General features: G+C 43.3%; 1 protein-coding gene across 1 annotated transcript; it reads left to right on the forward strand.

Moving 5' to 3' along the window:
• The first annotated feature begins 10290 nt into the window (after window positions 1-10290).
• LOC141056267 (transient receptor potential cation channel subfamily V member 6-like) lies at window positions 10291-49859 on the forward strand. Its single transcript, XM_073553007.1, has 16 exons — window positions 10291-10517; window positions 13795-13893; window positions 20531-20628; window positions 27498-27620; window positions 28830-28970; window positions 30691-30789; window positions 30875-31047; window positions 33083-33229; window positions 33461-33673; window positions 33855-33941; window positions 34552-34628; window positions 35777-35942; window positions 46491-46557; window positions 48473-48741; window positions 48904-49010; window positions 49438-49859. The coding sequence occupies exons 2-16, from the start codon at window positions 13799-13801 to the stop codon at window positions 49649-49651; spliced, it is 2076 nt and encodes a 691-aa protein (XP_073409108.1). The 5' UTR covers window positions 10291-10517; window positions 13795-13798; the 3' UTR covers window positions 49652-49859.
• Window positions 49860-72089: the final 22230 nt, after the last annotated feature.

A 72089-nucleotide genomic window follows, 5' to 3' on the forward strand; every position in this document is an offset into this window, starting at 1 on the left:
TAACTACTATAATACTGCCCGTATGTACAAGAATATAACTACTATAATACTGCTCCTATGTACAAGAATATAACTACTATAATACTGCCACTTTGTAAAAGAATATGGCTACTATAATGCTGCCCCCTATGTTCAAGAATATAACTACTATAATACTGCCCCTATGTACAAGAATATAACTTTTATAAAACTGCACCCTATGTACAAGAATATAACTATTATAATACTGCTCCTATGTACAAGAATATAACTACTATAATACTGACCCTATGTACAAGAATATAACTACTATAGTACTGACTCCTATGTACAAGAATATAGCTAGTATAATACTGCCCCCTATGTACAGGAATATAACTATTATAATACTACTCCTATGTACAAGAATATAACTACTATACTGTAATACTGCAACTATGTACAAGAATATAACTACTATAATACTGCTCCTATGTACAAGAATATAACTACTATAATACTGCCTCTATGTACAAGAATGTAACTACTATAATACTGCCCCTATGTACAAGAATATAACTATTATAATACTGCTCCTATGTACAAGAATATAACTACTATAATACTGCCCGTATGTACAAGAATATAACTATTATAATACTGCTCCTATGTACAAGAATATAACTACTATAATACTGCTCCCTATGTACAAGAATATAACTACTATAATACTGCCACTTTGTAAAAGAATATGGCTACTATAATGCTGCCCCCTATGTTCAAGTATATAACTACTATAATACTGCCCCCTATGTACAAGAATATAACTATTATAATACTGCTCCTATGTACAAGAATATAACTACTATAATACTGACCCTATGTACAAGAATATAACTACTATAGTACTGACTCCTATGTACAAGAATATAGCTACTATAACACTGCCCCCTATGTACAGGAATATAACTATTATAATACTGCTCCTATGTACAAGAATATAACTACTATACTGTAATACTGCAACTATGTACAAGAAGATAACTACTATAATACTGCCCCTATGTACAGGATTATAACTGCTATAATACTGCTCCTATGTACAAGAATATAACTACTATAATACTGCCCTCTATGTACAAGAATATAACTACTATAATACTGCTCCTATGTACAAGAATATATCTACTATAATACTGCCCCTATGTATAAGAATATAACTACTATAATACTGTCGCTATGTGCAAGAATATAACTTCTATAATACTGCTCCCTATGTACAAGAATATAACTGCTATAATACTGCAGCCTATGTACAAGAAAATAACTACTATAATACTGCCCCCTATGTACAAGAATATAACTACTATAATACTGCCCCCTATGTACAAGAATATAACTACTATAATACTTCCCCCTTTGTACAAGATTATAACTACTATAATACTGCCCCTATGTACAAGAATATACAGTGGGGAAAAAAAGTATTTAGTCAGTCAGCAATAGTGCAAGTTCCACCACTTAAAAAGATGAGAGGCGTCTGTAATTTACATCATAGGTAGACCTCAACTATGGGAGACAAACTGAGGAAAAAAAAATCCAGAAAATCACATTGTCTGGTTTTTTTTCATTTTATTTGCATATGATGGTGGAAAATAAGTATTTGGTCAGAAACAAAATTTCATCTCAATACTTTGTGATATATCCTTTGTTGGCAATGACAGAGGTCAAACGTTTTCTGTAAGTCTTCACAAGGTTGCCACACACTGTTGTTGGTATGTTGGCCCATTCCTCCATGCAGATCTCCTCGAGAGCAGTGATGTTTTTGGCTTTTCGCTTGGCAACACGGACTTTCAACTCCCTCCAAAGGTTTTCTATAGGGTTGAGATCTGGAGACTGGCTAGGCCACTCCAGGACCTTGAAATGCTTCTTACGAAGCCACTCCTTCGTTGCCCTGGCGGTGTGCTTTGGATCATTGTCATGTTGAAAGACCCAGCCAAGTTTCATCTTCAATGCCCTTGCTGATGGAAGGAGGTTTGCACTCAAAATCTCACGATACATGGCCCCATTCATTCTTTCATGTACCCGGATCAGTCGTCCTGGCCCCTTTGCAGAGAAACAGCCCCAAAGCATGATGTTTCCACCACCATGCTTTACAGTAGGTATGGTGTTTGATGGATGCAACTCAGTATTCTTTTTCCTCCAAACACGACAAGTTGTGTTTCTACCAAACAGTTCCAGTTTGGTTTCATCAGACCATAGGACATTCTCCCAAAACTCCTCTGGATCATCCAAATGCTCTCTAGCAAACTTCAGACGGGCCCGGACATGTACAGGCTTAAGCAGTGGGACACGTCTGGCACTGCAGGATCTGAGTCCATGGTGGCGTAGTGTGTTACTTATGGTAGGCCTTGTTACATTGGTCCCAGCTCTCTGCAGTTTATTCACTAGGTCCCCCCGCGTGGTTCTGGGATTTTTGCTCACTGTTCTTGTGATCATTCTGACCCCACGGGGTGGGATTTTGCGTGGAGCACCAGATCGAGGGAGATTATCAGTGGTCTTGTATGTCTTCCATTTTCTAATTATTGCTCCCACAGTTGATTTCTTCACGCCAAGTTGGTTGGCTATTGCAGATTCAGTCTTCCCAGCCTGGTGCAGGGCTACAATTTTGTTTCTGGTGTCCTTTGACAGCTCTTTGGTCTTCACCATAGTGGAGTTTGGAGTCAGACTGTTTGAGGGTGTGCACAGGTGTCTTTTTATACTGATAACAAGTTTAAACAGGTGCCATTACTACAGTTAATGAGTGGAGGAAAGAGGAGACTCTTAAAGAAGAAGTTACAGGTCTGTGAGAGCCAGAAATCTTGATTGCTTGTTTCTGACCAAATACTTATTTTCCACCATAATATGCAAATAAAATGAAAAAAAAACAGACAATGTGATTTTCTGGATTTTTTTTTCTCAGTTTGTCTCCCATAATTGAGGTCTACCTATGATGTAAATTACAGACGCCTCTCATCTTTTTAAGTGGTGGAACTTGCACTATTGCTGACTGACTAAATACTTTTTTTCCCCACTGTAACTACTATAATACTGCTCCTATGTACAAGAATATAACTACTATAATACTGCCTCTATGTACAAGAATGTAACTACTATAATACTGCCCCTATGTTCAAGAATATAACTACAATACTGCCCCTACGTACAAGAATGTAACTACTATAATACTGCTCCTTTGTTCAAGAATATAACTACTATAATACTGCCCGTATGTACAAGAATATAACTACTATAATACTGCTCCTATGTACAAGAATATAACTACTATAATACTGCTCCCTATGTACAAGAATATAACTACTATAATACTGCCACTTTGTAAAAGAATATGGCTACTATAATGCTGCCCCCTATGTTCAAGAATATAACTACTATAATACTGCCCCTATGTACAAGAATATAACTTTTATAAAACTGCACCCTATGTACAAGAATATAACTATTATAATACTGCTCCTATGTACAAGAATATAACTACTATAATACTGACCCTATGTACAAGAATATAACTACTATAGTACTGACTCCTATGTACAAGAATATAGCTACTATAATACTGCCCCCTATGTACAGGAATATAACTATTATAATACTGCTCCTATGTACAAGAATATAACTACTATACTGTAATACTGCAACTATGTACAAGAATATAACTACTATAATACTGCCCCTATGTACAGGAATATAACTACTATAATACTGCTCCTATGTACAAGAATATAACTACTATAATACTGCCCTCTATGTACAAGAATATAACTACTATAATACTGCTCCTTTGTACAAGAATATAACTACTATAATACTGCCCCTATGTACAGGAATATAACTACTATAATACTGCTCCTATGTACAAGAATATAACTACTATAATACTGCCCCAATGTACAAGAATATAACTACTATAATACTGCCCCTATGTACAAGAATATAACTACTATAATACAGCCCCTATGTACAGGAATATAACTACTATAATACTGCCCCTATGTACAAGAATATAACTACTATAATACTTCCCCCTATGTACAAGATTATAACTACTATAATACTGCCCCTATGTACAAGAATATAACTACTATAATACTGCCTCCTAGCTGTGAGGTTGTGTGTTTGTAGCTCTCCTGATGTCTGGAGAAAGCCCAGTGGGAGGCCACCCTGGGCGGGGTAACTCCCCAAGCAAGGCCCAGGCTTCCAGGCCTACACTTGGAAGTAACACTCAAGTTGTGTCTAAGGCGGATGCAAGTCCCAAAGTTGTTTCTGAGGGAAAGAAAGCTCAGAATGGAAGTAGCAGCAGCAGCAAGAAAGGTGAAGCTGTGAAAGTGCAAAAAGTAACGGAACAAAGAAAAGCCATGGCTGTGGGTAAGAAAGTTCCAGTTAAGCAGTCGGCCAGCCAAGGCAAGCAGATTGAAGTGCAACTTGGAGAAATCCAAAAGAAATCTTCTGGTGAGAAGCTGAATGGAGGAAAGCAGCCTGCAGCCCATGAGCTGCCATCACCAACTTCAGGTGTGCAGCTGACTCCCAGCAGACAGAGGAGAACCTCACTGGAGAGACAGACACTCCAGGAGAACCTGCAGCAGAAGCATGTGGTGGCCAGCATGGCGAGCTCTGGGCGCACAAGGTCGTAGTCAGGTGGCAGCAGTAAAAGTGCTGTGGAGCCTGGAACCACGAAACCGGCGGTGGTGAAAGTTAAGGAGACGTCTGGTTTCAAGCATCCGGGGACATTGCTGAAAGCAGGATCCCAGAAGGAGACGCCATGTGCACCTGAGCTTCAGGTCGCAGAGGAGATCCCAGGACTGGTCAAGAGGCTCGGTGAGTTACAGCAGCACAAAGACTTGCTGCAGAAGCAAATAGACATGGGCTATAATGTAAAGGCTGCTAATCCTGGTGGGGATCACACCTTTTGTGATCAGACTCTGAACATGCTTGGCATACAGCTGGCAAAAGTGGTGACGGACATGGACTGTGTCCTAGAGAAGATGGGGCCCCTGGCAGAGACTTATAGGAACCAGGAACTGTTTGTTACACAAGCAGGACTCTGCAGGTTCCAGCTCAGACATTGTCCCAGGTGGGCCCCAGAAGCCGGTGCGGCCAGTTCTGCAGCCTGCAAGTTTCTGCTTCCAAAAGGGTCAAATACTGCAGCCACAGCAGCCTGCGGCAGACCCCAAGCAGCAGCATGTTATGCAGATTCCAGCAGGTGTACCACAAGTCTCAGAATGCCCAGCACAGCAGCCTCCAGCAGATTCCAAGCAGCAGCATGGACTGCACTTTCCAGCAGAGGGACTACAAGTCTCGGAATGCCAAGCACAACATTTGGGCAGTGGACATGTGCTGGTGATTACTGATGGTGCCCAGCAGGGCTCTGATGCTGGGGATAACCGCGCTGTATCTGGGGGGTCGGGGGCTTGGGGGAGCACAGTATCTTTGGTGGACGCTGCACAGTCTGATAATGACATTGATGCTGATAATAACAATGTGCATGATAATGTCTGTGATTTCCCCCCTTTAATTTCAAGCACACAAGGTGTGGCTGCCCCTCCTGCTGCAGACCTTCACCCCGTCAGTCAACCCAATGTGACTCCGCACGGTCCCCCCAGTAATGCCTGGAGTCGTGGTGCTCCATCCTTTACCTCTGGTACCAATTATACAGGCCAGGCGTTTAAACGGAGAAACGTTGTGCGTTTCCGGCACAGAGGTGCCAAGGAGGACCTGCCAGACAGGAGGTTTGTCGTCAGGGAGCTCTTGTGCCACCAGATGGGGTTTGTGCCAGTCAGCATCCTGGCAGTGATTAATCTTCCAGACAGGCAGGGCTATGATGTCAGCTTTAAGCTCATGTCTGACCTGGACAGATTCTGGTCTAGTTTCCCCAAGTTTAGAGACACGGAGGGCTGGAGTAACTTCAGCTTTATTCCTATCTCTAAGCCAGATACTGTCACTGTAAATGTCATCTTTTGGAATGAGTCTGTTCCCCCGCAGGACATTGTGGTGTGGCTCCGGAGGCATTGTGACCTGGTCTCGGACCTCACCAAAAGCAGAGACAGTGATGGTATCTGGACAGGAGGGTGGCGGGTTTTGGTGAAACTGCGCCAATGCAATAACATCACGGCCCATTTACCCAACTCCTTCTTTATTGGGAGGGAGAGAGGTGTATGTTTCTATCCTGGGCAGCCTCGTAAGTGCTTTAAATGTGGCAAGGCAGGTCACCTGGCAAATACCTGTACTGTGGTGAAGTGCAACCTGTGTGGGGAGGTCGGCCATCTAGCTGCAGACTGCCAGAACATCAGGTGCAACCTCTGTGGGAAGATCGGTCACCCTCACAGGGACTGTCCAGACGCCTGGCACAACATCTGTAAGGACTTTCCTGACGAGGACTTGGTGGCAGGGGCAGAGATTCTGGAGGAGGCAGATTTACTGTCAGGGAAAATACTGACCAGACCAGAGGTCCACCAGGGGTCTACTCAGCTAACACCAGAGCAGCAGGGTCCAGAGAGAGAACAGGGGAGTATGGAGGTTGTACCTCAGGGGCAGCGGTCACAGGAAGGCATTACTTCAGTGCTACCATCCGTGTCTGACGAGTATAGCAATAATCAGAAAAGGAAGAAAAAGGACAAGGCCTCCCGTAAACCTGAGGGGTATGACACTGGCCAAGGAGCCGGGAAGAAATTCCAGAATTCTCCAGGTGTAATGGTCGTATCTAACAGGTTTGATGTTCTGTCTGAGTCTGACGGCGATTTTGAAGATGACCTTAAAAGAATTGACGCAGAGTGTGATAGGGACGTAGAGGATTGTCCTCCGCCAAAGCGGAAGCCCTTACCTGAGGGCACTCGGGTAGAGTCTGAGATGGAGACCGGTGGTGAACAGAATAACTCCGACTCAGATCTGTGACGCTGTCAACCAGATAATGTCCAAACTCAGATAGGAAAATCATTAGGAGAAATTAGGAAATGTTAAGATAGTAAAGGATGAGTCACTGGGTAGGAACATGATGAGCTCTGTTTGCAAAGTTTTTTTTCACCTCAAACTAGGAGTATGGACTCTAAATTAATTTGATATGTATAAACTGGATATCTAATGAATGTATGTACAAACCTAGTGAATTCAGTTTTGTATTATTGGAGGAATGTTATTTGTATTTGTTTGGTTTTTACAATAAAAATTGCCCCTATGTACAAGAATATAACTACTATAATACTGCCCCTATGTACAAGAATATAACTACTATAATACTGCCCCTATGTACAGGAATATAACTACTATAATACTGCCCCTATGTACAAGAATATAACTACTATAATACTGCTTCTATGTACAAGAATATATCTACTATAATACTGCCCCTATGTACAAGAATATAACTACTATAATACGGCCCCTATATACAAGAATATAACTACTATAATACTGCTCCTATGTACAAGAATATAACTACTATAATACTGCTTCTATGTACAAGAATATATCTACTATAATACTGCCCCTATGTACAAGAATATAACTACTATAATACGGCCCCTATGTACAGGAATATAACTACTATAATACTGGCCCCTATGTACAAGAATATAACTACTATAATACTGCTCCTATGTACAAGAATATAACTACTATAATACTGCTTCTATGTACAAGAATATATCTACTATAATACTGCCCCTATGTACAAGAATATAACTACTATAATACTGCCCCTATGTACAAGAATATAACTACTATAATACGGCCCCTATGTACAGGAATATAACTACTATAATACTGCCCCTATGTACAAGAATATAACTACTATAATACGGCCCCTATGTACAAGAATATAACTACTATAATACTGCCCCTATATACAAGAATATAACTACTATAATACTGCCCCTATGTACAAGAATATAACTACTATAATACTGCCCCCTATGTACAAGAATATAACTACTATAATACTGCCCCTATGTACAAGAATATAACTACTATAATACTGCTCTTACTCTCTAATTATAGATATGATTACTCTTTGTGTTGCTTATATTGACTGATAATTTGAATATAAAATGATATTTTTATGACTGCTGAATTCATTTTGTTGAATCATCTATAAAAGCATATTTTTTTCTTTTAAGGATGTTTAAGATTCAGATTTCTTCAATGAACTGGAATAATGTATTTGGAGAATCTTTTATTTTCCTTTTTTGATTTTTACAATAATAATTAACAAAAAAAAACAAAACAAAAGAAAACCTATATTATGAATGAATAACTGCCATGACTGGATCATTTCTTTCTTGAGCTTTGTAGTCTTCTATAACTAGTAGTCAACTGCAGGTGGTGCTAGTAGGAAGAACATTGCGGAACTGAGTGCAGAAAACAAACATTAACATACAATGTGATAATGTGAAATAAAAAAGCAGAAACAAAATACTGGTAAATAAATGTATATTGAAGCGCCTGGGTCCAAGTGGTTGTCCGATTAAATTAAGTTGTCACCTATCCACAGGATGCTGCCAGAAAAGCTGAGCGCACCGCTCAGCACCCCCATAGGGAGTGAATAGAGCAGTGGTCAGATTCACTATGCTGCTCTGTTTAGCTGGGATAAAAGTTCTCCATTCTGTTGATCTGTGCTGACCCCAGCGGATAAACTCCTACTGATTAATACAGTGCCTTGAAAAAGTATTTATACCCAGTGAACTTTTTCATATTAAGACCAACTTCAATATATTTTATTGGGTTTTTATGTCATGTATCAACACAAATTAGCAAGTATTTGGTAAGTGTAAAGGAAATGATACACGGTTTTCTAAATATTAAAAAAAATCTGTAAATAGTGAGGTGCGTTTGTATTGAGACTCCTGTGGTGTGATACCCCTAATTATAATCCTTAGTGACCAATTGCCTCCAGAAGTCATATAATTAGTACATTGAGTCCGCAAGTGTGGAATTTCTTCTCCGTATAAGTGCAGCTGTACTGTGAAGGCCTCGGACGTTTGTGTGAGAACATTATGGATCAAACAGCATCATGAAAACCAAGGCGCCCACCAGACAGGTTAGGGATAAAGTTGTGGAAAAAAAGTAAAGCAAGGTTACACATGTTGGTGGCAGCATCATACTATGGGGAGGCTTTTCTTCAGCAGGGACAAGGAAGCTGCTCAGAGTTGATGTGAAGATAGATGGAGCTGAATAAAGGGCAATCATGGAGGAAAACCTGTTAGTGGCTGCAATAGAGTAGAGGCTGGGTCGTAGGTTCAACTACCAGCAGGAAAACATCACTAAACATCCTGCCAGAGCGATAATGGAGGCTTCTTATCAAAACACATTCAACTGTGTGAACGGCCCATGTCACAGTCCAGACCGAAATTCCTTTGAGAATCTGTGACAAGTTGGGAAATTTGCTGATCTTCGATGTCTCCATCGCTGGGCGAGAGAGAATGTGCAAAAAAGAAGGGGTAAAATGTCACCTGTAGATGTGGAAAGCTGGAGAGGCAGACCGCAAAAGACAGTAATTGCATCAAAAGGTGTTTAATACAATTGCCTGTCAAAAATTCCAGGTTTATATTTTTAAAAAACGGTAACTAGAATTTCATGTATCATTTAATAATAATAATAATCTTTATTTTTATATAGCGCTAACCTATTCCGCAGCGCTTTACAGTTTGCACACATTATCATCACTGTCCCCGATGGGGCTCACAATCAAAATTCCATTTACACTTCACAAATACTTGCTACTTAGTGTTGGTATCGCATCAAATCTCAATAAAATACATTTAAGTTTGTGGGTGGAGCGTGAAAAAAATGTGAAAAAGTTCATGGGGTGTGAATACTTTTTTGAAGGCACTGTAAGTGATCATTATCCTGTAGATAGACGATAATTTGCCATGTGCTGTTAGCAGTTGTAGAGCTGAAAAGCAGAGGTCTGTGAACTGTGTAGTGGCCACTGCCAGGTACTGCAGATCAAACCAATCCATTCACATAAGGGTAGATCCGCAGTGTTCAGCAGTGGCCACTACGATGGAGCTCTGCTGTCCACCTCCATAGCTGCTTACATCCAGCCGCCACTCAGAAATGCTGATCAGTGGGGGTGCCAAGTGTTGGACCCCCACCAATATAGATCATCAATATAAATGTAGTGGAACCTCTCTTAAAGACCCTCACCATCCATTTTTCCGGTAGATGAGATCGCTTTGTGTGTACATTTTGGAACCGTGTGTCATCTTCTGCACCTGATCCAAGTTCCCGAACAGGTCTCACCACATTCCTCCACATGATCTGGATAACAAAACACTTCCTCCTCCTCTATCCCATCTCGAAAAAAAAAAAATCATCATCTGCTCAAACAGAACCAAGTGTTTGGTTCTAGAGGAGGTCGGATCATGGTCGTCCATCACTTGGATCAGCAGGACCCAAAGTAGCAATGTCTACACAAAATCTGGAATTTACGACTCATTGGGCAATGCAAAAGAAAGGCAAAGCCGACGTAAAAGCAAATGGCGTGTAAGATCAGTAAGTACAGAGAGGTGAGTCGAACATTCTAGAGTTTAAGAAAAAGAATGTGGCTATACCATCAATTGGGGTCGATTGGGATCCTGGATAAGTAACTAAATCACGACCAATATGCAGTATAATAAAAAATGACGCTCTTTGCATTTACATGTTATAAATTATATACATAGATTTATATATCTGTTATAAATGTGTCCTGGTCTTTCTGAAAATTCCTAATTATTAAGTTGCTCTTTGCGCCTCAGTAATAGTTGAAAATAATGAAAGTCAAGAACAGTTAATTTAAAAGGTATTTCACATAAATATTTAATAAAACCAATATAAATTTTACTTAAATAATTAGATTTATTGAGTGATTTGTAGATTTTGCCTGAAATTTGTAACCACAAAATTTGGGCTCAAATTTAAAAACTACTAATGTTATAAATTTTACTTTCTTGTGCACTTGTAAAACTACCTTTAATGTTTCACAATCATTTTAACCTCTTCAGTACATGCCATAATTTGGCCCTATTCCTCACACACATATATATTTTTATATATATGTGTATATATATATATATATATATATATATATATATATATAATTTTTTTTTTTTTAAATGGTCGCACTCCAAATGATTATCTTGTTTTTTTTTTTAATCTATTTTGTCTATGTGGCTATATGAAGACTTGTACTTTTTTGTGGATAAGTTGTATTTGTCATTTTAAGATATATATAATTTATTATTACCTAAATTTTATTAACCCATTATAGTAAAAAAAACACAAAAACCAGTAATTCTACTAAAGATCTTGGACAGCTTTAATATTTTGCTATATATGCACTGCAAAAATTTACTTTCTGCAGGTTAAAACAATTATACCAAATTTGAACAATTTTTTTTTTTTTTTTTTACTTTTGTACATAAATACACCTAAAGAAAATAATTTGTTTTTACAACTACATCATTTGAACATTTTTTGATTTTTTGATTTATTTTTTCCCATGACGTAATGTAGTTTTCAGTGTTACCATTTTGTGGACTGTTAGATCACTTTTTGTTGCATTTTTATATGGAAGTAGAATGAACTTAAAAAAATAAGTAAATCTGGATGCTAATGCAAATACCAAATTTATGTAGTTTATGTAAGTTTTAGTTCTTTTTGCTAAAAATTAATCACTTAGTTTAAAAGATTATTCTTTTCTAAGATTCACAACTTTTTTATTTTTCTTCCTGTCAAACACCTCACATTGACTGTAGACAGTGGCACCTGAGGGATATCCAAGCTACATCCAGTCCCAGCACATAAATAGGGGGCTCAGCTGTATAATAAAATCAGCTCTTGCTGCGGATAGGACTGGCACAATAGCTGCCATCACGATGTTCATACAGTGGGTACAGAAAGTATTCAGACCCCTTTAAATTTTTCACTCTTGGTTTCATTGCAGCCATTTGGTAAATTCAAAAAAGTTCATTATGCTCTCATTAATGTCCACTCTGCACCCCATCTTGACTGAAAAAACCCCCCAGAAATGTAGAAATTTTTGCAAATTTATTAAAAATGAAAAACTGAAATATCACATGGTCATAAGTATTCAGACCCTTTGCTCAGTGTTGAGTAGAAGCACCTTTTGAGCTAGCACAGCCATGAGTCTTCTTGGGATTGATGCAACAAGTTTTTCACCCCTGGATTTGGGGATGCTCTGCCATTCTTCCTTGCAGATCCTCTCCATTTCCGTCAGGTAGGATGGTGAACGTTGCTGGACAGCCATTTTCAGGTCTCTCCAAAGATGCTCAATTGGGTTTAGGTCCGGGCTCTGGCTGGGCCAGTCACAGAGTTGTTCTGAAGCCACTCCTTTGTTATTTTAGCTGTGTGCTTAGGGTCATTGTCTTATTGGAAGGTGAACCTTCAGCCAGGTCTGAGGTCCAGAGCACTCTGGTAGAGGTTTTCATCAGGATATCTCTGTACTTGGCTGCATTCATGTTTCCTTCAATTGCAACCAGTCGTCTTGTCCCTGCAGCTGAAAAACACTCCCATAGCATGTTGCTGCCACCACCATGTTTCACTGTTGGGATTGCATTGGGCAGGAGATGAGCAGTGCCTGGTTTTGCTTAGAATTATCACCAAAAAGTTCTATCTTCATCTCATCAGACCAGATAATCTTATTTCTCATAGTCTGGGAGTCCTGCATGTGTTTTTTAGCAAACTATGCGGGCTTTCATATGTCTGGCATTGATGAGAGGCTTCCATTGAGCCACTCTGCCATAAAGGCCCAACTAGTGGAGGGCTGCAGTGACAGTTGACTTTGTGGAACTTTCGCCCATCTCCCTACTGCATCTGTGGAGCTCAGCCACAGTGATCTTGGGGTTCTTCTTTACCTCTCTCACCAAGGCTCTTCTCCTACAATTGCTCAGTTTGGCTGGATGGCCAGGTCTAGGAAGACTTCTGGTGGTCCCAAACTTCTTCCATTTAAGGATTATGGAGGCCACTGTGCTTTTAGGAACCTTGAGTACTGCAGAAATTCTTTTGCAACCTTGGCCAGATCTGTGCCTTGCCACAATTCTGTCTCTGAGCTCCTTGGCCAGTTCCTTTGACCTCATGATTCTCATTTGGTGTGACATGCACTGTGAGCTGTGAGGTCTTATATAGACAGGTGTGCGCCTTTAGAAATCAAGTCCTATCAGTTTAATTACACACAGCTGGACTCCAATGAAGGAGTAGAACCATCTCAAGGAAGATCACAAGGAAACGGACAGCATAGGGCTTAAATATGAGTGTCTGGGCAAAGGGTCTGAATATGTATGACCACGTGATATTTGTGTTTCTTTTTTAATAAATTTGCAAAAATTTCTACATTTCTGTTTTTTTTTCAGGCAAGATGGGGTGCAGAGCGAACATTAATGAGAAAAAAATGAACTTTTTTGAATTTACCAAATGGCTGTAATGAAACAAAGAGTGAAAAATGTAAAGGGGTCTGAATAATTTCCGTATTCCCTGTATAGATGACTTTGTAAATTGCAGGATGTAGGTCCAAACATTTGGTAACTATGTGCCAAAAATCTGTTTTTTTACAATGCATTTTCATCTTCTTTCAAATTAAGACCACTGAAATTGTCCCACCAAATAATTTAGCCTGTTTATTTTATTTTTTTATTCATTTTTAATGTAATTGCTTATTTACTCTATGAAGGCTGGATTTTATTTTACATGTTATTATATAGTTTTTTTTTACATGTTTTCTAATGTAATCATTAATGCTTTTCATTTATAATTTGTGATTTTTTTGCAATATTTCTAAAATGATAGGAACATGAGAAAGAAGTCCAAACATGAACTTTGCTTCCATTTTTGCTGCTTAGACATGATGGTACCGGATAATAATGCAGATCTGCTACAGCAAAAAAGGTATCCTTCTAAGAAGGGGTTAAGTTCCTGTCCTGATAGCGCTGTGAATGGAAATTTCCCCACAAGGAGGAAGATTTATTATTGCTTTACTAAATTCAAGCCAGGTCACTTTATACACTGATACCACACCCTTTCCCTTAGCCATGTCCCTTTATACAGTGATAACACACCCTTTCCCATAGCCATGTCCCTTTATACAGTGATACTATGCCCTTTCCCTTAGCCGTGTCCCTTTATATGGTGATATCACACCCTTTCGCTTAGCCATGTCCCTTTATATGGTGATACCACACCCTTTCCTCTAGCCATGTCCCTTTATATGGTGATATCACACCCTTTCCCCTAGCCTCATTCGTTATATGGTGATATCACGCCCTTTCCCTTAGCCATGTCCCTTTATATAGTGATACCACAACCACACTCTTTCTCCTAGCCATGTCCCTTTATACCGTGATAACACACCTTTTCCTCTAGCCATGTCCCTTTATACTGTGAAACCACGCCCTTTCCTCTAGCCATGTCTCTTTATACTGTGATACCCCGCCCTTTCTTCTAGCCATGTCCCTTTATATGGTGATACTATGCCCTTTCCCTTAGCCATGTCCCTTTATACAGTGATACCACACTCTTTCTCCTAGCCATGTCCCTTTATACCGTGATACCACGCCCTTTCTTCTAGCCATGTCCCTTTATATGGTGATACTATGCCCTTTCCCTTAGCCATGTCCCTTTATACAGTGATACCACACTCTTTCTCCTAGCCATGTCCCTTTATACCGTGATACCACGCCCTTTCTTCTAGCCATGTCCCTTTATATGGTGATATCACACCCTTTCCCTTAGCCACGTCCCTTTATATGATGAAACCAGGCACTTTCCTTTAGCCACATTCCTTTATATAGCAATACCATGCCCTTTCACTTAGCCACATCCTTTTATATGGTGATACTATGTCCTTTCCCTTAGCCATGTCCCTTTATATGGTGATACCACACGCTTTCCCTTAGCCATGTCCCTTTATATGGTGATACCACACTCTTTCCCTTAGCCATTATTATTATTATTTATTTATATAGCACCATTGATTCCATGGTGCTGTACATGAGAAGGGGGTTACATACAAATTACAGATATCACTTAGAGTAAGCAAACTAGCAATGACAGACTGATACAGAGTGGAGAGAGGACCCTGCCCTTTCAGGCTTACATGCTACAGGATGGTGGGGAAGGAGACAGTAGGTTGGTGGGTTGCAGCAGTTCCGGTGTTGGTTGAGGTGATATCACCGGTAGTGGCGAGAGAGAAGGAGGTAGCGGGGTCATTGCAGGCTGTAGGCTTTCTTGAAGAGGTGGGTTTTCAGGTTCCGTCTGAAGGATCGAAATGTGGTTGATAGTCGGACTTGTTGGGGCAAAGAATTCCAGAGGATAGGGGATATTCGGGAGAAGTCTTGGAGGCGGTTGGGTGAGGAGCGAATAAGTGTGGAGGAGAGAAGGAGGTCTTGGGAGGACCGGAGATTACGTGAGGGAAGGTATCGGGAGATTAGTTCAGAGACATATGGGGGAGACAGGTTATAGATGGCCTTGTAGGTCAGAATTAGTAATTTGAACTGGATACACTGAGGGAATGGGAGCCAGTGAAGAGATTTGCAGAGGGGAGAAGCGGAGGAGTAGCGAGGAGAGAGATGAATTAGTCGGGCGGCAGAGTTAAGGATGGACTGGAGAGGTGCGAGGGTGTTAGCAGGGAGTCCACAGAAAAGGATGTTGCAGTAGTCGAGGCAGGAGATGATGAGGGCATGCACAAGCATTTTAGTAGATTGAGGGTTGAGAAAAGGACGGATTCTGGAAATATTTTTGAGCTGAAGGCGACAGGAGGTTGAAAGAGCTTGGATGTGCGGTTTGAAGGACATGGCAGAGTCAAAGGTTACTCCGAGGCAGCGGGCTTCTGGTACTGGGGAAAATGTGATGTCATTAATTGTTATAGCTAGGTTGGGTAAAGAAGATCTGTGAGATGGAGGAAAGATGATGAGTTCAGATTTGTCTACATTGAGTTTGAGGAAGCGAGAGGAGAAGAAGGAGGATATGGCTGATAGACACTCTGGGATTCTGGACAGGAGAGAGGTGACGTCTGGGCCAGAGAGGTAGATCTGAGTGTCATCAGCATAAAGGTGGTAGTGGAATATGTGGGACTTTATGAGTTGCCCCAGACCAAGTGAATAGATTGAGAAGAGTAGGGGTCCTAAAACAGAGCCTTGAGGGACTCTAACAGAGAGGGGGTGGGATGAGGAGGTGGTGTGGGAGTGGGAGACGCTGAATGTGCGGTTGAAAAGTTATGAGGAGATCCAGGATAGGGCAAGGCCTTTGATGCCGAAGAAGGAGAGGATCTGTAGTAGGAGTCAGTGGTCAACTGTGTCAAATGCAGCGGACAGGTCTAGAAGCATGAGTATAGAGTATTGTCCATTTGATTTGGCTGTAAGTAGGTCGGTAGTAATTTTGGTCATGGGCCAGGCTGTCTCAGTGGAGTGATGGGGGTGGAAACCAGATTGTAGATTGTCAAAGAGCAAGTTAGATGATAGATGGGAGGAAAGTTCAGCGTGGACATGCTGTTCCAGGAGTTTGGAAGCGAATGGAAGCAATGATATTGGGCGATAGCTGGACATGGCGGTTGGGTCGAGGGTTGGCTTTTTAAGGATAGGAGTGATTGTGGCATGCTTGAAAGCAGAAGGGAAGGTACTGGACGTTAGTGATAGGTTGAAGAGGTGGGTTAGGGATGGGATAACTGTGGTGGTGAGGTTGGGGAGGAGGTGGGATGGGATGGGGTCAAGTGCACAGGTTGTGAGGTGCGATTTGGAAAAGAGGCGATTAAGCTCCCCTTCAGTGATGTTGGAGAGTGAGGTTATGGGGTTTGGGCATTGGTCTGGTATACAAAGGGGTTGTGGTGGTTGAGTGATGAAGACGTGCCTTGTTTGGTCAATCTTGTTTTTGAAGTGTGTGGCAAAGTCCTCGGCAGAGATGAGGGAGGTTGGAGGAGGCAGTGGTGGGCGGAGGATGGAGTTAAAAGTTTTGAATAAGTGTTTTGGGTTGTAAGATAGGGAAGATACGAGGGTTGTGAAGTAGGCCTGTTTAGCAGAGGTGAGGGCAGATTTGAAATCGAGTGTTGCCTGTTTGAATGTGGTGAAGTCATCTGGCGAAAGCCATGTCCCTTACACAGTGATACCACACCCTTTCCTCTAGCCATGTCCCTTTATATGGTGATATCACAGCCTTTCCCCTAGCCACATCCCGTTATACGGTGATATTACACCCTTTCCCCTTGCCATGTCCCTTACACAGTGATACCACACCCTTTCCTCTAGCCATGTCACTTTATATGGTGACATCACACCCTTTCCCCTAGCCACGTCCATTTATACACTGATACCACACCCTTTCTTCTAGCCACATCTCTTTATATGATGATACCATGCCCTTTCCCTTAGCCATGCCCTTTTGTGGTGATACCATGCCCTTTCCCTTATCTATGTCCCTTTATATGGTGCTATCACACCCTTTCCCCAACCACGTCCCTTTATACAGTGATATCACACCCTTTCCCCTAGCCATGTCCCTTTATATGGTGATAACACACCCTTTCCCCTAGCCATGTCTCTTTATACAGTGATATCACACCCTTTCCCCTAGCCACGTCCCTTTATCCAGTGATACCACACCCTTTCCTCTAGCCATGTCCCTTTATATGGTGATATCACACCCTTTCCCCTAGCCATGTCTCTTTATACAGTGATATCACACCCTTTCCCCTAGCCATGTCCCTTTATACAGTGATACCACACCATTTCCTCTAGCCACGTCCCTTTATGTGGTGATATCACACCCTTTCCCTTAACCATGTCCCTTGAAATGGTGATATCACACCTTTTCCCATAACCATGTCTCGTTATACAGTGATATCACACCCTTTCCACTAGCCATGTCCCTTTATATGGTGATATCACATGCTTTCCCCTAGCCATATCCCTTTATACAGTTAAACCACACCCTTTCCTCTAGCCACGTCCCTTTATATGATGATATCACACCCTTTCCCTTAACCATGTCCCTTTATGTGGTGATACCATGCCCTTTCCCCTAGCCACATCTCTTTATACAGTGATACCACGCCCTTTCCCTTAGCCATGTCCCTTTATATGGTGATATCACACCCTTTCCCTTAACCATGTCCCTTTATGTGGTGATACCATGCCCTTTCCCCTAGCCACATCTCTTTATACAGTGATACCACGCCCTTTCCCTTAGCCATGTCCCTTTATATGATGATATCACACCCTTTCCCCAACCACGTCCCTTTATACAGTGATATCACACCCTTTCCCCTAGCCATGTCCCTTTATATGGTGATAACACACCCTTTCCCCTAGCCATGTCTCTTTATACAGTGATATCACACCCTTTCCCCTAGCCACGTCCCTTTATCCAGTGATACCACACCCTTTCCTCTAGCCATGTCCCTTTATATGGTGATATCACACCCTTTCCCCTAGCCATGTCTCTTTATACAGTGATATCACACCCTTTCCCCTAGCCATGTCCCTTTATACAGTGATACCACACCATTTCCTCTAGCCACGTCCCTTTATGTGGTGATATCACACCCTTTCCCTTAACCATGTCCCTTGAAATGGTGATATCACACCTTTTCCCATAACCATGTCTCGTTATACAGTGATATCACACCCTTTCCACTAGCCATGTCCCTTTATATGGTGATATCACATGCTTTCCCCTAGCCATATCCCTTTATACAGTTAAACCACACCCTTTCCTCTAGCCACGTCCCTTTATATGATGATATCACACCCTTTCCCTTAACCATGTCCCTTTATGTGGTGATACCATGCCCTTTCCCCTAGCCACATCTCTTTATACAGTGATACCACGCCCTTTCCCTTAGCCATGTCCCTTTATATGGTGATATCACACCCTTTCCCTTAACCATGTCCCTTTATGTGGTGATACCATGCCCTTTCCCCTAGCCACATCTCTTTATACAGTGATACCACGCCCTTTCCCTTAGCCATGTCCCTTTATATGATGATATCACACCCTTTCCCCAACCACGTCCCTTTATACAGTGATATCACACCCTTTCCCCTAGCCATGTCCCTTTATATGGTGATAACACACCCTTTCCCCTAGCCATGTCTCTTTATACAGTGATATCACACCCTTTCCCCTAGCCACGTCCCTTTATCCAGTGATACCACACCCTTTCCTCTAGCCATGTCCCTTTATATGGTGATATCACACCCTTTCCCCTAGCCATGTCTCTTTATACAGTGATATCACACCCTTTCCCCTAGCCATGTCCCTTTATACAGTGATACCACACCATTTCCTCTAGCCACGTCCCTTTATGTGGTGATATCACACCCTTTCCCTTAACCATGTCCCTTGAAATGGTGATATCACACCTTTTCCCATAACCATGTCTCGTTATACAGTGATATCACACCCTTTCCACTAGCCATGTCCCTTTATATGGTGATATCACATGCTTTCCCCTAGCCATATCCCTTTATACAGTTAAACCACACCCTTTCCTCTAGCCACGTCCCTTTATATGATGATATCACACCCTTTCCCTTAACCATGTCCCTTTATGTGGTGATACCATGCCCTTTCCCCTAGCCACATCTCTTTATACAGTGATACCACGCCCTTTCCCTTAGCCATGTCCCTTTATATGATGATTCTACACCCTTTCCCTTAACCATGTCCCTTTATGTGGTGATACCATGCCCTTTCCTTTAGCATTACCATAACCATGTCTCGTTATACAGTGATATCACACCCTTTCCACTAGCCACGTCCCTTTATGTGGTGATACCATGCCCTTTCCCTTAGCATTACCATAACCATGTCTCGTTATACAGTGATATCACACCCTTTCCACTAGCCATGTCCCTTTATATGGTGATATGGTGATAGTAATACTATACCGTTTTTAAAAGAAAAAAAATAATTTAAACAACAAGTAATTATATTTTACAATAAAATGGATGAAATATATTAGGTCTTATATATATATATATATTTTTATTTCCTGCATATTATAGTCGTTCATGTGCAGGAGAAATGAGGTGGCAGAAGGGCGAGTAGGCCTCAGTTACCAAAACTGTCTTTGTTCCTCATAACAACCAATTAGAGCCCAGCTTTCATTTTTAAACCAGCACTGAGGAAATGCTAGCTGCCTTGTGATTGGTTGCTATAGGCAACAATGATAGTTTTGATAAATCTAGCCTGTCAGGTCAAATAATAAATAACGCCAGATCAACCATTGTGATAAATTTTAGTGACCTGTCTAATTCATTCATTGATATCATTACCCCATTAAAAAATGATCGATTTTGACATTTCTCGACAGTTTAGAACAATTTTTAGGGAAATGTTTATAGAGTGCAGCGATCCCAATCCTGACAGGCATGTGGATGAGTGACACTGGGCCCCTGGAGGTGTCTGAGTGGCTGCCATGTCACATAAAAAGACACTAATAGTCCACGGTAGAGAGGGCCCCGTGGTTTGCGTTGCTTACCCCCCTGTGTGACCCTTTTACCACTTTGTGTATTATTTTTTGGCAATTTAGGATAAAGGAGATACCGATCCTGCGAGCTGCAAAAGAGAATAACGTGGCGCTTCTGAGGGAGATCCTGTCATCTGAAAAATGTGATCCCTTCCAGAGAGGCAAGGAGATGGCGCTTCTGATGTACTAATCCTATACTGACAGAAATAAGAACACCCCTCCCTCAAAAAAGCAAAAAAAAGTCCATGTAGTAATACCTCATGGGGTAGCCCTGAGTCAGCTGTGTCTTAATATGTTTGTCCAATAAAGGTTTATCACCTTTCCAAAGGATAATAAATGTATAATTGGTGTTGTGGGTCCTGCTGCCAAAACCCTCACCAATCTTAAGAAAGGGGAGGTAAAAAATCCTTGAGTGAACGGAGCAGTACCGAGCTTGGGTGACTATTGCGTCATTTACTGTCTATAGTACTGGTCGTCGCACATACCCAGTTCTGCTCAATTCACTGCTTGTAACAGTGGAGGTCGCACATGCTCAATACTGCTCCACACACTGTCCATAGGAGTGGTGGTCGCACATGCTCAGTACTGCTCCACTCGCTGTCCATAGGAGTGGTGGTCAAACATGCTCAATACTGCTCCATTTACTGTTTATAGGAGTGGTGATTGCACATGCTCATTACTACTCCATTTACTGTCCATAGGAGTGGTGGTTGCACATCCTCAGTATTGCTCCATTTACTGTTTATAGGAGTGGTGATTGCACATGCTCATTACTACTCCATTTACTGTCCATAGGAGTGGTGATTGCACATCCTCAGTATTGCTCCATTTACTGTCCATAGGAGTGGTGATTGCACATGCTCATTACTACTCCATTTACTGTCCATAGGAGTGATGGTCGCATATGCTCAATACTGCTCCATTCACTGTTTATAGGAGTGGTGGTCGCACATGCTCAGTACTGCTCCATTCACTGTCCATAGGAGTGGTGGTCGCACATGCTCAATACTGCTCCATTCACTGTCTATAGGAGTGGTGGGAGCACATGCTCAGTACTGCTCCATTCACTGTCCATAGGAGTGGTGGTCACACATGCTCAATACTGCTCCATTCATTGTCCATAGGAGTGGTGGTCGCACATGCTCAGTACTGCTCCATTCACTGTCCATAGGAGTGGTGGTCGCACATGCTCAATACTGCTCCATTCACTGTCTATAGGAGTGGTGGGAGCACATGCTCAGTACTGCTCCATTCACTGTCCATAGGAGTGGTGGGAGCACTTGCTCAATACTGCTCCATTCACTGTCTATAGGAGTGGTGGTCACACATGCTCAGTACTGCTCCATTCACTGTCCATAGGAGTGGTGGGAGCACATGCTCAATACTGCTCCATTCACTGTCCATAGGAGTGGTGGTCGCACATGCTCAGTACTGCTCCACTCACTGTCCATAGGAGTGGTGGTTGCACATGCTCAATACTGCTCCACTCGCTGTCCATAGGAGTGGTGGTCAAACATGCTCAATACTGCTCCATTTACTGTTTATAGGAGTGGTGATTGCACATGCTCATTACTACTCCATTTACTGTCCATAGGAGTGGTGGTTGCACATCCTCAGTATTGCTCCATTTACTGTCCATAGGAGTGGTGATTGCACATGCTCATTACTACTCCATTTACTGTCCATAGGAGTGATGGTCGCATATGCTCAATACTGCTCCATTCACTGTTTATAGGAGTGGTGGTCGCACATGCTCAGTACTGCTCCATTCACTGTCCATAGGAGTGGTGGTCGCACATGCTCAATACTGCTCCATTCACTGTCTATAGGAGTGGTGGGAGCACATGCTCAGTACTGCTCCATTCACTGTCCATAGGAGTGGTGGTCACACATGCTCAATACTGCTCCATTCATTGTCCATAGGAGTGGTGGTCGCACATGCTCAGTACTGCTCCATTCACTGTCCATAGGAGTGGTGGTCGCACATGCTCAATACTGCTCCATTCACTGTCTATAGGAGTGGTGGGAGCACATGCTCAGTACTGCTCCATTCACTGTCCATAGGAGTGGTGGGAGCACTTGCTCAATACTGCTCCATTCACTGTCTATAGGAGTGGTGGTCACACATGCTCAGTACTGCTCCATTCACTGTCCATAGGAGTGGTGGGAGCACATGCTCAATACTGCTCCATTCACTGTCCATAGGAGTGGTGGTCGCACATGCTCAGTACTGCTCCACTCACTGTCCATAGGAGTGGTGGTTGCACATGCTCAATACTGCTCCACTCGCTGTCCATAGGAGTGGTGGTCAAACATGCTCAATACTGCTCCATTTACTGTTTATAGGAGTGGTGATTGCACATGCTCATTACTACTCCATTTACTGTCCATAGGAGTGGTGGTTGCACATCCTCAGTATTGCTCCATTTACTGTCCATAGGAGTGGTGATTGCACATGCTCATTACTACTCCATTTACTGTCCATAGGAGTGATGGTCGCATATGCTCAATACTGCTCCATTCACTGTTTATAGGAGTGGTGGTCGCACATGCTCAGTACTGCTCCATTCACTGTCCATAGGAGTGGTGGTCGCACATGCTCAATACTGCTCCATTCACTGTCTATAGGAGTGGTGGGAGCACATGCTCAGTACTGCTCCATTCACTGTCCATAGGAGTGGTGGTCACACATGCTCAATACTGCTCCATTCATTGTCCATAGGAGTGGTGGTCCCACATGCTCAGTACTGCTCCATTCACTGTCCATAGGAGTGGTGGTCGCACATGCTCAATACTGCTCCATTCACTGTCTATAGGAGTGGTGGGAGCACATGCTCAGTACTGCTCCATTCACTGTCCATAGGAGTGGTGGGAGCACTTGCTCAATACTGCTCCATTCACTGTCTATAGGAGTGGTGGTCACACATGCTCAGTACTGCTCCATTCACTGTCCATAGGAGTGGTGGGAGCACATGCTCAATACTGCTCCATTCACTGTCCATAGGAGTGGTGGGAGCACATGCTCAGTACTGCTCTATTCACTGTCTATAGGAGTGGTGATTGCACATGCTCAGTACTGCTCCATTCACTGTCCATAGGACTGGTGGTCACACATGCTCAGTAAAGCCCCTCATCCTCAGTGTGGGTAGTGATTTTAACACCCAGACTCCTCGTGATCATACATTTATATCCTCAGGTTAGGAGATAAATGTTATTTATGGGAAATCCATTTAACATCCCCACACATTATTTTACATGTCTATTCTACCGATTGGTAATATGGCACCGACTGCCTGCGATTGGCCCAGACTGTTTTTTTTTTTTTTTTAAAAGGATAGTGTCGTATTTATGCTATTTTGTGGAAGCATTCATCCGTAGAAACGTTACTTTTAGTAAAGAATATGGCACCTCATTGATTTTCTGCAGGAAATTAAAGACCAACATGGTCAGTTCTAGGTATACAGTGAAGATCCAAAAGGGTAACAATGTTTTGAACTTTTGACTTTCAGTCTCCATATCTCACCGTCCATTACTGGATGGCAGACTCAAGTTCCAAGCAGAAGTGGATAATGAGAAACGGAGCCTGAAAATCAAAGGTTCAAAACACTGTTACCCTGTTGCTTTTCACTGTATGTGCGCCCTTGGGCAGAGACCCAGTGGGCCCCTCCTCATTTTTCATTTTTTAATTCTTCCAAGAGCAAAATCATTTTAATCAGTTAACAGAGGTCTATCAGGTCTTCAGGACTTGTTTTTTTTATTTGGAGTAAGAACTGACGTTTGTATCATTACCATGTTGGGGTCCGTACGACTTTCTGATCTTTTGCTTCAATTTTTAGACAGATGTATGTTAAAAAAACCCTCAGCAATTCTGTCATATTAATTTTGTTCTGTTTTAGTTGTTACAGCAGCATTTCAGAGGTTGGAAATGGGATAAAGTAACTCTTCTGAGTTCTAAGGTCAATCAGCCCCACACCTGGAACAAAAGAGTGAGGGAATTCTCATGGTAGCCACTTATTCCAATTTCCAACCTCTTAAATGCCACTGCCAAGAGTGACTGTGTAAGGAGGTGACAGAATCCTTCATGTGTCTTCCCCTCTTTGGACACTGTACACGTGTCACATGCGGCACCTTGTCATTTACTAATGTTAATGTAATGTTGCTGTATTGTTTATGTACTGCAATGTGAATGTATTTGATATGTGTTATGTATAGAAGTAGGGATAGAATAGAAGATAGCATATGACAATAGTGGGATTAGAATAGAGGTTGGCATACTAGAGATAGGGAATAGGAGTATTAGCTTAGGTTTAATCAGCATAGGGGTTTTTCAGACTGGGAGGAGTGTACAGTGTACTGTAGTGTACCATTTGAATATGTTGCAGAAGACAGCAAGCAGAGGGAATTTTTACCATTAGAGTCTATTGCAGCAGATGAGACAGCAATCAGAGGTGGGAAGTTGTACCATTTGAATATGTTGCAGAAGACAGCAAGCAGAGGGAATTTTTACCTGTATGAAGAGAGAAGATGGATTTTAGTTCTGTGCCATGTAATAACTGCTGTATCCCGACGCTTATCTTCGTGACGCTTTGCTTCTGTGATGCGTGCACCCCCACATGCGTGCACCCCTATGGATGGTTCTAAATTTATATTGCGGCACCCCCTTACATCTCCTCCCTCATTTCTGTCTATCGGCCTAACCGACCGCTGCGCTCTGCAAATGACTTTCGACTAACCTCTGCCCTAATCCGCACTTCCCACTCCCGACTCCAAGACTTCTCCCGTGCTGCGCCAATTCTCTGGAATGCTCTACCCCAAGATATTAGCACCATCCACAATTTGCATAGTTTTAGGCGCTCGCTCAAAACACATTTGTTCAGAGCGGCCTATCACATTCAGTAATCAAAGTCATGTTATGTTTGTGTGTGTGTGTGTGTGTAGCCCATTCACTATCTCCATCTAACCCCCACCCCCTGAAGATGGCTGGACCATCATTGTAAATACATCATTGTAAATACAAACCTGTGCTTTGTATCTCCCCCATCTCATTGTAGATTGTAAGCTCCCACGAGCAGGGTCGTCTTATTTCGCTTTAATTATTGTATTGTTAACGTTGTTACTTATGACTGTTGTGTTTGAAACTGTTCAACTGTAAAGCGCTGCGGAATATGTTGGCGCTATATAAATAAAGATTATTATTATTATTAGTGTAGTGCAGAGCAATAGAATATAGTGAAAACACTTCCTGGTTAGTGAGCAGAGTCCGGGCAGCCTTGCCCTGGGCAAGAAGTGCAGAGGAGATGCAGCAGTGAGAAGAGACAGTCTGACAGCCATGGGGGTGAAGCTACTAAGGCAGGAAGGGACTCCAGGCTGAGTGTTGGGCAGGCGGTCGCTAGCTTAAAACAAGACAATTCCGAGGAGGATCCGAAGCTTACGACGGGGACCAAGGAGCAGCTGAGACGTCGAGTCCGTTACCCTATAAATCGAAGCTCGACCAGGGGAATGTCAGAAAGCTGGTGGGCCTAAAGCCATGGTTGGGACACGGATTGTCCGGAAGCAAGGCATGGATTGCCAAAAATGAGGTAGTGATTGCTTGAAGCAAGGCAGGGATAGCCTGAAGCAAGGCAGGAATTGCCTGAAGCGAGGCAGGGATTGCCAGAAGCAAATCAAGTATTGCCAGAAGGAACAGAAGGTGTCGGGAAGGTAGGGAAAGCTTGAGAAGTGTCAATCTAAGTACTGTACCGTATCTGTGATGTAAACTTTGTTGATTACTAAAGTTGAACTGTTTGGAATGAACAACAAGTCTGGGAGTCTGGAGTGATTTGTGAGACCTGTGGATCTGGAGCCGGAGTGACAGAGGATGAGGGGACCCCTGCAACTAATGTGAGTGTCCTATTGCGCACATTATACTGCAGAACGGACATTAAATTTCATCTGTGGGGCTCCAGGGTGTGGGAACACTACAGTTCATTGCCACGACTACCACTCTGGCCGCCATACAACTGCAGCATCTAATAGGTTGGAGGTAGATAGCCATCACCTGCACTGTATGGAGTGTGCTCAACTTCTGAACCTGCTCTATATATGCAGTGCACACACGCATAGTATATAGTTTGGGGTTGTCATCAACGGAAACATGGCACTTGCCCGATTTCTTTGTGTGCTAGCATTGACACTGATGGCCAGCATTAAAAGTCACCATCCATAGAAAGGAGTGTGCTGCCAAAATGGAGCAGTGGTCATGCACACTACAGCTCCATTAATACCAGAGATAGACTTACAGTATTGATTATCTCCAGCAGTCCTATAGACAATGAATGGAACGGTGACGAGCATTCTCAGCTACTGAAATGCTCCAGCAAGACATAACAAAATACAATTCTTGGGACCGGTAGGAGACCCAGCAGATGAACACCATCCCTCACCCATCAGCAGGATATAACGTATCTTGTGGATAGGGGTGGGAATAACCCTTCAACCTGGATTTGTGCAGCCATTTGGAGCTTCCCTGTGTGCATTGACCTCTAATGATATCGGTCTCCGGTTAAGCTTCTTTCGGCCAGTGTGGTTAACCATGCGGCTATAACATCTAGTTATGCATTGATAAATTCTCAACTTCAGAAGTTTAGAAAAGTTTAGTATATTTACCAGCAGGGGTGTAACTATGACCTGGAGCTTAGGGGGTCCAACCGGTCTCTTTTCTCCCATTACTATTAATTGGAAACCCTTTTCAAAGTTTTGTATTGGGGCTCACAATCTTCAAGTTACACCACTACTTACCAATAGCTTAAAAATGCAGGGGTGGAGGCCAAACTACTATATTTTTGTATTTTAGGGGGAAATAAATGTTCTTTTGTGGCTGCGCTGTCCTCCTTTGGTCTTTAGTACTTGTCTTGATCCTCTTGTTCATATTAGTGCTTCAAATTAGAATATGGCTCAATAGGGCAGGCGTATACTTAGTGGAAAGCAATGCAGATGAGACTGATGGATTATCATGACTTCACCAAATTATTTTTGTCTTTTATTGTAATAGGTGCCTTAGGGGAAACAGCCCTGCACGTGGCGGCTTCATACGATAACCTGGAGGCAGCGGAAATTCTCCTTACCGAGGCGCCATACCTGCTGAACCTTCCCATGACCTCTGAGATGTACCAAGGTCAATGTTGACACTCAACAAAAATATTCAGAATCTGATCTAAGACCATCGAATGTAAAGACTATGTGGCGCAGAGATTACTTGTGGAAGGCCGGTCACCCATGTAACTAACAGCATTATAGGGATGTATGACAGCAGCCTTAAAAGATTTTAAAAAATTCATCTGGTATACACTCGTATGAAACTGAAAAAATCCTCAGTATTTAGAAAACTGACTTATTGTCACATGTGACTCGATTCATTTTTGCATTTGCACCTCGTCCAGTTTTTGATGTTTTGTGTCTGTTTTTCATTTTCAACTCATTTTTCTTTCAATTTGCACTTTTTTTTCAATCTATTGTGAACGTGTTCACTTTTTATGTTCTTCATTCTGGGAGGTGCTTGGGGTTTACAGATGTTTTTGGCTGATTAAATAATTGAGACTTTTTGAAAAGTCGCAATTTATTGGCGCAAATTTACTCTAGTCCCCCTCTTGGAGTAATTTTAGGAACACCTGAAAATTTTTCTTTTGACGTTTTAGTGGAAAAAATGACTTTTGTTTTGCACTGCATAGTAGCAAAAACGTTAGACAAAACTAAAGAGCATTTTTTATTTTGCGTAAAATTCTTACAAGACTTGCACCATTTCGAAGAATTTAAAGCCAAAATAGTCAATGAATATAAGAAGTCAAAAAAAAGAAAAATGACTTTAAATAAACCCCCATAAATGATGAATTGGAATTCAAATGTATTTTTTTAACACTATAAACCCTTAAAAAAAAAAAATCTGTCAAAGGGTAACTAAAGCTAAAAAAAAACCTGTTTGATTCTATGGCCAATGTTTATTAGTTTCTGTTGGGGACACAGGTCTTAAGAAGCCTTCTGACTGCTTAAACATAAGGACAGAAGCGGTTGGCTTTCCCTTAGGACAAGAAAAGAGAGGTGCATAGACCTACACAATTTCCGATCCCTGTCTGAAACGATCAGTAGTCATAAAAATACCAGATCTATTGACTACGCAGTGAAATACAGAGGTTTTTCGGTGCACTGTATTAGTGATCGAGTGATTGCAGGTTCAAGTCACTTGAGAATACTAAAGCAAAAAAAAAATGCTAAAAACAAATGTCCCGAAAGCTTTAAACATGTATCCTACAGCCATTGAAGTTGAAGTGTTTTGGGCTCCTGGTAAGATTCTCATTTTAATCTCCCTTTGTCACTACTTTCTCTACAGGACAGACTGCTCTTCACATTACTGCTGTCAATCAGAACATAAATTTAATGAAGATACTCATAAATAAAGAGGCGGATGTCTCTTCTCCAAGAGCCATTGGCAGTTTCTTCACTAAAAAACCCAACAGCCTTTTCTATTATGGTATAATAATTTACCTACACTCTATAATAATTGTTATTGTTTCTTTTTAGCTCTGACCTCACATTTCCAAGTATCCCCCAGATTCTTCAGTATCTGAACAGAACATACCTAACCTTATGTTCATACCAAGTCAAGAATCAGATAGGGCCTAGCTTACAACTAGAGCAGACCTCTAGTCTGATGAATTACCAGAGCCGCATGAAATGGGTGTCCCTAGAAGTGAGTGGAGACCAAGGCAACAGATAGTGTGATCCGTAGTAGAGACAAGGAAAAGTATTAGAGGGACTGAGTGATTCTCGGAGCATGAGACCTGTGGCAGGAAGACTAGCGGGACAGCGTGGATTTATCTAACAGTCAAGTGAAGGAGCAGTGATGAGAAAGAAAGTGGGACCAAGAGTGAGTGCCCCGTGCAGTAGTTCCAAGGTGTCGGCAAGCAGAGAAGCGAAGTAACGGCTATAGTGGCAAAAGTAGCTCCCCTAAGGGGAAAAGGACGCGTGTCTGTGAGTTAAGAGACAGGGCTCTTGCTTACCGGTAAGTGGTGCTGTTGTTGGGAAATAGGGAAGCTCCTGAAGTGCTGTGCTGCGTGGTTTTGAAGCTAGAGAGTGACGCTAACGCAGAGAGAACTCAGGAAGGAATGGGAATATGTATGAAGATGTCACATGTTCTAAGAGTTTTTGTTTACAAAAAGACAGTTTATTTTTGATTGGTGGTCTCACTCAATGAACTCTACAACATTTGGTCCTGGCCAGCAGAAGTCAATGACATCATGCGGTCTGCAAGGGGTAGCGCCTCCACAGATAAAGCCCACACATCCACCCAGGACCTCCATTTTTCTGTAGTGGGCCAGGGTGTGGAAGACGAGTACCTCGCCAATGTCTACTGTCCTGCGCTGCGTAGAGATGAGACAAACGATTCATTGTGAATAAAATTCAATACAAATTTCCCCCAAAAAATGTTTAAGGATTTGATTTGCATGAATCCAACCGGATGCCACTTTGAATGATTTGTTTGAGGGCAAGAAAGGGGCTGACATAAAAGAAACACATCATACCCATGTGTCCCAGGCCCTCACCTGACTTTTTACGCTGGCTTTGCTGCCACAACTAACCTCCGTCCCGGATCTTTGATTCATCAATGATGTGTTTTGCCCCTTAGAAGAACCAAAGACCTGTAGGGAGGATCGGGGATGGTTGGAGCTGCGGAGGCATAAAGAGTCAGATGAGGGTCTAGGACAGGTGAGCATGTGTTTTTTTTTTTTTTCTTATATTTTTAACCCCTTCCTTCCGCTTCATTCATTATGCTTTGGGTTCTGGAGAGATAAGAAATGGTGATCTGGGCTCCTTCAATTCAGACCCATTTTATTAGGACCAAAATGAATGGGATGGCCACATAGAACAAAACTGTCCAAAACTAATTTCTTGAGATTTTCTCATCTTTACCTGAGAATTGTTGTAAAATGACAGAATATCTGTAGCTACTTTGGGCCACAAATGCCCTTATTCTCAGTGAAAAAAATAGTTTCCCAAGAGACATGAGGATAATTGCTTATTTATTTGTATGGTAAATCATTGAAGGTCACAGTTTTACCACAATTTTTCTGTGCATTATGGGCGTTCTTACATGAGCATGAAGCCCTGGATTCCAGAGGACAATATCATTACATAGTTATAGCTTCAGTAACTTTAGTATTACTGTATACATGTTGTATTCTTCTCCGTAGGAGAACATATTTTAAGCTTTGCTGCTTGCACTGGAAACAGAGAAATAGTCAAGTTACTGGTCGAGAATGGTGCGATAATGCGCGCTCAGGACTGCTGGGGTGAGAGTCCAATAAACTTCATACCTCCTATCCAAATATCAAACCTGTGCTGAAGTTCTCACTTATGACCAATTCCTTCCTGTAGGAAACACCGCCCTACACATCCTGACCCTCCAGCCCAATAAATCTAAGGTTTGCCAGATGTATGACTTACTCCTCTCACTGGACTCTGAGCTGATTGGCCCTCGTTTGGACCAAGTAATAAATAATCAGGGACTCACCCCATTTAAGATGGCTGCAGCTGAAGGAAACGTTGCGGTAAGAGATTGTATTCAGAAAGGAGTGTATCATTATACGGAAAGACGAGGTGACGTAGAAAAGTAATGTTTACATCAACAGTACTCCATTGCTTCTGTTTGTAATGAAAGTCTTGACACAGTGGCGAGTCCATCATTTGCCAAGTTGTTCCAAAGAATCTCATTGACCGGCAATAGGATTAGTCAAAGTGGAATTGTGGTGTCCATCATTTTGCCAAGAGTGCACAACATCTAATTAAAATTTGTGATGAAGATGCCTAAGCAAATATAAACTTGGATTAATTGTAAGCCTTTGTTAGTTTGGACACCCTGTTGACTTTTTAGAAAAAATGGACCAAATGGACCAAAGAAATAGCTCAAAATACTTATTTTAAAACAGCTGAAACTATGAAGGAACCTGACTGACCACATTAAGTCAATAAGGTCCTTCTGTCATCTGTAGAAGCCAATGCACTGAGATCTTCACAACCCTCATATCTTCCCTATCTTACAACCTCAAACAGTTATTCAAAACTTTTAACTCCCTCCTCCGCCCACCACTGCCCCCTCCAACCTCCCTCATCTCTGCCGAGGACTTTGCCACACACTTCAAAAGTAAAAGTAGGTCATCTCCTCCTTCGGCATCAAAGGCCTTGCCCTATCCTGTATCTCCTCATACCTTTCCAACCGCACATTCAGCGTCTCCCACTCCCACACCACCTCCTCATCCCACCTTCTCTCTGTTGGAGTCCCCCAAGGTTCTGTTTTAGGACCCCTACTCTTCTCAATCTATACACTTGGTCTGGGGCAACTCATAAAGTCCCACGATTCCAGTACCACCTTTATGCTGATGACACTCAGATCTACCTCTCTGGCCCAGACGTCACCTCTCTGCTGTCCAGAATCTCAGAGTGTCTATCAGCCATATCCTCCTTCTTCTCCTCTCGCTTCCTCAAGCTCAATGTGGACAAATCTGAACTCATCATCATCTTTCCTCCATCTCACAGATCTTCCTTACTCGACCTAGCTATAACAATTAATGACATCACACTTTCCCCAGTACTGGAAGTCCGCTGCCTCGGAGTAACTTTTGACTCTGCCCTGTCCTTCAAAGCGCACATCCAAGCTCTTTCTACCTTCTGTCGCCTCCAGCTCAAAAATATTTCCAGAATCTGTCCTTTCCTCAACCCTCAATCTACTAAAATGCTTGTGCATGCCCTCATCGTCTCCCGCCTTGACTACTGCAACATCCTTTTCTGTGGTCTCCCTGCTAACACCCTCGCACCTCTCCAGTCTATCCTTAACTCTGCCGCCCGACTAATTCATCTATCTCCTCGCTACTCCTCCGCTTCTCCCCTCTGCAAATCTCTTCACTGGCTCCCACTCCCTCAGCGTATCCAGTTCAAATTACTAATACTTACCTACAAGGCCATCTATAACCTGTCTCCCCCATATGTCTCTGAACTAATCTCCCGATACCTTCCCTCACGTAATCTCCGGTCCTCCCAAGACCTTCTTCTCTCCTCCACACTTATTCGCTCCTCACCCAACCGCCTCCAAGACTTCTCCCGAATATCCCCTATCCTCTGGAATTCTTTGCCCCAACAAGTCCGACTATCAACCACATTTGGATACTTCAGATGGAACCTGAAAACCCACCTCTTCAAGAAAGCCTACAGCCTGCAATGACCCCGCTACCTCCTTCTCTCTCACCACTACCGGTGATATCACCTCAACCAACACCGGAACTGCTGCAACCCACCAACCTACTGTCTCTTTCCCCACCATCCAGTAGAATGTAAGCCCGAAAGGGCAGGGTCCTCTCTCCCCTCTGTGTCAGTCTGTCATTGTTAGTTTGCTTACTGTAAGTGATATCTGTAATTTGTATGTAACCCCTTCTCATGTACAGCACCATGGAATCAATGGTGCTATATAAATAAATAATAATAATAATCTTTTAAGTTAAGTTTGTGGTTTGTGTCAAAAATGTTCAGTGTTGGGATATTTTGGTGCACCTTATCCAATTTTGCTTACTACTTATCAACCTTCATCTATAGATGTTTCAACATCTCCTCAAGAAAAGAGTCAGGACGGTGCAATCAATGGGTCCAACAATGTACATCTTGTACGATCTGACTGAGATTGACTCCTGGGGAGCTCCATGTTCTGTTCTCCATCTCATTGCCACCTCTGGTAAGGCTGAGGTAAGTTCTCTAGACAAAAAAGCCAAAACTTTATTATATATTCATTACAAACATTTTGCTAATTTTACTTCATATATTTGACATTTTATCCCTTTTACTCAAAGGGATGTTATGATTTTGTGAGCATGAATTTCTAAAAATTATTCTGGTAGCAAATTTTTAAAAGGAAGATATTTAGGTTTAAGGATCACTCCATGGAGGAATTTCCATTTTTGGATTTTTTTTCTTTAGGCACGTAAAATTTTGGACCTTTCTCCGGTAAAGGAGCTTATTGAAGAGAAGTGGCAGAGATTTGGAAGGCCATATTTCTGGCTTTTGGCCACATTCTATGTTTTGTATATGACCTGTGTCTCGTTGTGCTGTGCTAATCGACCTCTAAAGCCTTTACATAACCGATCATCGAATCCTCGGGATATCACCATTCTCGCACAGATGGACCTTCTGGTAAGAAATTCTCAAATTTTTCCTTTTTTTCCAAATTTAAATTTTTAGTTTTAGAATGTAAAAATAAACACCAAAGAGAGAAAAAAAATAGACCATCAGCAACTCATTGACGGAAAATAGGCAGGATGGGTGGAGAAATGGAATTTTTTCTTTTATTACACTTTTTTTAAATTATTTTTAGGAATCTTACAACACACCTCTGGATGAGCTAAGATTATTTGGTGAAATTATCTCAGTGATTGGGGCACTGGTGATGATACTCCTTGAGGTAATGACACGAAAGCTGAAATTGTAATGGTTTTCTTTATGCTGCACATTATATTGACGCTTACTACAGATTAAGAAAGTTTTCCAGTTTCGGAAAACAATTCTGTCCCCTGGCTGGAGTTTATTTTAGACTACCAAACTTTACTTTAGTCACCCTCCTCGGATCCAGTGCCGACTCTTCGCCTTCATTCCTAGTGACTGTTATTGTCTGCAGTGCTGACGTCACAATAGACAGCAACTAAAAGAGGACTCAAATCCTCCAAAAATACAAAAAAAGCAGAAAAAAAGGCAGCAATGTATTTACCTGCATAGGCCTCCAGCCAAATGCACTTCAGGGTACAGCAGGCCCATGTGGTTAAGATGGCAGTAACACAGGTGCAAAAACACTGATGAGACAGCCACTCACTACCTACCAATCCACGTCATCGAGAGCACCGATGGTAAATCAGTGGCAGACCTGGGGAGGGTGAGTAAGGCAAACTTTTGGTTTTCTAAAACGAACTGCAGCCAGGCGACATTGGTTTTCCTAAACTGCAAACCCCATTTAATGATCTAAAATGAGTTATTGTCACATTAGATGTCTTTTGAAGTTATGATTTTACTGTCTCTAGATCCCAGTGTTAATGAGTACAAAAAGCATTGCCTTACTCCAGGACACAGTTTCAGGGGGAATATTTCATTTTATTCTGTAAGTACCGTATGTATATTTAGTTTTGACTGTTGACCCTCTTTATAGTTTTTATCAATCATGGCATGTAGTAAACAATGACAAGAATGATCAGTTGAGATTTTTCTTATTATAATTTTACCCAGACATAGCATTAAAGTACAAATACGGTATGTGATGGTGTGATATGTTATGTGGGTATCATTTTGTGTATATTTATATTTTACGGATTTCCATAGTGTTCTCTTGTTGCCCTGTATCATTCCGTGTATTCCCCATATTGTCTAGAGTCTCAATTACCTTCCAAAAGTCTGATAATTGAATTAGGTATTTCACTTACTGTCTGCAGCCTGACTGTATCTATACCTCTTGATGAACCCCCTATAGTGAGTTAATCCCCAAGGCACCTTTGTCAGGTCTGGGAGGCCTGAAAACTGCCCAAACCTGTCTGACTACCCCTGGACATAAGGAGGGGGCTGGGGAGGACAGGAGCTGGACAAGTCAGACCCTGTGTGGTGATGATTGTGTGAATACGGCACGTCAGAGGGAAGGGGAAGCATATTGACCCATTTGATCCTCTGTCTGCTGGATTATTGGACTCTCATCTCCTTGGACATTCAACCTGTTACTGAACTGCATTTGTGTTCTGGACTATTGTATCCTCAGTGTGGTGGATTGTTTATGGACCTGTTAGTTTTGCCTATAATAAAGGTCTTGGGATTTTTCACACTTCCCTCGCTCTGTTGATTGTGTGGTATCGGAGAAGGACCCCGTGACATGGTATATCTTTAATGTATGAAAATCTTTACTAAACAAGTGCAGAAATTTAGCACTATAGTGGTTTGGCAGGGAACACCCACTGATGCCTGAAACTGAAGCTCAAGCAAGGTGGAAAAATCAAACCATAGTGCAGCTTAAATCTCTTTAATATATAGACAGATACGCATCAAAGAATCACATATTTTCATTATTTGTTTCATCATCCTATTTTGTCACTGTAATACTTAATTTTACAGGGAAGGGCCACTGAGCCCTAAATTTGCAGCTATACAAAAATCAGCAACATATTTTGCAATCTAAGCCTATCACACACTGAGCTGCACATTTACAAATCATAATTTTTCTATTACTCTAAAACTATTCATTTGCTTTCTTTTTTATTATTGCAGATTTTTCTTTTGCTGCTCGGTACTATTTACACTGGCCCTGAGACTCACAAACTCAAATGGAGAAGTCATCCCCATGTCCCTGGCCTTAGTTTTTGGCTGGTGCTTTGCTATATACTTTGCAAGAGGATTTCTCATGATTGGGCCTTTCACGGTCATGATACACAAGGTTGGTGGCTATAATATTAGAAAATTTAGAAAAATTTTTACTTGGCATGCCAAGCAAAAAAAAATACATAATTAGGCTGTTCAACACATTTTCAGCAATTCTTTGTAAATGCATTCAAATGAGGTTATTTATTGTATGACCATAAGGGAACAGAATATTACCATGTCACAAAATCATTAGCTCTAGTATTTGAAATAGGAGCAATGAAATTCATGAAATACACAATTCATGGTTACAAGGTGAAATTTGCAAAAAGCTTCCACACATTTATTGGGAATTTTTATGACAAACTATAATTATATGGGCCAAAGTACATAATAAAACACTACATTTACTGAAATTTCCAGTTTGGCACTTTCTCTTGGCTGCTGTTTGTAGTGCAGCTCTGGAGCATCCCTCCTGATTGTTCAGCAGTAGTCCCCTAACATTCCCGGCCACCATTTCTCTTGGTTGTCATTTGTAGCCCAGCACTGGAGTGTCTCTCCTGATTGTTCAGCAGTAGTCTCCTAACATTCCCAGCCTCCATTTCTCTTGGCTGTCATTTGTAGCCCAGCCCTGGAGTGTCTCTCCTGATTGTTCAGCAGTAGTCTCCTAACATTGCCGGTCTCTATATCTTTTGGCTGCCATTTGCAGAGTAGCTCTTGAGCGTCTCTCCTGATTGTTCAGCAGTAGTCTCCTAACATTCCCGGCCTCCATTTATCTTGGCTGTCATTTGTAGCGCAGCACTGGAGTGTCTCTCCTGATTGTTCAGCAGTAGTCTCCTAACATTCCCAGCCTCCATTTCTCTTGGCTGTCATTTGTAGCCCAGCCCTGGAGTGTCTCTCCTGATTGTTCAGCAGTAGTCTCCTAACATTGCCGGTCTCTATATCTTTTGGCTGCCATTTGCAGAGTAGCTCTTGAGCGTCTCTCCTGATTGTTCAGCAGTAGTCTCCTAACATTCCCGGCCTCCATTTATTTTGGCTGTCATTTGTAGCACAGCTCTGGAGCGTCTCTCTTAATTGTCAAGCAGTAGTCTCCTAACATAGCTGGCCTCCATTTCTTTTGGCTGCCATTTGTAGCACAGCTCTGGAGTGTCTCTCCTGATTGTTCAGCAGTAGTCTCCTAACATTGCCGGTCTCTATATCTTTTGGCTGCCATTTGCAGAGTAGCTCTTGAGCGTCTCTCCTGATTGTTCAGCAGTAGTCTCCTAACATTCCCGGCCTCCATTTATTTTGGCTGTCATTTGTAGCACAGCTCTGGAGCGTCTCTCTTAATTGTCAAGCAGTAGTCTCCTAACATAGCTGGCCTCCATTTCTTTTGGCTGCCATTTGTAGCACAGCTCTGGAGTGTCTCTCCTGATTGTTCAGCAGTAGTCTCCTAACATTGCCGGCCTCCATTTCTTTTAGCTGCTGTTTGTAGCACAGCTCTGAAGCATCTCTCCTGATTGTTCAGCAGTAGTCTCCTAACATTCCCAGGCTCCATTTCTCTTGGCTGTCATTTGTAGCCCAGCCCTGGAGTGTCTCTCCTGATTGTTCAGCAGTAGTCTCCTAACATTCCCGGCCTCCATTTATCTTGGCTGTCATTTGTAGCGCAGCTCTGAAGTGTCTCTCCTAGTTGTCAAGCAGTAGTCTCCTAACATAGCTGGCCTCCATTTCTTTTGGCTGCTGTTTGTAGCACAGCTCTGAAGCGTCTCTCCTGATTGTTCAGCAGTAGTCTCTTAACATTTCCACCCTCCATTAACCTTGATACCTTTTCTCAATGGTAGCAATGTCCTGATGGAGTCTCTCACCGTGTTCATCTCTGACGGCTCCACAGTTCTCTGGAAAGAAGTCGAGGTGGGAATGGAGAAAGTAAGTCTTCAGAGACATGTACCCCAAGCTTGTGGTAGCACATGAGTATCTCATCCACCAGCTTTTTGTAATTGGACGCACTCTTTTTTCCCAAAATACCTGAACACTCTTAACCACTTCACGACCTTGGACGAATAGGTACGTCCATGGTCGTATCCTGGTATTTGATGCAGGCTCTGGCGCTGAGTTCACATCTTTCCTCTCACCTAACTGCTGATCTGATCAGTAGTCATGTACCTATAACAGCTGAGGGTGGATCCGAGATCTAACTGTGGCTGTTATACAATTAAATGCCGCTGTCAATCACTGAAAGCGGCATTTAAGATACTTGGGCTGGAAGCACGTTACAAGTCCCGCCCATTGACACCCCTGTCACATGATCACGGGGTGCCAATTGATTGTGATGACAGCCGAGAATCTGCTTGTGGCCGACTTTCACAGAAGATGATGTTTTCTACTACACATAGCAGGGCTGAAGCCCTGCTATGTGTAGCACAAGAGATCGGACAATCGCAGGTTCAAGTCTTCTAAGGAGACTATTGAAGCTAGTAAAAAATAAAAGAAAAAAAGTTTTTAAAAAATATTAAAATAAAAAAACAAGTTCAAATCACCCCCCTTTGTCCCATTGAAAATAAAACAATTAAAAAAATACACATATTTAGTATCACGTGCAGAAATGTCCGATCTATCAAAATATAATGTAAATTAATCCGACAGGAAAACGGCATAATGAGAAAAAAAATTATACACCAGAATTAAAATTTTTGGGCCGCTATGACCCAGGACGGTTTGCTCCTTTTTCTAAGTGCCACCCACGCTGACACGCCTCTCTGCACTGCTCTGGTGGCCATTTTTAGAGTCCAATTCACGGTCTATCATCTCCGGGTTTCGTCATCCTGTTCGTGATGCCAAAATGATGCGCCTCAGGGGCCGTGAGATACTCGGTACCGGGCCCGGTCGTCTTAAAGGGATGTGTCACAGTGGCAGTGATCCGGTCCGTGGTCCCAGGCGGTCATGTAAAATGGGTGAAATTAAAGGAGAATAGAGTTTGTATGAATTTGTGATGCCACCTGTGGTTTCTGGTCAGAATGACCAGCGCTGCAGTGTTGCTTCTCTGGGACAGATGTTGTGAGGCAGCAGAGTTGTAGAAGCTCTCCACAGGTAGCTGGTAGCTGAGTTTGTTGCTGGTGAGATAGTGTGGAGTGGAGGAGGAAGCAGTGCTGGGTGAGAGGTGCAGAAAGAAGGTAGATGAGACAATTGCATGTAGTTCCAATGGGCTTTACTCACAGTTCTGGCATGCACAGAGGCCCGCTTCAATGTTGTGTTCTCCAGGTGAGGGGTCCAGACAACTTCCAGATAAGATGAAGTACACCCTTCCAGCACTCCCTGTCAGTATGGGCCCGGATGGGATACACCCCCGAGTACTGCAGGAATTAAGCACAGTCATAGATAGACCATTATCTTTAATCTTTAAAGATTCCATAATAACAGGCAGTGGCGGATTAAGTGGACTATGGGCCCGGGGCTGTTCATAAAACCTGGGCCCCTGTACCCCCCTTCCCACCTGAGCGCTGCGGTCCCCGTGCGGGAATTGACAGCGTGTCAAGTGAGGTGTCCATGTGATGAGTACTGGAACCTGCAGAGCTGAATCCTGACATTGCAGCTTCTGAATTCTCACAACGAATGCACTGCACACATTTAGGATTCTCCCTTGCCGATATACAGTCATGTCAACACAAGTATGTGATTTGTATACTTCTGGCCACATTCCAACTCGACGTGCCCGGCCTCGCTCCGTTCACTTTCATTGAGTGAGGCCACACATGTCTAGTCAGCATGTGACCGCATGTATGTAAATTACCAGCACGAGAGAATCCTGACAGCATTCAGTGAGCACTGTGAGAATTCAGAAGTCTGCAGTCACATAGAATGTCTGCAGACTCAGCACAGACCTGGACAACCCCTGTAATGCTCCTGACATAAATAAAAAACATGAGAATTAGTCAATATCACAAATAATATTTACATCCAGGTACCTTATAGATGACGTCATCTCTGGAGTCGTTCTCCTTTTCTTCTTCTTGTCCAGACCCCATGATGAGTTTTCTCATCCACATCTCGTCTCTGCAGACTTCCATCTTCAACGGTCTTCTGCAGCAAATCCCCACACGATGCCCTTATAGATAGAAGTGTCATTATAATGCCCCTAAATACAAATATCTGCAATATACTGTCTCCTCACACTATTCCCCTCCTTCCTCATACTGTCTCCTCATATACAGTGGGGAAAAAAAGTATTTAGTCAGACAGCAATAGTGCAAGTTCCACCACTTAAAAAGATGAGAGGCGTCTGTAATTTACATCATAGGTAGACCTCAACTATGGGAGACAAACTGAGAAAAAAAAATCCAGAAAATCACATTGTCTGTTTTTTTTTCATTTTATTTGCATATTATGGTGGAAAATAAGTATTTGGTCAGAAACAAGCAATCAAGATTTCTGGCTCTCACAGACCTGTAACTTCTTCTTTAAGAGTCTCCTCTTTCCTGCACTCATTACCTGTAGTAATGGCACCTGTTTAAACTTGTTATCAGTATAAAAAGACACCTGTGCACACCCTCAAACAGTCTGACTCCAAACTCCACTATGGTGAAGACCAAAGAGCTGTCAAAGGACACCAGAAACAAAATTGTAGCCCTGCACCAGGCTGGGAAGACTGAATCTGCAATAGCCAACCAGCTTGGAGTGAAGAAATCAACTGTGGGAGCAATAATTAGAAAATGGAAGACATACAAGACCACTGATAATCTCCCTCGATCTGGTGCTCCACGCAAAATCCCATCTCGTGGGGTCAGAATGATCACAAGAATGGTGAGCAAAAATCCCAGAACCACGCGGGGGGACCTAGTGAATGAACTGCAGAGAGCTGGGACCAATGTAACAAGGCCTACCATAAGTAACACACTACGCCACCATGGACTCAGATCCTGCAGTGCCAGACGTGTCCCACTGCTTAAGCCTGTACATGTCCGGGCCCGTCTGAAGTTTGCTAGAGAGCATTTGGATGATCCAGAGAAGTTTTGGGAGAATGTCCTATGGTCTGATGAAACCAAACTGGAACTGTTTGGTAGAAACACAACTTGTCGTGTTTGGAGGAAAAAGAATACTGAGTTGCATCCATCAAACACCATACCTACTGTAAAGCATGGTGGTGGAAACATCATGCTTTGGGGCTGTTTCTCTGCAAAGGGGCCAGGACGACTGATCCGGGTACATGAAAGAATGAATGGGGCCATGTATCGTGAGATTTTGAGTGCAAACCTCCTTCCATCAGCAAGGGCATTGAAGATGAAACGTGGCTGGGTCTTTCAACATGACAATGATCCAAAGCACACCGCCAGGGCAACGAAGGAGTGGCTTCGTAAGAAACATTTCAAGGTCCTGGAGTGGCCTAGCCAGTCTACAGATCTCAACCCTATAGAAAACCTTTGGAGGGAGTTGAAAGTCCGTGTTGCCAAGCGAAAAGCCAAAAACATCACTGCTCTCGAGGAGATCTGCATGGAGGAATGGGCCAACATACCAACAACAGTGTGTGGCAACCTTGTGAAGACTTACAGAAAACGTTTGACCTCTGTCATTGCCAACAAAGGATATATCACAAAGTATTGAGATGAAATTTTGTTTCTGACCAAATACTTATTTTCCACCATAATATGCAAATAAAATGAAAAAAAAACAGACAATGTGATTTTCTGGATTTTTTTTTCTCAGTTTGTCTCCCATAGTTGAGGTCTACCTATGATGTAAATTACAGACGCCTCTCATCTTTTTAAGTGGTGGAACTTGCACTATTGCTGACTGACTAAATACTTTTTTTCCCACTGTATTTAACCCCTCACTCTCTATACTGTCTGCTCACACATATCCCCGACTCCCCATACTGTGTCCACATACATTCACCCATTCGCACCCCTTACTGTCTGCACCCATCCCCCATACTGTTTCCTCATACATACTCTTCATTTTGTGTCCTCAAATCTCCCCACATACATTAAATACCATCCCCACTCCAAATCCCCCCATCCCCAATCCCCCACACACATTAAGTACCCCCCATCCCCACTCAATAACCCCTCGTCCCTACTCCCAAATCCCCCCACACATTATGTACCCCCACTCCAAATCCCCCCACACATTATGTACCCCCACTCCAAATCCCCCCACACATTATGTACCCCCACTCCAAATCCCCCCACACATTATGTACCCCCACTCCAAATCCCCCCCACACATTAACCCCCATCCCCACTCATTAACCCCTCCACACATTAAACCCCATCTCCACTCATTAATCCCCCATCTCCACTCATTAACCCCATCTCCACTCATTAACCCCCATCTCCACTCATTAACCCCCATCTCCACTCATTAACCCCCCCACTCATTAACCCCATCCCCACATTAATCCCATCTCCACTCATTAACCCCCGCACATTAATCCCCATCTCCACTCATTAACCCCCATCTCCACTCATTAACCCTCCTCTCCACTCATTAACCCCCATCTCCACTCATTAACCCCCCTCTCCACTCATTAACCCCCATCTCCACTCATTAACCCCCACCCCCACATTAACCCTCCTCTCCACTCATTAACCCCCATCTCCGCTCATTAACCCCCATCCCCATCTTCGGTGGTTCTTCAGCTCCACAGAGGAGCACACTTACCACCAGCGTTCGCTCTGGGCGCCGGGAGTGACGTCAGCAGCGTGATCACATGACCTGATCACGCTGCTGACGTCGCTCTGACCCGGCGGTCAGAGCTTCAATTGTACTGGCGTCTATAGACGCCAAGTACAATTGCTGCCTGGGAGTCGGCGCAGCCTCCTTCTCTGCATCGGCTGTCAGCTTGACAGCCGACACAGAGAACCGCCGACTCCCAGGACTGGTAGCGGCAGAACACAGCCGCCGGGGGGGGAGGGAGAGAGATACTGGCATACTGCGGACCGCTGCATTAGGCGGCCGGGCGGCTCGACTGCGCCCCCCTGCTGCCTGCCCCCCCTGGATACGCCACTGCCCTGGGCCCCCAAAAAACCTTGGGCCCGGGGCGACCGCCCCATCCGCCCCTATTAAGATCCGCCATTGATAACAGGGTCTGTACCACAGGACTGGCGTATAGCAAATGTGGTGCCAATATTTAAAAAGGGGACAAACACTGAACTTGGAAATTATAGGCCAGTAAGTTTAACCTCAACTGTGGGTAAAATCCTGGAGGGTTTTCTAATAGATACTATACTGGAGTATCTGGAGAAGAATAACCTCATGACCCAATATCAACATGGGTTTACAAGGGACCGTTCCTGTCAGACTAATCTGATAAGCTTTTATGAAGGGGTAAGTTCCGGACTGGACCAAGGGAATGCAGTGGACGTGGTGTACATGGACTTTTCAAAAGCTTTTGATACGGTGCCACACAAAAGGTTGATACATAAAATGAGAACAATGGGGATAGGGGAAAATATGTGTAGGTGGGTTAAGAGCTGGCTCAGGGATAGGAAACAAAGGGTGGTTATTAATGGAGCACACTCGGACTGGGTCACAGTTAGCAGTGGGGTACCACAGGGATCAGTTTTGGGCCCGCTTCTTTTTAACATATTTATTAATGACCTTGTAGGGGGCATAGAGAGTAGAATTTCAATATTTGCAGATGACACTAAACTCTGCAGGGTAATTAATACAGAGGAGGACAATTTTATATTACAGGAGGATTTATGTAAACTAGAAGCTTGGGCTGATAAATGGCAAATGAGCTTTAATGAGGATAAATGTAAGGTCATGCACTTGGGTAGAACGAACAAGATGTATAATTATGTGCTTAATTGTAAAACACTGGGCAAAACTGTCACTGAAAAAGACCTGGGTGTATGGGTGGACGACAAACTCACATTTAGCGGCCAGTGTCAGGCAGCTGCTGCAAAGGCAAATAAAATAATGGGATGCATTAAAAGAGGCATAGATGCTCATGAGGAGAACATAATTTTACCTCTATATCAGTCACTAGTGCGACCACACTTAGAATATTGTGTACAGTTCTGGTCTCCGGTGTATAAGAAAGACATAGCTGAAATGGAGCGGGTGCAGAGAAGAGCGACCAAGGTTATTAGGGAACTGGGGGGTCTGCAATACCAAGACAGGTTATTACACTTGGGGTTATTTAGTTTGGAGAATCGAAGGCTTAGGGGTGATCTTATTACAATGTATAAATATATGCGGAGACAACACCAAGACCTTTCTAATGATCTTTTTACTCTTAGACCTGTGACGGGGACAAGGGGGCATCCTCTACGTCTGGAGGAAAGAAGGTTTAAGCATACTCACAGACGTGGATTCTTTACTGTAAGAGCAGTGAGACTATGGAACTCTCTGCCATATGATGTTGTAATGAGTGATTCCCTACTAAAATTTAAGAAGGGACTGGATTCCTTTCTTGGAAAGTATAATATTACAGGGTATATACACTAGTTACCTTAATATTGCGTTGATCCAGGGAGCTAGTCTGATTGCCGTATGTGGAGTCGGGAAGGAATTTTTTTCCCCAATGTGAAGCTTACTGTTGCCACATGGGTTTTTTTTGCCTTCCTCTGGATCAACATGTTAGGGCAAGTTAGGATAGGATATGGGTTGAACTAGATGGATTTAAAGTCTCCCTTCAACCTTAATAACTATGTTACTATGTTAGTATGTACCTTTCTTGGCCGTCTCCACACAATATGCTGCTTTACTCCTTCCTTCCTTCCAGCACTTCACAGTTATCGTTCTGGGCCAGCAGCTGCGAATCCTGTCAGACAACGCGTACCCTTCCGTTCTGTGATCCTATATTGCTGCCTTTCCAGTCGGACAAACTGTGGTAGGGGCAATGGTCCATAAAGTAACCAAAGCTATCGGCTTGCTAGTAGCGCCCTGAGGTACGCTAGCTAGGCTAGGGGCCGTGACCATTTGCGACCAGTTTCTCCCTCTACCTGACCTGTAGTCAGCATGGAGAAGGGACCCACGGGGAGTATGCTCCAACCGTGTCCCAGAAGAACCTTCTTTCCTTTAGGGAGCTTTCCTTATAATCCAATCCATCCAGCAGCCTCTAATCTGTAGAGTTGCTGCAGACACATCCTTCTACTTCCCTCCCTCAGAGGGAATCTAATCTATCCTTCTCCCGCTCTCAAGCTACGCTCCGCCCACCTCCCAGCACTCTTCGTGTTCCAAACTGGGGCCATAAAGGGTGCTCTGCTACACTACTGGTGTGTGTGGGATGTGGGTTTTGGAGTCTGGGCAGGTGTCTCCACCCTACTTGGTAGTGGGATACCACACCTCTGGGTGAGGTGCAGTATCTCAGTGGTGACTGGACCCTCAGGGGTGCCACAGCTACAACATTGAAATAAAATGCAGTAACAGGCGATCAAAATATTGTATCTACCCTAAAATTCTATCAATAAAACCATCAACTCAAGGTGCAAAAAGTATACCCTCACCCAGGCCCAGATCCCAAAAAATGGAGATGCTACTTGTCTCTGAAAATGGCGACATAAGCAGTTTTTTTTTTTACAAATTTCAGATATTTTTTACCACTTAAATAGAACGGAATCTATGCATGTTTGGTATCTGTGTACTCAGACTGGCCCAGGAAAATCATATTGACAGGCCTGTTTAAGCATTTAGTGAACATGGTACATAACCCTCCCCCCTGTATACTGTATATAGTATAATAAATGATGTCATTCAAAAGAACAACTCGTCCTGCAAAAAACAAAACCTCATATGGCCATATTGGCCAAAAAATACAAAAGTTTTGGCTCTGGGAAGAAAGGGGAGCAAAAAACGAAAGTGCAAAAATGGAAAATTGCAAGGTGGTGAAGAGATTAAAACTATTCCACGTTGCCTTCTTGACAGCCTGAAGTACGTCATCGATCTGAATGTCCTTGTAAAGCTTCGTAATCTGGAGGCCAACAAAGATGTCCTCTTTCAACTTTTGAATGACTTAATTGAGGAAATTTTGATGTCAAATTCTTGAACCCTTCACCTCCTTGTTGTTCTTTATCAGATTTTTCATTAGTCATAGTCTGAGGTGTAGCGGAGGGAGGAACATTTTCTTAGAATCTACCAATGGTTCATTTTGTACATTTTTTGTACCAGGCTGATGTGTTTCTCTTCCCCGGATATTGCCAACATAATACAACGGAATATGAAAAAAAACGTCTTCACTTCCATACATTAAGTGTTACAATTCTCCACGATCGACACTTGTAAAATAAAAACTAGAAATAATTCTCAATTTTATCCATCTTTTTTGTTTTTAGCAGCATGACATACCGTATACGCAAATTAATTACTTTTGGTCAGTTTATAATTTTGTTGTTGAACAGAGTTATCGAAGTAAAGTACCTTTGAGGAGCAGCGTTATGGATCCCGTAGTCTCGTCCATAAAGAACGGTTTTATACTAGTCCTAATCCTTTGAGTTCAATGGCTGGAAGACCTCATAGACTGACAATGGTCACAGTGGTTGTCGATGGCCTTTCTCATTTGTTTTGCCTTCTTTTCTGATGTGTAACATTCAGTAATGGATTAGTACATGAAAATAATGGATTTGGTAATATATCTTTGTATGTTGCCTGTATTCAATAAAGTGAAAAAAAAATAATCTTGTCATTTCATTTTCTTCCATTTTAGATTGCATTTGGAGATCTCATAAGGTTTTTATCGTTTATGATGGTTGCTATTTTAGGATTTGGAACAGGTATGACCAAAGCATATTCTGCGATAATACCAAAATAACTCAGTTATTCTATATTTTAATGAGTTAGATAAAAGTTAGGTAAAAGTCTGAGATGGAAAATACCACATATAAGTGGCTAATGGGAATATTTGGAAAAAAAAGGAAAAAAACTTTTAAATCTGTACATTTACACCGACCTCTAAAGAGATCAAGATTGGGGGATTTCTTAGGCCTGTTTCACAAAACAGTTGTTTGCGTCAGTTAAAATCCGCTAAAATGGAGGAAAGCGGATCCGTTCCAGTACTGACCTCAACTTTTGCCACCGGACCGTTGTTTTAACGGATCCGGCAAAGGAAGAATCTTAAAGGAGCCGCAGCCCGGGGAGCAGAGAGAGAGAGAGAGAATTTTCAGCTGCCAGAACAGAGTTTAGGGTTAAATTTGCGGCCGAGGCAAGTCCTCCGGGCATGCGCAATGTAAAATGCGGATCCGGCCGCCCGAAAAAAACGTTGCATTGTCTGTCCAGGCATGTTGGCAGACGCCAAAATTTTGGCGGATCCGCAAAAAAACGGATCCAACGGATGGCCATCCGTCAAGATCCGCTGGTAATGCAACTCAATGGGAAAAAAAACAGATCTGCCAAGCAAAATGGCGGATCCGTTTTTTTTTTTGCAAATTGGCGGATCTTGACTGATGGTGACAAACGGATGTGTGAAACAGGCCTTAACAGAGGCAGTTACTTTGTATGCAATTTGTCTTGAAGTATTCCTGTACATTCATACAAAACTTGTAGAAAAGCATTGTCTTGCTGCACTCACTCATCCCCCACAAGTGAAAACTTTTGTTGGTGCACATTCCACACTAATATGTAAAGCCACTTTCCTGATTTACCTGCTTGCCATTCACTCTTTCAGTGTTCTATAAGCAACATTCTTCTAGGACTGTAGGTGCTTAAACATTTTTTCCCTTACTTACCAATTGAAAGGAAAGCCTGTTTCTCTATTATGCCGGTATGTAGTGAAGAAAACGAGAACCGAGAGACAATGACCCAGCTGCACTTCCTGTAGAGAAACAAAAAAAAACAACACTACTTCCCATAAACAAAGACCTACCTCTACTTCCTGTTGATAAACAAAGATACAACCCTACATTTTGTGGAGACAAAAATCCACACTTATTTCCTGTAGTGAGACAAAGACCCACCACCACTTCCTCTAGAGCTATGAAGACCCACCCCACACTTCCTGTAAAGAGACAAACCAGCCTCCACTTCCTGAGAGACAAAGACCCGCTCCCACTTCCTGAGAGACAAAGACGTGCCCCCCACTTTCTGAAGAGAGACAAATATCCACCCTCACTTACTCTACAGCAACAAAGACAAACCCCAAACTTCCTGTAAAGAGACACACTCCTACACTTCCTGACTTCCTTACTTATCCCCACTTTCTGAAGAGAGACAAAGACCCGCCCCAGCTTCCTGTTGAAAGACAGACACGGCCCCTCTTCCTGCAGTGAGACAAACCCCCCACTTCCTGAAGAGAAACAAAGACCCAACCTCACTTCCTGTAGTGAGACAAAGACCAGCCTTCACTTCCTGTAATGAGACAAAGACCCACCCCCACTTCCTGTAGAGAGACAGACCACTACATTTCCTGTAGAGAGATAAAGACCTTCCCCCACTTCTTATGCAAAGGTACAATAAAGCCCAGTCTCTTACACTAAACACAACATCAGTATTAAAAAAATGGTGCATTGTAAATATGTGGCATTGTTACCGATTTTGCATGAACACCAAGAAAGGTCATCACATCTAATTTGGCGACTAGATTAAGATTTAAATTTAGAAGGAGGGTTATTGGAAGCAACATTCATTCCTTGTTACCAAATTTTCTTTCCTTATTATTAATCCTTAAAAATTTAATCTGTTTTCTCATTGTAGCTTTCTATATAATATTCCAGACGGAGGACCCGACTCAGATGGGAGTGTTTTACAGTTATGCCATGTCTCTTTACAGCACCTATCAACTTTTCATCAACGTGATTAACTCTCCAGCCAACTATGACGTTGACCTGCCACTCATGTTTAGCATTGTCTATTTTTTCTTCACTTTAATTTCCAACCTCTTAATGCTAAACCTGTTGATCGCTATGATGGGAGACACGCACTGGAGGGTGGCAAAGGAGAGAGACTATCTCTGGAGGGCTCAGGTCAGTGGAAATTGTAGATAAGAATCTTTCACTGCAATTGATCAGCACTGGGCAAATTCCAAAGTCAGGTGGCCAATGGGTCTAAACATTTGCTAACCCCTATACAATCAGTTTTTGTCTCTACTCTCTAGTCGTTAACTAATTGATTTTTATTCATTGCAGCTTGCAGCAACTACAATTACGTTAGAAAGTAAGATACCCCGACGATTCTGGCCCCGACTTGGCATTTGTGGATCTCAATATGGACTTGGAAACCAGTGGTATTTATGGTGAGTCCACTGCAAACAAGGTGAGGCTCATGTGAGGCAGCATAAGGTGTATACGAGCTTCTCTCCCGTTCTTATGCTGCCCATTACCTCACCAGCTACACTAGTGTTTCGTTACAGTCAGTAATTGGCTGCAGAGATCCGATGTCACATTGGCGGACTGTCATTTTAGCGAGAAGCAAAGACCAACGATAGACCAGGCAGTATTCAATTGAGAGTCGCAATTGAACAATGATGTATACTAGGACTTTTTAGCCCATTTCCAGCATTGTAAAAAAACCTTTCTTTATTTTCCCCAGATGACTCTCATAAATACGGTTTTACATTTTACAATTTTTAAGGAACGAATCAGTTTTCAGTTTCCGATTTTTTTTTTTTTTTGTCAGTATTTTATTTGCGAATGTGACTGTACATTTTTTTTTGGTTTCAGCATCAAAAAGGAAAACCAAGAAGAGTCAGATGTAATGTCTATGTCACCACCGAACGTACGGAAGAAGAACTCCACATCTTCATCCAACAGGAATAATACAGAAAATGGAAACAACGTGGCCAAGAGAAAATTCAGTCCAGGGTGGCAGATCATCCGCCGGGCAACCATCGAAGAGTTAAAGGGCAATGCATATAGGAAGGACTATTTAATTTAGTAATGGACTATAAATTTTTCAAAAATTGAGCTTATGGTTAAAAAAATTGACAACACACCATATTTCAATTGTCTCATCAGTATTATTGGTTAGTATGGCTAGATGACATGACTGATAGGGAACACAGGGTATACAAAACTACTGACAAACTAGTAGAACATAAAAAACTCATGTCTGGTTTAATTTTAATAAAAATCCTCCAAACTGGGCTCATATTTATATATTGTAGTAGTTACAAAAAGATATCTCTGTTAAGGTGGGAATTTCCTTCATAGCTGTGGTTATTACTAGTTTGACTGACTGATGTAAAACTTTGCAACTCCTTAGGCCGGGATCACACGGCAGGTCTTGGAAGGGAAGGAGCGCCATTTCACTTTTTGAATATAAAATTTGCTGGCATAATTAGCGGTTGCAATGTCGCATTTGTAGAGCCCCTGCTGTTCCTAAACAGTGGAAAGCCCCCACATGTGACACCATTTTGGAAACTAGACCCCTTAGGGAACTTATCTAGATGTGTATTGAGCACCTTGATCCCACAGGTACTTCACAGAAGTTTATAATGTTAAGCCGTGAAAATAAAAAAAATCATAATTTTCCCACAAAAATCTTTTTTAGCTACAAAGTTTGCATTCTCAGAAAGGCAAAAGGAGAAAATTGACCCCAAAGTTTGTTGTGCAAATTCTCCTGAGTTCCCCGACACCCCATATGTGGTCGAAAACTAATTTTGAGGCACAGTGCAAAGCTCAGAAGTGAAGTAGCGCCAGATTAAAGTGCAGATTTTTCTGCAATTGTTTGAGGGTGCCATGTTACATTGGCAGAGTCCCTGAGGAGCCAGAACAGCAGAACCCCCCATAAGTGACCCCCTTTTACCAATTAAACCTCCCCATGAATTCATCTAGGGGTGCAGTGATTATAGTGACACCACAGGTGTGTCACAGAATTTTATACCATTGGGCAGTGAAGAAAAATAATTTACATTTTTACCAATAATTTACATTTTTACCACCAAGATTGTGTTAGTCCCAAGCTTTACATTTTCACATTGGGAAATGGGTAAAAATGGCACCAAAATGTGTCCCACAATTTCTTCTGAATGTAGAAATACCTTATATGTGACTGTACAGTACGACTTTGCCATACAGAGAGACTCGGGAGGGACAGAGCACTATTTGCCTCCTGGAGTGCAGAGTTTCCTAGAATAGTTTGCGGACGCCATAAAAAGAGCCCCTAAGTGCTAGAAAAGCAGAATCCCCCCTCAAGTGACCCAATTTTGGAAATTATAACCCTTTGGGAATTTATCTACAGATGTAGTGATGATTTTGACTCTATGGGTGTTTTCCAGAAACAGGCAGCAGTGGATGCTGCTGAGTGAAAATTGCAAACTGCCGTTGTAGTAACCAGTACGTTGTAGTCACCAGTACATTATTCTCATCTCATGCTTCTGGAGACACGCACCTGTAAATTATGCAGGCTCTCATCACTACAGAAACACCAATCATAGAATTATAGAATCGTAGAGTTGGAAGGGACCTCCTGGGCCATCTGGTCCAACCCCCTGCTCAAAGCAGGATTCGCTAAATCATCCCAGTCAGATGTCTGTCCAGGCTCTGTTTGAAGACTTCCATTGAAGGAGAACTCACCACTTCTCGTGGCAGCCTGTTCCACTCATTGATCACTCTAATTGTCAAAAAGTTTTTTCTAATATCTAATCTGTGTCTCCTCCCATTCAGTTTAATCCCATTGCTTCTAGTCTTTCCTTGTGGAAATGAGAATAAAGTTGATCCTTCTACAATGTGACAGCCCTTTAGATATTTGTAGACAGCTATTAAGTCTCCTCTCAGTCTTCTCTTTTGCAAACTAAACATTCCCAAATCCTGCAACCTTTCCTCATAAGACAGGGTTTGCAGACCGGTCACCATTCTGGTCGCTCTTTTCTGAACTTGCTCCAGTTTGTTGATGTCTTTTTTAAAATGTGGTGCCCAAAACTGGACACAATATTCCAGATGAGGTCTGACCAAAGAGGAGTAGAGGGAAATAATGACTTCACGTGATCTAGACTGTATGCTTCTGTTAATACATCCTAGAATTGCATTTGCCTTTTTTGCTGCTGCATCACACTGTTGACTCATATTCAGTCTGTGATCTATTAGTATACCCAAGTCTTTTTCACATGTGCTGTCACTTAGCCCTATTCCTCCCATTCTATATATGCTTTTTTCATTTTTATTGCCCAGATGTAGTACTTTGCATTTCTCCCTGTTAAAAACCATTCTGTTAGTTGCTGCCCACTTCTCCAGTTTATTTATATCTTTTTGAATCCTCTCTCTCTCTTCTCTAGTATTAGCTATCCCTCCTAGCTTTGTGTCATCAGCAAATTTAATCAGTTTACCGTCAATTCCTTCATCTAAATCGTTGATAAAGATGTTGAACAATACAGGGCCCAGGACAGAGCCCTGTGGTACCCCACTTGAGACATTCTTCCAACTGGATGTGCAGCCATTTACGACCACTCTTTGGGTCCGATCACTAAGCCAGTTATGAATCCACCTAACAGTTGCCTTGTCCATTCCATACTTAGTCATTTTTTCAATAAGGATTGTATGAGAGACTTTGTCAAATGCTTTGCTGAAGTCAAGATATACTATATCTACAGCATTTCCTTGATCCACCCAATCAGTGATGCCATCATAGAAGGAAATTAAGTTAGTCTGACATGACTTATTAGTTACAAACCCATGCTGACTGTTTAATCACTTCATTCTTATCCAGGTATTGACATACATGTTGTTTAATAATTTGTTCAAAGATCTTTCCTGGTATAGAAGTCAGACTCACTGGCCTATAGTTGCCTGGGTCCACCTTCTTCCCCTTTTTGAAGATAGGAACAACATTTGCTCTTCTCCAGTCTTCTGGCACTTCTCCTGTTCTCCAAGAATTTTCAAAGATTATGGAGAGGGGTTCAAAAATTTCTTCTGCTATCTCCTTCAGTATTCTGGGGTGTAATTCATCTGGACCTGGAGACTTGAATTCATTTAGGTTAGCTAAGTGTTTCCTCACTATCTTTCTGTTTATAGATATCCTGGATTCTTCTATTCCCTTAATAGGACAGTGAATACCAGTTGATGTTACATTTCCTTTCTGAGAGAAAACAGATGCAAAATAGGAATTTAAAAGTTCAGCCTTCTCAACATCCTGTCTTACCATTTCATCATTTTCATCCTGTAAAAATCCTATAGCATCTTTGACTTTTCTTTTACTTTTGACATAACCCCAAAATCCTTTATTATTGCTTTTGACATCTCTTGCAAGCCTCAATTCATTTTCAGCTTTAGATAATCTGATTTGTGCCCTGCAGGTTCTGCAGACAGCATTATATTCTTCTTTAGATATGCCTCCCTCTTTCCATTTTATAAACATTTTTTTCTTCCTTTTTAGCATGTGCTTAAGTTCTGTGTTCATCCATCCTGGTTTCCTTAAATGCTTCCTATTCTTCCCTCTTTTCGGAATTGTTAACAACTGTGCTTTGAGAATTTCATTTTTCAAGATTTCATGCAATCATGTGTGTGCTATATGTGGTTTAGGTACACTGGGGTTCAGAAGGGAGGGGAGATTTGGATTTTGGAGCGCAGAATTTGCTGAATTTCTTTTGGTGGATGAGGAGCCATTTAGCTTTCCCAGACCCTTTGTACTATCAGTAACGTGGAAGCCCCCCTATATTTCCATTAACAGATGACAGATCTGAGTGGGGACTTGCTTTTTTTGTGGATTGAGTTGAACCTTTTATTGGGAACATTTTACATAAGCTTTGGGATCACATTTATCTGTCGCTCTACGCTGTGCACTTACTTTGGGGTTTCCATCTAAATCTCTGAGTGACATGACAGATGAAACCCCCGAGGGTCCATTCACTATAATGAGGCAGCAGAGTTATTCTGGATTCCATCTGTCCTCTGTTCAGAAGTGCACAAAACTGTGGCCGATGTCACTTTTATGCAATCCTAAAAAGACAGACATCACCGGATCACAAGTCAGACAGTGTCCCCAGTGCCTCCATCTGCCTCATTATAGGGAATTTTCCATAGGGGTCCTGTCTGAATCACGTATTTCAGAGATTTACACAGAAAACCCGGTGAAAGCGCTCAGCCCAGAGCACAGGATAAATGTGATAAATGTGCGCTGAGCCTTAGTGCGATCTTTGGGAGGCAGAATGAAAAAATCAACAGCATTTGAAGAATTGGTTTTATTTATTTTTATGCTGTTCCTCATGCGGTATAAGTGAATAGGAAACTTTATTCTTCGGGTCGGTGCCATTACAGCGATACCAGATTTATATCGGGTTTTTATGTTTGGCTGCTGTCACACACTAAAAGACACACTAGTTTTTGTGTCACCATATTTTGAGCTATATATATATAATATATATATATATATATATATATATATTTTTTTTTTTTTATATTTCAAGAGACAGTCATATGATGGCTTGTTTTTTGTGGGACGAGCTGATGTTTTTATTGGTACCATTTTCGGGCACATGACATTTTTTGATTGCTTTCTATTCTGATTTTTGGGAGACAGAATGAACAAAAACCAGCAATTCAGGAATTGCTTTTCTTTTTTAATACCGCTCCGCGTGTGATAAAATTGGTAAGATCGCTTTATTCTACAGGTCTGAATATAGCGATGATTCATTTATTTTTTTTATGTTTTGGTGCTTTTACACAGTAAAAAACTATTTTAAAGAAAAAATAATTATTTTTGCATCGCTTTATTCTGAGAGAAATAACTTTTTTATTTTTTTCCCTGATGACGATGTATGGCAGCTCGTTTTTTGCTGGACAAGATGACGTTTTCAACGGTACCATTTTTATTTATATCCATCTTTTTGATTGCACTTTATTGCACTTTTTGTTCGGCGGTATGATGATAAAGCATTGTTCTTTGCCTCTTTTTTTAGGGTGTTCACTACAGGGGTTAACTAGTGGGACAATTTTATAGAGCGGATCGTTACGGATGTAATGATACCAATATATGTGCTTTTATTGTTTTTTTATTTATATAAATATATGTATTTATTGGAAAAATATTTATTTACAGTATATGTTTTCTTTAGGGATATTTAAAAAAATATAATAATAATAATAAATTTTATTTCTATAGCGCCGACATATTCCGCAGCACTTTACATTTCAGAGGGGACTTGTACAGACAATAGACATTACAGCATAACAATAAACACATAGATCATAACAGATACCAAGAGGAATGAGGGCCCTGCGCGCAAGCTTACAATCTATGAGGAAAAAAAGGGGAGACACGAAAGGTGGGTGGTAACAGTTGCCCTGATTGTATGGACCAGCCATAATGATAAGTGTGTAACAGTACAGACGCAGAGGGCTAATGGATGCATAAAGCATGTGGGAACATAATGCGGGGAACCTGGTTATGGTAAAAACTTTTGGCAGTGCCACATAGGGATAGATTAGGTTAATGTGTTGAGGCGGTAGGCCAGTCTGAATAAATGCATTTTCAGGGCATGCTTAAAATTGTAGGGATTAGGGACTAATCGCATTGACCTGGGAAGTGCATTCCAAAGAATTGGCGCAGCACGTGTATAGTCTTGGAGATGGGGGTGGCAGGTTCTGATTATTGAGGATGCTAACCTCAGTTCATCAGCAGAACGGAGGGCACGGGTAGGATGGTATACTGAAACAAGGGAGGAGATGTAGGGTGGTGCTGAGCCATGAAGAGCTTTGTGGGTGAGGGTAATAAGTTTGTACTGGATTCTGGAGTGGATGGGTAGCCAGTGTAATGACTAGCACAAGGTAGAGGCATCGGTGTAACGATTGGCGAGGAATATGATCCTGGCAGCAGCATTCAAGACAGTTTGGAGGGGGGAGAGTTTGGTAAGAGGGAGACCGATTAGAAGGGAGATACAATAGTCGAGACGAGAATGAATAAAAGAAACATTAAGAGTTTTTGCCGAGTCAAAAGTAAGAAAAGGTCGAATTCTAGAAATGTTTTTGAGGAGCAGATAACAAGAGTGAGCCAGTGATCGTATATGGGGGACAAAGAAAAGCTCGGAGTCATGTATGACCCCAAGACAGCGGGCATGTTGCTGGGGAGTAATAGTAGAACCACACACGGAAATGGCAATGTCAGGTATAGGTACATTAGTAGCGGGAGGAAACACAAGGAGTTCAGTCTTTGACAGGTTCAGTTTCAGATATAGTGAGGACATGATGTTAGACACAGCATTTAGACAATCGCCGGTGTTTTCTAGAAAGGTTGGCGTGATGTCAGGAGAAGAAGCGTATAATTGGGTGTCGTCAGCATAGAGATGGTACTGGAAACCAAATCTACTGATTGTTTGACCAATAGTGGCAGTATACAAAGAGAAGAGGAGGGAGCCTAGGACTGATTCTTGAGAAACCCCAACAGTAAGGGGAAGATGAGAGGAGGAGGAGCCAGCAAAAGATACAGTAAAGGAGCGGTCAGAGAGATAGGAGGAGAACCATGAGACAACGGTGTCCTTGAGGCCAATGGAGCGGAGCATAGTGAGGAGGAGCTGATGATCCACAGTGTCGAATGCTGCAGAGAGATCCAAGAGAATTAGCATAGAGTAATAACCATTTGATTTAGCTGTTAGTAAATCATTAGAGACTTTAGTGAGGGCAGTTTCAGTGGAGTGTAAAGAGCGGAAACCGGATTGGAGAGGGTCGAGAAGAGAGTTATCAAAGAGATTGCGGATAAGTCGGGAGTGGACCAGGCGTCCCAGGAGTTTAGAGATGAAGGGAAGATTAGAGACAGGTCTATAATTAGCAGCACAGTTTTGGTCGAGGGATGGTTTTTTAAGTAGTGGATGTATGATGGCATGCTTAAATGAGGAGGGAAAGATACCAGAAGAGAGAGAGAGGTTAAATATTTTAGTTAGGCGAGGGGTGACAGCAGGGGAAAGGGGCTGGACTAGATGTGACGGAAATGAGTCACTGGTGCAAATGGTTGGGCGAGAAGATGCAAGGAGCCTGCTTACTTCTTCTTCTGTGACTGGTTCAAAATCAGAGAGTGAGCTAGATGCAGTGGGGGAGGGAGGACAGTGCATGGTATGAGGGGATTGGGAGAGAATTTCCTGTCGGATCTGGTCAATTTTTTCTTTGAAGTAATTGGCCAGATCGTCAGCTCGAAGCTCCGTGGTTGGGGCCTGTACTCTTGGGTTGAGTAGAGAATGAAAAGTGCCAAAGAGACGTTTAGGGTTATTGGACAGTGAAGTGATGAGGGTGTTGAAATAGGTTTGTTTTGAGAGGTGAAGGGCAGTGTTGTATGTTCTAAGCATAAACTTATAATGGATGAAATCTTCGGGTAGGTTGGATTTTCTCCACAGACGTTCGGCGCACCTGGAGCACTGCTGTAGGAAATGTGTTTGCAGGGTGTGCCAGGGTTGTCACCGTGTGTGTTGTGGTGTTCTATGTATAGGAGGAGCAAATTCATCCAGGGCACTTTGAAGTGTTACATTGTAATGCTTCAATGCAGAATCAGGACATGAAAGGGAGGAGATAGGGGCCAAGGAAGACAGCAAGTTCTTCATAAGTTTCTGGTTGTTAATGGCCGGTATGTTTCTATAAATATGGACAGTGGGGGTGACCTGAGCAGCCTGGAAGCTCTTGATAGAGAATGAAAGAAGGTTGTGGTCAGAGAGCGGGAGAGGGGAGTTTGCAAAATCATCCACTGCACAAAGCCGAGAGAAGACCAAGTCGAGGGAGTTTCCGTCTTCATGCGCTGGAGAATTGGTAAGCTGCAAAAGGCCAAATGAGGAGGTTAGAGATAAAAGGTGAGCAGCAGATGGGGAGAGGAGAAGAGCAATGGGGATGTTGAAATCGCCCATGATGAGGGTAGGGATGTCACAGGAGAGAAAATGTGGAAGCCAAGTGGCAAAATGATCCAGGATCTGATGGGAGGGGCCGGGAGGACGATATACCACCGCCACTCGCATGGAGAAGGGGATGTAGAGTCTGACGGCATGGACCTCAAAAGAAGGAAAGACAAGTGAGGGTACTTGAGGGATAACCTGAAAGGTACAATATTTTTACACATTCTAATATTTCTTTTTAAACTTTTTTACAGTGTCCCAGGATGGGACATCACTATGTAATGTCAGATCACTGATCTGACACTGCATTGCAGAATATCAGATCAGGATCTGACAGGCAGGGAAGGAGGCATGCCAGTGCCTACTCTCAGCAGGCGCTTATGAGCCACTTTCCCTGCAGGACCCGTAAGGACCCCACGGCCATCTTGGTGCCAGGGGTCTCCATGGAGACCATCAGGACATCGCAATGCAGTAGCGATGTCCTGATGGAAGAGTGCAGGGAGCCCCCTCCCTGCGCGATGGTTCTCTATGCCACTGTCACTACTGACAACAGCATCAGAGGGGTTAAATGCCTGCGATCAGTGCTAGCACCGATCGTGAGCATTGCTGCGGGTGTTAGCTGTCACATACAGCTGAAACCCGCACCCGATCGCCGTGGCTATCAGCGTGAGGCTGCGTGATTGTGCGCCGTACATATACTGCTCTTTGCTAGAACACACCTTCCGCAGAGCAGTATATGTACGGCGCATGCTATTTAGGGGCTAAGTCTGCTATGCTGTTCCTCTCCCCACGTTGACCTTATCTGAAAGGTGTGAGTCATCTGCATTCTAATCTCTTAGTATTTTTTAAGCATACAGGAGGTTAGACCAGGAGATCCAAGCTGTTTAATTACATCTCACACACTGAGAAACTGGTCTAAACTATGTTGGGGTACTGTTTTTTTCTCCTGTGTTGCTGTCTGCTTCTTATTGGTAGGCATCATATAGGTATAAGAAGTAAACATCCCCCCAGTGAAAACCATCTGATAATAGAGTCCCTTTAATAAAAGTTACCTATTATTTGGTATATAAGATGAGGCATTACAGAATGCTGCAGATAAGTCCCCGATGTAACCTGAAAGAGAAGAAAAATGAATTATATTATACTCACTCAGGGGCGGTCTGTGTCCAGAGGGTGTTGATGACGTCCTCTTCTTTGCTTCCCGTCGCAGCTCCGGCACAGGCGCACTGCTCTGCCCTGTTGGTTTGTCTTTCTGTGCCTTGTGTCCTGCTTGTTGATCTTTCATTGCCTGACCTTTGACCTCGTTCTGACCATCCATCTTTTTAACCCCTTTGTTCTGATCCACTATCTTCAAGGTATTTGTACCTCGGACTGTTACCTGACTGCACCTTGATTTCTTCCCTTTATTTATGACGTACTTTCCTGGCTTTTGACCTCAGACTTCTAGACTATCCCTACTCATAGCTAGTAAATGAGAGTGGCTCAGCGTCACATTGTGTATGGTCCATACATTTAAATTTATCACCAATATGGATCCTGTTCACGTGCTTAGTGACCAGCTGGCAAATTTGAAACAGATGACTCAGTATTTTGCTAAGGCAGTGTTATCCAACTCCGGTCGTCAAGAGCCACCAACAGGTCATGTTTTCAGGATTTCCTAAGTTTTGCACAGGTGTTTGAATTCTTGCCTGTCCAGGTGATGCAAAGCACCTGTGCAATACTAAGGAAATCCTGAAAACATGACAATTGAGATTGGATGCCAGTCACATCTGGAGAGCCCCTGATGTGCCTAAACAGTGGAAACCCCCAATTCTAACTTCAACCCTAATCCCAGCCCTAGCCCTAACCACAAACCAAACCCTGACACACCCCTAACCCTAATCCCAACCCTAACTTTAGTCCCAACCCTAACCCTAACTTTAGCCCCAACCCTAACTTTAGCCGCAAACCTAACTCTAACTTTAGCCCCAACCCTAGCTTTAGCCCCAACCCCAACCCTAATGGGAAAATGGAAATAAATACTTTTTTATCTTATTTTTCCCTAACTAAAGGGGGTGATAAAGGGGAATTTGATTTACTATTTATAGTGGGTTTTTATGTTTGCATCACCACATTTTGAGAGCTACAATTTTTCCATATTTTGGCCCACAGAGTCATGTGAGGTCTTGTCTTTTGCGGGATGAGTTGATGTTTTTATTGGTACCATTTTCGGGCACCTGACTTTTTTTATCGCTTTTTATTACATTTTTGGAGGCAGAATGAACAAAAACCAGCAATTCATGAATTTCTTTGGGGGGGGGGGGGGCGTTTATACCGTTCCACGTGTAATAAAATTGATAAAGCACTTTTATTCTTCGGGTCAGTACAATTACAGCGATACCTCATTTATATAATTTTTTAATGTTTTGGCGCTTTTATACAATAAAAGCAATTTTATATAAAAAAATAATTTTTCGCATCGCTTTATTCTGCGAGCTGTAACTATTTTATTTTTTTGCTGATGACGCTGTATGGCAGCTCATTTTTTGCGGGACAAGATGATGTTTTCAGCAGTACCATGGATATTTAGATCCATGTTTTGATCGCGTGTTATTCCACTTTTCGCTTGGCGGTATGGTGATAAAGCATTATGTTTTGCCTTTATTTACGGGGCTCACTAAAGGGGTTAACTAGTGGGACAGTTTTCTAGGGCGGGTCGTTATGGATGTGGCGATACTAAATATGTGAATTTTTATTTTTAATTACATAAAGAAATGTATTTATTGGAAAAATATATATTTTTTTTTCTTTATTTAGGAATTTAAAAAAATATATTTTTACCCATGTTAATATTTTTTTTTAACTTTTTTACATTATCCCAGTATGGGACATCACTGTATAAAGTCAGAACGCTGATCTGACACTTTGCACTGCACTATATCAGATCAGCGATCTGACAGGTAGTGAAGGAGGCTTCTCAGGTAATGCTCTCAGCAGGCACTGAGAAGCTACCTCCCTGCAGAACCCGGAAGGACCCGGCGCCCATCTTGGAGTCGGGGGTCTGAACGAAGAAGCTCAAGACAACACGATTACATCGCGTTGTTCTGAGGGAAGCATGCAGGGAGCCCCCTCCCTGCGCAATGCTCCTCCAGATGCCTCTGCAGACGCCTCTGCAGGCACCGAATATTGCGATCTTGTTTGATCGCAATGTTACGGAGGTTAAAGTGCCAGGAGCGGTCCATGACCGCTCCTTTCACTTAGTGCCGGGTGTCAGCTGTGAGAATCAGCTGACATCCGGCCACAATCACGTACAGTTAGGTCCATATATATTTGGACAGAGACAACATTTTTCTAATTTTGGTTCTAGACATTACCACAATGAATTTTAAACAAAACAATTCAGATGCAGTTGAAGATCAGACTTTCAGCTTTCATTTGAGGGTATCCACATTAAAATTGGATGAAGGGTTTAGGAGTTTCAGCTCCTTAACATGTGCCACCCTGTTTTTAAAGGGACCAAAAGTAATTGGACAGATTAAATAATTGTAAATAAAATGTTCATTTCTAGTACTTGGTTGAAAACCCTTTGTTTGCAATGACTGCCTGAAGACTTGAACTCATGGACATCACCAGACGCTGTGTTTCCTCCTTTTTGATGCTGTGCCAGGCCTTCACTGCGGTGGTTTTCAGTTGCTGTTTGTTTGTGGGCCTTTCTGTCTGAAGTTTAGTCTTTAACAAGTGAAATGCATGCTCAATTGGGTGGAGATCAGGTGACTGACTTCGCCATTCAAGAATATTCCACTTCTTTGCTTTAATAAACTCCTGGGTTGCTTTGGCTTTATGTTTTGGGGCTTTATGTTTTGGGTCATTGTCCATCTGTAGTATGAAACGACGACCAATCAGTTTGGCTGCATTTGGCTGGATCTGAGCACACAGTATGACTCTGAATACCTCAGAATTCATTAGGCTGCTTCTGTCCTGTGGCACATCATCAATAAACACTAGTGACCCAGTGCCACTGGCAGCCATGCATGCCCAAGCCATCACACTGCCTCCGCCGTGTTTTACAGATGATGTGGTATGCTTTGGATCATGAGCTGTACCACGCCTTCGCCATACTTTTCTCTTTCCATCATTCTGGTAGAGGTTGATCTTAGTTTCATCTGTCCAAAGAATGTTCTTCCAGAACTGTGCTAACTTTTTTAGATGTTTTTTAGCAAAGTCCAGTCTAGCCTTTTAATTCTTGTTGCTTATGAGTGGCTTGCACCGTGCAGTGACCCCTCTGTATTTACTTTCATACAGTCTTCTCTTTATGGTACATTTGGATATTGATACGCCTATCTCCTGGAGAGTGTTGTTCACTTGGTTGGCTGTTGTGAAGGGGTTTCTCTTCACCATGGAGACTATTCTGCGATCATCCACCACTGTTGTCTTCCGTGGGCGCCCAGGTCTTTTTGCATTGATGAGTTCACCAGTGCTTAACTTCTGTCATGGTTAGGACATGGTTAATGTCCTGTTCTCACAGGGTTAACTTTTGCCGGCCTCTCTTTGGATCTGGGAGGGGTATTTATACTCACTCCAGACTAGCATTCTCTGTCAGCTATACTGTTATTCTGGCTGTGTGTCTGACCGACCCCCCCTGGTGTGCGTGTATTCTGCATTGCTTGTTTGATTCCCGTGTATGACCCGGCCTGTTCCCTCACTCTGTACTCCATCTCTCGTTTTGGTACTATTGTCTTCTCCGGTTCTGACTTCCTGGCTTGGCTATTGTTACTCAGTTGCAGTTTGTCCCTATTGTCCTGTCCATTGCCTATTCTGGTTTTCTGATCTATTGCTACGTCCTGACTATTCGCTCTGTCTAACCCTTTGGTACTGTCCTGCTATCTTGTGCTTTGACCCAGCTTGATCTGGTTTCTGTCTCTGTCTATGCCCTTTGGTAACATTGTCCTGTGGTTACCTTTCTAGGAGTTTCCCTGCAGCTCCTAGCTCTGTGGAGCTTAGGCCACGCCCCCAGCAGTCATGTGCTTCAGGTCCTGAAGCATGCATCGTCACCGCTGCTGCCCGCTCCACAGGTATCTTTGAGCACTGTTTTTGTACTCAGGACATGCGCACTGGCTCAGTGAACAAGTGCAGTGCGGTGTTCATGACATTATAGCTGACCATTTCAGTTTTTTTTTTCTCTGAATTAAAAAAACAAAAGTGTGTTATCCTCATGGATCCCATACAAGCTTTGGCTGATCAGGTCAAGCGCCTGACCCAAATGTTCCACAGACTTAATGTGGAACAGCGCACGATGGCTCATACCCACCAACAGTTGGTGGATACTGTGCAGGGGGCTGTCACTGCAGGGGCTTCTAGTGCTGGGGATAGAGATCTGTCATTGGCATCCCCGAATCTCCGGTCAAATTGCCAGACCCTTTCTCAGGGGATAAAAGGGAGTTCAGGTCGTTCAGAGAAGGATGCAAGCTTTTTTTTTCTCTGAGGCCCCGCTCCACCGGGGATGAGTTCCAGAGGGTGGGGGTCGTCATTTCTCTACTTCGGGGGGGCTCCACAGGCATGGGCTTTCTCTCTCTCTTCCTCTGCTCCTGAACGCATGTCTGTGAATTTGTTCTTTGAGGCTCTGGGGCACATTTATGATGAGCCTGATAGAGTGCGTCTGGCAGAGGATATGGTGAGGAGTATGACACAGGGGAGGCACTCTGCTGAATGGTTCCACTCAGAGTTTAGATGTTGGACCGCCGAAGTATCCTGGAACGATGCCGCCCTGAAGGGGTTGTTCCGCAGGGGCCTGTCTGACCGTCTGCAGGACGCTCTGGCATTACATCCTACCCCTGATACCCTGGAGGATGCCATGATGCAGGCAGTCCGTATGGACCGGAGACTCCGTGCTAGAGGAATGATGCAACAAGAGTCTCCCTTGCACCCCAAATTGTGTGACACTGCACCTGTATCTGAGCCCATGGAGGTTGGGTCAGTCTCGGTTAAGGAGAAAGAGAGAAGGCACTGTAGAGACAACCTACTATGCTTTTACTGTGGAGCCTCTGGACATTGGAAAAGGAATTGCCCTTCCTGCCCTTCTTCAGAGAAACCATCAGAGAAACGACTGAGTCTGGGCAACAATCGAGGAGGTTGTCCAGACTCCCAGGTACATTTTTTCACATGTACAAAGATGGTGCTCCAGGTTGAATTGGAACTTGCTGGCGGTCCTGTTATGACTACCGCCTTTGTTGACTGTGGTTCCTCCAATAATCTGATTGATGCCCAAGTTGTAACTCTTAATAAGATAGGGATAGTCAGGTTAAAAGACCCTGTTAAAATTGTGGCTGTTGATTCATCCCCTCTTACTCGGGATGTAATTTGCTTTATGTCTGAAGTTTTTTCTATGAAAATGGGTTCTACTCATGTGGAAAAGTTAAGTTGTTTTATTATGAATAGTGTTGAGCATTCCGATACTGCAAATATCGGGTATCGGCCGATATTCGCGGTATCGGAATTCCGATACTGAGTTCCGATACTTTTTGCATATCGAATACCGGAATCGGAAGATCCCATAATGCTATGAGCCAGTTTGATTTGATTCAGCCAATGAGGAATCCTAAGAAGTGTGGGCACATCCTGTTTGGCATGTAGGCATGTTAACTAATGGCATGGCTGTGACTGGCTGCTGAAATGATGTCATGATGCACTATAAAAGCCGCCGCCGACATTTTGGGTTCACTCTGCTGTGAATTCAGTTAGGGACAGGACGCTGCTGTTTTGACTCTGAGGGACAGTTTGAGATAGCGATTTGCTATATTGTGCTTTACCTAGGCTCCTTTAGCAACCGCTGTGTGAAGCTTTCTTTTGCCTTGCAGCGCTGTTCACAGCTGTCTGCAAGGTCTGTGTGTGTGAGTGCAGCTCACGCTGTAGTGTGTTCTGCACCCACCTCTGGTTGTAGTCCGCTCAGAGTGCGTCACTGCCTCATACATTGTCCTTTTTTGCTGTAGTGCTGCTTATTTTTCCTGAATTTCTCCTATTAGTGTGCTTCCATCCGTATTCAGCTAGATTGGTTGCAAACACTATATAGGAGTAGATAGAGGAGCCTTTCTGCTGGCTTGTGCTCTGCAACCCCAGTCAGATTAGTATTAGCCTATTTTTTGGAGCCTCATCTATTGCATTTTAGGTTACCTTCCTGCATTGTAATACAGTGGGGCAAAAAAGTATTTAGTCAGTCAGCAATAGTGCAAGTTCCACCACTTAAAAAGATGAGAGGCGTCTGTAATTTACATCATAGGTAGACCTCAACTATGGGAGACAAACTGAGAAAAAAAAATCCAGAAAATCACATTGTCTGTTTTTTTTTCATTTTATTTGCATATTATGGTGGAAAATAAGTATTTGGTCAGAAACAAGCAATCAAGATTTCTGGCTCTCACAGACCTGTAACTTCTTCTTTAAGAGTCTCCTCTTTCCTGCACTCATTACCTGTAGTAATGGCACCTGTTTAAACTTGTTATCAGTATAAAAAGACACCTGTGCACACCCTCAAACAGTCTGACTCCAAACTCCACTATGGTGAAGACCAAAGAGCTGTCAAAGGACACCAGAAACAAAATTGTAGCCCTGCACCAGGCTGGGAAGACTGAATCTGCAATAGCCAACCAGCTTGGAGTGAAGAAATCAACTGTGGGAGCAATAATTAGAAAATGGAAGACATACAAGACCACTGATAATCTCCCTCGATCTGGTGCTCCACGCAAAATCCCATCCCGTGGGGTCAGAATGATCACAAGAATGGTGAGCAAAAATCCCAGAACCACGCGGGGGGACCTAGTGAATGAACTGCAGAGAGCTGGGACCAATGTAACAAGGCCTACCATAAGTAACACACTACGCCACCATGGACTCAGATCCTGCAGTGCCAGACGTGTCCCACTGCTTAAGCCTGTACATGTCCGGGCCCGTCTGAAGTTTGCTAGAGAGCATTTGGATGATCCAGAGGAGTTTTGGGAGAATGTTCTATGGTCTGATGAAAACAAACTGGAACTGTTTGGTAGAAACACAACTTGTCGTGTTTGGAGGAAAAAGAATACTGAGTTGCATCCATCAAACACCATACCTACTGTAAAGCATGGTGGTGGAAACATCATGCTTTGGGGCTGTTTCTCTGCAAAGGGGCCAGGACGACTGATCCGGGTACATGAAAGAATGAATGGGGCCATGTATCGTGAGATTTTGAGTGCAAACCTCCTTCCATCAGCAAGGGCATTGAAGATGAAACGTGGCTGGGTCTTTCAACATGACAATGATCCAAAGCACACCGCCAGGGCAACGAAGGAGTGGCTTCGTAAGAAGCATTTCAAGGTCCTGGAGTGGCCTAGCCAGTCTCCAGATCTCAACCCTATAGAAAACCTTTGGAGGGAGTTGAAAGTCCGTGTTGCCAAGCGAAAAGCCAAAAACATCACTGCTCTAGAGGAGATCTGCATGGAGGAATGGGCCAACATATCAACAACAGTGTGTGGCAACCTTGTGAAGACTTACAGAAAACGTTTGACCTCTGTCATTGCCAACAAAGGATATATCACAAAGTATTGAGATGAAATTTTGTTTCTGACCAAATACTTATTTTCCACCATAATATGCAAATAAAATGAAAAAAAAACAGACAATGTGATTTTCTGGATTTTTTTTTCTCAGTTTGTCTCCCATAGTTGAGGTCTACCTATGATGTAAATTACAGACGCCTCTCATCTTTTTAAGTGGTGGAACTTGCACTATTGCTGACTGACTAAATACTTTTTTGCCCCACTGTAACTACAAAAAGTCTGTGATACTATCTCTTTTACATCTTTGGACACATCCTTTTTTTTTTGTGAAAAGAAACACGTAAATAAAGTTCACCAAACACTCCACTTTACAGTTGTGTGGGCCACATTAGCTCATACTAAAGTGTAGTCCACACTTTATAAAATTAGTGTTTCTTATACCTGTTAGCAGCTGTTCAGGAATAAGCACACTAAGCCCTTAGTACTTTTATGCCTATCTTTATCAGTCTACCAAGATGAAGAAGGCAGGGAGTAAGGCACGTGGGTGTGGAGTTTCTGCAGGGAGAGGACGTGGGGATTCTGTGCCTGCTGCGGGCACCAGTGACTCAGCATCCCCCAGTTTTACCAGGGAACAGTCCTTTATGCGCAGCTTTGTAGGAGCTCGCCGTACCCCACTGCTGCGGGAGGAACAAATTGAAGACGTTGTCGGATGGATGGCAGCTAACGCATCGACTTCAATTACTTCCGCATCCTCTCAGGTCCAGAGCACTGAAGAGCAACCATCTGTCTCTTCACCACCTGCCAAATTGCCCAGGCAGTCAGAGAGCCCTGGACAGGAGCCATCTCTACTTCTGTTCTCTGAATCTCTTGGCTTGGAAAGAGGGGGCCAGCCAAGCAGCATTCTAGAATGTGAAGAAGAGGGAGTATGCAGTGATGTGCAACTGCTTTGTCTCTCTGAATCTGAAGAGGCGGGTGGGCCAGTGCCTATGGTCAGCACACCTCAGTACGCATCTGATGATGAGACTCAGGTGCCACTTTCTGGTGCGTACTGTGCTGGCGAGACTAGCCAGGAGAAGCAGGTGTTTGAAGAGGGTAGTGTAGATGATGAGGTCCTTGACCAATCATGGCGTGAGGAACCGGAAGGTGGTGGGAGCAGCTCTGAGGAAGAGATTCCCCGAATGTCCAAAACAGGAGGGAGAGGGAGGGGGCAGACTTGGTTGCCTGTAGCCTCCACTTCGGCACCCATTAGGAGCATTCCTCTTCCAAAACCCAAAACGGGCGCTCCCAGGACTTGCAGTGCATGGTCCTTTTTTGACACAGTTGCAGATGACATTTGCTTTGTCAAATGCAAGCTGTGTAATCAGAAAGTCAAAAGAGGGAAAAGTGTCAGCAACCTCAATACCACAAATATGTGGAAACATGTGCGGACCAAGCACGTGGTGGAGTTACAAAGACACACTGAAGACGTAGGCCAACCTACAGCACCACCTACCACCTCTTCACCTCGTGTTGTAGCCTCTTCCTCCAGCTCACACACAGCTTGTTCGGCTTCCTCACAGGATCGCCATGGAAGAACCTCTGGCACTGTTGTACAGAGACCCAGTGTAATTCCACCCACAGCACCATGTTCCCTGTCATCCTCACTCCCAGGCCACTCTACAGCCATCGGTAGCACAGGCATGGGAGAAAAGGCGGCCATACTCAGCAAACCATCCCCGAGCACAGGCTCTGAATGCTGGCATTGCAAAACTACTGTCCCTTGAAATGCTCTCATTCAGGCTGGTGGAGACTGACACCTTCCGTAACTTCATGACATTGGCAGTCCCACATTACAATGTGCCCAGCCACTTTTATTTCAGCAGGCAAGCCGTCCCTGCCCTGCAAAAGCATGTGGAGGGAAAAATTAAACATGCGCTACTGAACGCCGTCAGTAGCAAGGTCCACCTGACCACCGATGCGTGGACCAGTAACCATGGAGAGGGACGATACCTTTCCCTCACAGTGATGTGGAAATTTTGGTTGGGTGAATTTACCCCTGTGCGTACTGTGGCCTGTCCTAATTAGACAGAGTCTTATTGAGCGCTCAAAGGAAAAGAGGAAGCTACACTTGGTTAGCAACAACTCATTCCAGCAGAACTCTGGAAACTTTATTCACATTCATGGTCTTTTATCAGTTCGTACAGAAAGGAGTGGTTATTCATTAACATAAAGGCTATACTTCTTATCTAATTGGTCAGTTAAGTTTAAATACATGAACATATATGGGTGTCCGACCTGGGGTTACTTAGACACCACGTGATTTACTATCCGGAGTCTTGCACTCATCAGCAAGTCTCCAATATTGGCTGGACCATCTGGCCTTAACTTCCTCTTCTGTGTGTCTGAGACAAATGTCACAAGACAATGCTATCATGAGATGACTGGGTAGCAGGTCAATTTCCACCAACTAGTTATACGGTTCAAAACTGTACTTATGTATCTTTGTGCATATATATATGAGTATATGTGTATATAGCAGTATATAGCCTATAGCAGGCAAGTGAGATCTAAATGAAATACATATATATTTCCATAACAACTGCCCATTGGGTAAATGTTATGGAGCCGGGTACAGAACTTGAGAGTGGCGCTGTACGTGTTCTGCCAACTCCAAGGATTGCAGGAATCCAGTCTGTACACATTGACTCCTCCTCATACTCCAGTTCCTCTGAATCAGCGCTGCAGGAGCTGTCACGGTCTACCTCCACATATACCCATGAACGCTTACCTGTTACAACCGATATGAGCACAGCCATGGCCAAACGTCAACAGACCGTACTGAAATTAATTTCTTTGAGGAATCGAAGCCACACAGTGCAGGAGCTCTGGAATACCATCAAGCAGGAGAGCGACGTGTGGTTTGTGCCAGCGAATCTCCAGCCAGGCTTGGTAGTGTGTGACAATGGCCGAAATCTGGTGGCAGCTCTGGGCCTAGGCAACCTCACTCACATCCCACGTCTGGAACATGTGCTCAACTTGGTCGTGCAGAGTTTTTTGAGGGACTATCCGGATCTTGATGCACTGCTGCACAAGGTCCGCATAGAGTGCGCTCACTTGCGGCCTTCCAGCATGGCAAGATCGCGCATTGCAGCTCTGCAGCGCCGATTCCGCCTTCCGGAACATCACATCATATGTGACTTACCCACCAGGTGGAATTCAACCTTACATATGTTGGAGTGGTTGTGTGAGCTGCAGGCAGCAGTAATGGAGTATCAGCTGCATCAGGCGCAAACAAGTCGCACTGCGCGCCGCTCACACTTCACCACCACTGAGTGGGCCTCTATGAAGGACATCTGCCTTGTTTTGCGTGCCTTCGATGATTCCACGCGGATGGTGAGTGCAGATGATGCACTAGTCAGCATGACTGTCCCCCTTATCTGCCTGCTTCAAAAAACACTGCAAGCACTAAGGGATGAGGTTTTGGAAGAGGTGGAGGATGAGGAGTCCCAAATGCCATCTGCTTCTGGACAGTCTGCGCTACGTGGTTCCTCACAAAGGCCTAGGCAGGGGACACTTTGTGAGGAGGATGAGGAGGAGTCAATGGAGGAGGAAGACATCTCTCCAGAGGAGGGAGGTACACAATGCTCTAGCAGTCAGTATGTAGAGCGAGGGTGGGGTGATGCAGAGCAGGCAGAGATGACGCCTCAAGCAGGGGACAGCGTTTCTTGGCCAGTTGGCAGTCTGCAGCACATGGTTGATTTCATGCTGCAGTGCCTGAGAATCGACCGCCGCATCGCCCACATTCTCAACATGGCTGATTATTGGGTGTACACCCTCCTAGATCCTCGCTACCGGGACAACTTACAAAGCCTCATAACACCATTGAACCGGGAGCGTAAAATGCGGGAGTACCAAGACACACTGGTGCATTCCATCATGTTCTCCATTCCACCCAAGAGCAGTGCTGCTAGTGCTTTACAAAGCAGCTCTGTGCATCGAGGCAGTGGAGGAAGCTCTGCACAAAGAGGGAGCAGAAGCAGCGCCTCAGCACAAGGCAAGACCAGTATGGCCCAAATGTGGCAAAGTTTTGTGTCCCCGCCACAAATGTCTACACCATCACAGACGGCTCCAGTCAGCAGGAGGCAACGTTTCCATCAGATGGTCACAGACTACATGTCTTGCCCTCTCAGTGTACTCCCAGACGGCTCTTCCCCCTTCAAGTTTTGGGTCTCTAAGCTGGATACATGGCCAGAGCTTAGCCAGTATGCATTGGAGGTGCTGGCTTGCCCTGCTGCTAGTGTATTATCGGAACTCGTCTTTAGTGCCGCAAGTGGTATACTAAAAGACCGTTGCATGCGACTATCCTCTGATAACGTTGACCAGCTTACTTTTCTGAAAATGAACACGGCCTGGATCTCGCCGGAATTTGCCAGTCCTCTTCCAGATTAAATAATTGGTTGGCAACAGTATCCAGGTCTCCTGTTGTGTTCATGTTTCTACCACCTGAACTGTAATCCCTGGGCTCCAACACCGCCAGTTGCTGCTCAGAAGTGCCGTCTGCACAGAAAAACACTAGCTCCTGTGTTAGTGGGGTTCAGTAACGCCAGCTGCTCCCCTGCTGTGTGTCCAGCAATATCTCCTGCTCCGTCCACATTCACACAACATCAGATATTAAACTTGCTCCAAATAGGCCTCAGCCTACACCCTGATTGACCCTGGGCTCCAACACCGCCAGTTGCTGCTCAGAAGTGCCATCTGCACAGAGAAAAACACTAGCTCCTGTGTTAGTGGGGTTCCGTTACGCCAGCTGCTCAACTGCTGTGTGTCCGGCAATGTCTCCTGCTCCCTCCACATTCACACTACATCAGATATTAAACTTGCTCCAATTAGGCCTCAGCCTACACCCTGATTGACCCTGGGCTTCAACACTGCCAGTTGCTGCTCAGGAGTGCCGTCTGCAAAGAGAAAAACACTAGCTCCTGTGTTAGTGGGGTTCAGTAACGCCAGCTGCTCCCCTGCTGTGTGTCCGGCAATGTCTCCTGCTCCCTCCACATTCACACTACATCAGATATTAAACTTGCTCCAATTAGGCCTCAGCCTACACCCTGATTGACCCTGGGCTCCAACACCACCAGTTGCTGCTCAGAAGTGCCGTCTGCACAGTCAACATATGCTCCAGTGTTATGGGGTTCAGTTATGTCAGCTGATCCCCAGCTGTGTGTCCGGCAACTTCTCCTGCTCTGTCCACACTCACACAACTACCGATTTTAAACTTGCTCCAATTAGGCCTCTGTCTCCACTCTGTTTGTAGTATTTACCCTGGGTTGCAGCACCGCCAGCTGGTTCCTGGCAGTGTCTTTGGGACGGGTACTCACTCCTGCTCAGCCTGGTTCCAGCATGCCAGCTGTTTCCGGGTAGTGTCAATGTCACTTTGCCTCCAAAACTTTGTCCTGTCGTGTTGCGGTCAGGTTAGCCGACTCTATGGTGGCTGCAGTTGAGGTGCTTCCTATGTGGGCTGCGGGATCTGGCAATAAAGGCTGGTTCCATAGTGCCAATAGGACAAGCACCCCCTGTAGGACTGTGGGTTTCGGTAACTGCGGCCGGCTTGTGGCCTTGCAACTTTGTTTTTCATGGGTACCTTCTGCTACCCATCCGGGTTCCAGTACCGTCAGCTGGTTCTCGGCAGTGCCTTTGACTTAGGTGCCTCCTTCTCGGTATCCAAGTTCCAGCAACGTCTGCTGGTCCTTGGTAGTGCTTTCTGGCACAGGTACCTCCTGCTTAGTAACCGGGTTCCAGTACCATCAGCTGGTCCTCGGTAGTGCCATTGGCTCTTGTTCCTTCTGCTACCCCTCTGGGTTCCAGCACCGTCAGCTGGTCCTCGGTAGTTCCATTGGCTTAGGTGCCTCCTTCTCGGTATCCGAGTTCCAGCAACGCTGCTGGTCCTTGGTAGTGCTTTCTGGCACAGGTACCCAGGGCTGCCACTAGGAATTTCGGGGCTGTTGTGAGTTCATTTTCCGGTCCACCAGTTGTGAGTTCTCCTTCCAGGCTCCCTCTTGTGGTAACTGGAGGTAGTGAGGCTGATTTAATC

The sequence above is a fragment of the Dendrobates tinctorius genome, unplaced genomic scaffold (assembly GCF_039654945.1).
Source record: "Dendrobates tinctorius isolate UK_male_01 unplaced genomic scaffold, ASM3965494v1 ptg000196l, whole genome shotgun sequence".
Taxonomy (NCBI): domain Eukaryota; kingdom Metazoa; phylum Chordata; class Amphibia; order Anura; family Dendrobatidae; genus Dendrobates; species Dendrobates tinctorius.

Bases quoted from the DNA above. Each gene is read 5' to 3' on its own strand.
- LOC141056267 (XM_073553007.1), top strand. From the start codon at position 13,799: ATGAGAAAGAAGTCCAAACATGAACTTTGCTTCCATTTTTGCTGCTTA. The intron at 28,971-30,690 runs GTATAATAATTT...TCTTCTCCGTAG, and splicing joins CAACAGCCTTTTCTATTATG to GAGAACATATTTTAAGCTTT. The intron at 34,629-35,776 runs GTAAGTACCGTA...TTATTATTGCAG, and splicing joins GGAATATTTCATTTTATTCT to ATTTTTCTTTTGCTGCTCGG.